Source organism: Gossypium hirsutum, chromosome D08, assembly GCF_007990345.1.
Source record: "Gossypium hirsutum isolate 1008001.06 chromosome D08, Gossypium_hirsutum_v2.1, whole genome shotgun sequence".
NCBI classification, from domain to species: domain Eukaryota; kingdom Viridiplantae; phylum Streptophyta; class Magnoliopsida; order Malvales; family Malvaceae; genus Gossypium; species Gossypium hirsutum.
In genome coordinates this window covers 7,267,855-7,339,943 of record NC_053444.1, presented here as the reverse complement: position 1 = coordinate 7,339,943, position 72,089 = coordinate 7,267,855, and the positions used below count along the sequence as shown (strand labels likewise).

Sequence of the window (72,089 nt, the reverse complement as noted above, 5' to 3'; positions counted from 1 at the left end):
ATTTTTTTTAGAATTTTTTTAAAATATAAATTTTGAAATTTTTATAAATATTTTGAATTTTTTGTAATTTTGTTGAGAGAGATAAATTTGATTATTTTCAAAATTGACAGGGATGAAAGGGGTATTCACACCAATCTATTATTTGAATTATTTGAATTATAAAATTTAACTCGACTCGAACTCGAATTATTTATTCAAATTAATTGAATAATTCAATTCGATTAACTCGAAATTTAAAATCATTTTCAATTTTTTTTATGAAATCGAGTTGGAGTTTTGTTAATTCTTAAAAGATTTGCATGGGCCCCTGCGATTCACTAGCGGTTGCTTTAATCAAGCCCTACAACTAGAGCTTTGAAAGTGTTTATTTTTACAAAATTTTAAAGTAGTTTATTTTTTATTAGAATATTTTAATAGATCTACAAAGCAAAATTGTTAAAACAAATAAAAGAAAAGAAATCAATGATAAAAATAAAGGAGAAACAAGCAAAAGTAATTATTTAAATAATTAGAAGAAAAGTTTGAATTTGTACCATCCTCATTTTTTATATAAAATAAAACCCATTAAGAATGAACTTATATGGAAATTGATTAGGGGTGAGCATTCGATCGAATCGAATCGAATCGAAAATTTTCGAGTTAATCGAGTTTTCGAATCTCATTTTATCATCCTAACTTTATTTGAAGTTTTCTCGAATCGAGTCGAGTGAGATAGAATTCGAATCGAATCGAATCGAATATATTTATTCGAGTTAAATTTTAAAAAATAATTTTGGGTCCTTGTAACCACTGTCACCCATCGTAAAAAAATTTGTCCACCTTAATCAAATTTTTTATTAACTTTCATCACATCATAATTTATTTATTAATTTTTTATATATTGGTTTGCTTCTTTGCTTGCTTAGTTGTTTCAATTATCTTCAGATTCTTGTCACTATGTATTTTGGAATTAAAAAATATATTAAATATAAAAATATGATTTTTTAATAAAAGTTATTTTAAAAATAAAATGTGAAATTGATACCAATATAAAATGTTAACACGAATATTTTATGACATAGTTAATAATTCAATTTTAATATAAATATTCAATATAATTAAACAATTTAATAGTATAAATAATATAAAATGTGAGATTTAATTTAATAATATAAATAGTAGATATAAATAAAATTATTACTATTTATGTTTAGTGATTTTTTTTGGATAATTTTGATTTTTTATTTGAGAGTAAAGTTTTGGGGAATAAAAGTTTGAGGGAAAGTAAATATGGGGAGTAAAATTTTGGAGGGAAAATATTAAAAAAAAATTGGAGGGGGGAGGGTTTGGGGTAGATGGGAGGTGGGATGGGAAGAGAATAAAAGTTTTAGGGGAAAAGTGGGAGGAAGTAAAAATTTTGGGAGAAAATAAAAGGTTTTGAGGGTTTTTGGGAGTAAAATTTTAAGAAAAAGTAAATGGGAGAGTAAAATTTTGGTGGGAAATGGATTTTGGGTAGATTGGGGGTTGGAGGGGAGGGGAGTAAAAGTTTTGGGGGGGGGAAGTGGGAAGGAGTAAAAGTTTTGAGGGAAAAGTAAAAATATTTGGGAGTTTGGGGTAAAAATGTAAAATATTATAGTTTGATATTCAAATTATTCTAATTATTCGAGTTATTCGAATTCGAAAACTCAACTCGATTCGAACTCGAAATTTGAAAAAAATTTTGAGTTGATTCGAATAACTCGATTAACTCGAATAACTCGATTCGTTTAACTCGAAATTCAAATTTTTTTTCGATTTTTTCGAATCGAATCGAATTTTACTTACCCCTAAAATTGATAATTAGTTTTTTATAGAAAAAAATCCCCTGATGTAGTATTTTGAATGCGAAGATTTACGCTTAGGTGTAGATATAACGTAAAAGAAAATATCACGTAGCTTAGCTTAATTGCTTATCACCATAGCTTAAGTGATAGAGGGTAAATAGTATTATGGAAGATTTTGTATTAAAAGTTAAATTGTATTTTGTTTTATTTATTAAAAGATAAATAAATTAATCATTGCATATAAGATTAAAGAGTAAATTGGTTCTTTCTGTTAAAATATTCATCTATTTCTACTATTAAAAAGTGTTGTGTTTGATAGAATAATCAAACAGTTACACATGGTATGTCATGCGTATATTATTCTATTATATGTGGATAGGTTTTTAATACTAGAAATGAATAGAATTTTTAATAAAATGACTAATTTATTCTTTGATCCAATATATAATAACTAATTTATTCAATTTTTGAATAAAGAAGACAAAAATATAAGGAAATCACCTGTCTCCTGCCTAACCTAACCATAATTTTTACATTTTTGGAAAAAAGTCTTCTTGTTTAAGATGGTTAATGTTGCCTTTGATTTAGTGCTACTCCATATAGATATTGATTTCGTGACATGTACGCCTTGTAAAATTAAGAAGAAAGTAAGTACAAAAGACGTTGGTTTTGGGGATCTTACTAATTATATATGTTAAATATGACTCCTATTTCAGTTAAATTTGAGAAATAATCTTTTAGTTAGATTCTGTTTATTTGTTTCAATTAAACTCTGATTAGTTTAGATTATTTTATTATTATTTGATATATGAATTTAGCCTATAGATTAGAACTCATAACACATTTAAAGAATTTTGTATTTACGTTTTAAGGGTTCTTTGTTTTCGGGTTTTCGGGGTTTAGTTTTTATCTCCATCTTTTGTACTCTTCGTTTTTTTGCCATTATAGTAAAATTATCTTTACTCGTAGTTTTTTATCCTCTTTGAAGGGTTTTTTCACGTTAAATTTGTTGTTCAATTTCTTAATTTATTCCGCTATTTTTTTTACTTATTACTTAATCAGGTCGATCTCCAACAATATAAATGATGAAATTTTATGTGGCCAACAATAAAATCAATTATTTTCAAAGAATTTTTTTAGGAGAAGACATAATATCAAATAACCAGATCGGCATGGTAATTAAGGATCAAATTTGGAATAGCTACCAAGCTTCGAGGTTAATGCAGACCAAAAAAGGTTCAAGGATGAAGATGTGAAACTAGCCGAATTGAAGGACTAAGTGTTAATTTACCTCATTATTTAATTAACTTGCTTGGTGGGTTGATTTTGGCGTTTTATCACGTGAGTTGTGACGTGTTGAGCTCGGTGAATACCTTAGCAAATGACAAGAAAAACAACACATGTTATAGGCTGAAAGTAACAAGTCGCTTATTGAAAAAAAAAAAAAAACAAAAAAGAGGAAGGTAACTTGTCGCTCTCTTACAGGGACTTTATTATTAAAAAATCACACGCCTGCCTTTTACAAAATAAGATATTATTAGGGTTTTTTTAATGAAATTAATAAAAAATGTACAAATTGTAAAATTTAAACTTAAAATATTATAATCTGTAATTCCTTAACTTTAACCTTTCAATCCTTAAAAGTAAATTTTTTACATAAAATTTTTCACATATGAATGTGTCATTATCTATGTATTTTTAAAATTTTAATTTAAGCTTAAATGTTATTATTTTTTTCTATACAATATTTTTACATCTTCTATCATCATCCATTATTGATTGATGGATATCTTTCTCCAACAAATTTTTCACAGAATGAGGTGAATCTTCAAGAATAACCAAGCAATTAACTTTGTCTCCGTCCATTTTTTCTATACAATACTAAGAGTAAGAGATGTGGATAATATGATTTGAACCTGTTACAAATAAGTATTTGATAAGAGTATTAACCACCATTCCATTCCAAGTCAAGCTAATATAAATGAAGTAAATATTGGTACTTGACTTTGACGTTGGTTTATTACGTGATATATGTGTTATTTTTTGGTCAAATCTTGTATTGTATTTGACAAAAGTTATATATTTTGGTACCTAAAGATAATAGTGTTAACTTTTTATAGTGTTTAATTCAGGTTTTAGAGTTAATTTGATGAAAATTCATAATTAGCTAATAATATTAGTAATTAAATTCCATCAAATTAACTCTAAAATTAGAATTGAATCACATCCATCGAACTATATTTGACAAATTAAACACTAAATTAAATAAATTCACAATTAACACTAAATTTACTTTATTAACAAAGTCATGAAAAAATCAAACCTAATAATATTATCAATTAACTTTAATCAAATCAACCCTAAAACCCGAATTAAATACTAAATAATTAACATTATTATATTTAGATACCAAAATATATAGCTTTTGTCGAATACAAAGGTCAAATTAGACCAAAAACAACACATATACCTATCAAACTCAACTACCAAATAATATATTTAGCGTACTTATTTTTATTTTAACATAAACTAATTTTGACCGTATGGTAAGTGGATGATGAAAATTTGTCTTGTGCTGTTTTGGAAGCAAAGTTTAAAGCGCAGGAAGTGTTTTAGGTATTGTTTGGAACTATTTAGTAATTTAATTTGGGTGTAGTTGTTTTTAATTATATAAAGATGATATGTTTGGGTAATTATTATAATGGATGGTTCTCATCGAATTGGATCTAATTAGAGTATCCAATTATGCTTTCTAATTTTTGTAGGGAAGGATGAGAATTAGAGTAATTATACTGAAAGTCAATTTTAAAAAATTATTTTTTATACAAATTATAAAAATTATATTATAACATGGACATCTATGAGTGCTGGAGATGGTAAAAATTTCTTATATTATAAGTTCTAAAAAATTATATTATAAAAATAATTTATGTATTTTATAAAATTATAACAAAAATTTATGTTATTTAAATCCTAAAAAAATCTAAATTTATGGATAAAAAGTTTATTATAAAAAATTATTTTACTTATTATAAAAGTATAATAATATATTTATTTATAAAAATTTATGGTCAAGAAGTATTAACATAACTTATTTATATATCTATACTATACATTATAAAAATAATATAGTTATAACTTATATATATATAAAAACTAAAGTTACGGTAAAAAATTATATTATTTATAAGAAGTGTTATGAAAATTATTGGACAATTTATAGAAATTTTTTTATAAAAGTTATATATTATAAAAGTTATATTATTTTTAACTTAGTTTATGTATTATAAAAAAGGATATAACCTACCGTAAGTCTTTCTCCAAATTGAGTTTGTATAAGTTTTTATAATTAAAGTTACAGGCTAGTTGGACTGTAAACCCAAATATTATAAGATCAATGCTAATTATGCAAATACAAAATGTTTTCTCGAATCATATCGTGGGGTTATGATATGATTTGAGAGAATGATGCCAAACACAAGCACCATAGACAACTCATGAATTCTTTAATTTGAGACATTCAATATTTCAAAATGTGATTGAGAAGACATTTGCTATTCTACAAAAAAAAATTTATATTAACAACATCACCTTAGTATAGCATAAAAAAACAATGTTGGGTCGTACTAACATATTGCATATTTCGTAACTTAAATCATAGGTGAAAGATGATCTATTCTTCAAAGACTACATGAAAGAATGAGATATTGATAATCTTAACGATGCAAATTCAAATTCAGATGATGATAAAGAGAACATGTTAAATATTAAAGAGGGAATAACTCAATAAATATGCAGTAGAGAAATTAGATAAAATTGCATAAGATGTGTATTTTTATTGTTATTTTTATTAATATTATCAACTACATTTTTAGATTAACATAATACATATGATGATTTGATTTTAATTTTTGTTGTTTAGAAATTATATTTAACATACTAGTAATTTTTATAGTAATTAATATTTTTAAAAATATATAAATTATATAAATGTGTAATTACAATTCATACTATCAAACATGACATAGAGAATTATGATGTAATTACACATTGTTTATAACACCCCTCACTCGGCTTGATCGTTAGACCCAAGCTACGGGATGCTACTATTATTGTTGGAGCAGATACACACAGCTCATACCAAATAATTCAATCGAATGTCAATTCATTTCATAATTTCATCTGTAATATGATTTACAAACAAAACCGAGACTTAATTGAGCTTACGAAAGCTCTAAAATTGATCAAAGCATGAATGATGACCAAACTGTAAACTTTTCAAAGTTTAAACATGGGTATCGATACCCAAATTAGGTACCGATACCATCTTTAGCTTCAATGTTTTAAAAATTGAGTAAAAATATACTAGTATCGATACTGTTTTGGCATTCTGCCATTTTCATAATTTTTGGACACAAGTCAATCCATATCAATACCTTTTTAAAGTATCGATCTTAGGGATTAAATACCTATATATTGGTATCGATACCAAATTGACATTCAATCTTAGAACATTCTTCATTTGATAAAGTACTGAAACTTCAACCTATAGTATGGATACTTTTTACTAGAAAGTTCAAATCTCAAGTTTTGATACTCTTCATGTTCAAATCAAAAGTCAAACCAAATCATATTTATAAGCATTTATTCAATCTGCAACAACCAACTTCCAAACATACCAAATGCCACAATTTACTTATTAAACCAATCATGAACTCAACATACTTCACTTAGTAACTAACATATGCATTTACCTATACAATTCAATAATTGAACCAGGACCAATGCAATGTATACCAACTCCATTGATCAATCAACAATACAAATAGCCATTTGCAAGATCTTTCCAAACCATTAGACATCAATACCATCCTTATAATAATGCATGACAACCTGTGAAGTAACAATTTATCAAACATAAAATGCTTTTCAATTCCACCATCTAACACAACCATTTCTTTGTCAACTTTCACACTTATGAACAAAGTATATAACCATTCAAAATCAAGCCACATTTTATATTCAAAACACCATCATTCAAGGTACAAGCATAAACATAACATTTCCTATATACATGCCACATAATCGAGTCCAGAACAATAAAAAGACTACCGAATCGAAGGCTTGATAGCATGAGCTCCGAAGCGATCCGATCACCTTGTTCCGCAAAAGGCAACTACAAACAGAGAAAACACAACAAAGTAGGCATTACGTATGCTTAGTAAGTTCATAGGAGCTAAAATAGTAAACTCACATCAATTCATAACAAACATAATGAATTAGCTAATTATACGACTTTTCTGTCATCACATTCTACATCAATAAGGTGAGCTCATCAATTACAATCTTATAACATTTCAATATGTACAATACATTTCCATTCAGTGTCATTCTATTAGAATCATCGAACATATACGCCATTTCATCATTCCAACCACATATAGGCATTTTCATGTACAGTACATATTATCAAACAAAAAATTTCCATTTTACACTAATTGTTTAGCCCGATGAACTATAATAACCATATACAAATACGCGGGTAACCACTAAAACACACCAAATTGTTCGTTCGAGTGATAACTCCAAAACACACATGAGCACTGAATTGCTAAGCCCTTAGTGCATCATATGTCATAAAACATTACATACCTCTAGAACACACTAAGGTCTCCGTAGAGACAATCAATAACAGTGATCTCCGTAGAGATAAAACTCGGTAATCTGCAGCAAATGTCGAATTCTGGTTAAAATAGTGAATTCTCCGTACATCATTATCATCCTATATCATATCCCGTACAACATGCAAATAACCCTAATGGCATGGCAATTGCATCCTATCATATCTTGAGTTCATCTGGGCACATTTAACACATTATTTCATTTCTTTATAATTCAGTCTATTTCTCACTTTATTGTACTAACTTTCATACAATTCAAAACACATTTAAAGTATGTAAATTCATAATTAAAATACATACATTACATTTACATAAACAACTATACCATACGAACTTACTAGACAAAACAACGAGTGAAGTGTCGAGGACTAATCCAAAATTTTCCCTTTTCTTCGATTATTTACAAGTTGATTCAAATCTTAATCTATATGGGTAATTGATTTCAATTTATCAGTTTCAATTACCTTATAACATTTTTATTATGCATATAACAATTAAATTTTATTTTTAAAAATCCATAAAAAATTTTATAATTTATTCAATTTAGTCCCTAAAATAGAAACAATCATAATTTTCACATTTAAGCCCTATTTTTCAATCCAATTTCAATCACATCTTTTCACAACCATTAAACATCCATAATTACAAAAATTTTATACTAAATTTGAAAACACTTTAGTCCCTTTTTACTAAAATAACTATTTCACTTTACAAACTAGTCATTTTTCATAACTAAGCTCAAAATCTATAATAGTTTTGTGACAGATTCAACAATGAAAACATTTAAAATTTGTAACAGTTTTGTGAAATAATACCCATGTTAACTAAATCGATCTACAACGGTCTTAGAAACATAAAATTTATGAAAAACGAGTTTGAACACACTTACCATGCAATGGTCGATTATTAGAGCATTCAACAATGGCTTTTGTAACACCCCTTACCTGGTCCGATCGCCAAACCCGAGTAATATAATGCTATTAAAAAATATCAAACAATTCCATGCAATTTATTTATCAACATCTCAAATAAATATCAGTTTATCACATACGAGCAAGTATCTCATGCTATTCAATCGATTTCAAGTTTATATCGTGCATACAGAAGCTTAAGAACAAATCAGTATTAAACAAGGATCAATTTGAATAAAAAATAAAAAGTTAATAAAAATCTAAAAATAGGGGACGCACGGTCATGTCCCGAGGCCGTGTGGAAGGGCCACATAATGATATGATAAAATCGTGTGAAATTGGGGTCACACGGTCGTGTCGTCAGGCCGTGTGACAAGGCTCAACTCGTATGGCTCAAGAACATGGCTGTATGGCCTGACCGTATACAATTTGAATATAGGGTCACATGGCCGTGTCACTAGATCGTGTAACTCCTTGAGATCGTGTGAACAAACATGCACCAAAATTAAATAGGCCACACGGCCGTGTGGTAGACCTTGTGTATCTAAAATAAACTTCAATTTCAAGCCATTTCACCTACCATTGCTTGGATATCAAGCCATACCATTTGCATCTATAGATACCCATTTCAAAACACACCAAATCATGCCATATACCATTCAACCTAAATGCCTAACCAATATTCCCACAAAGGCACCTCAATTTGTAATTCAAAACAACCAAAGTGAATATGCTTAAACATACCAATTCATTAACATTATATGACACTCTCACTGTCACTTACTCAAGAACAACTAACCTTTAAATCAACCTCATGTTTCATACATCACATATATCAAATCATACAATAGATCCTTCCACATCTAAGAATCAACCAAAAACATATTGCATAACAAGACATTTCTCTCAACCATAAGGATATTAAGCATACAATTCAAGCAATCTAACAAGTTATCAACCAAATACCATTATCTTCTCATATATACATGTATACATATACACTTATAAACATAATAAGCAAGACCATCAATATACAAAATGAACATTATAACCAAAAGACTTCCTAAGTACATGCCAAGACAAAAAATGATCGCATCACCAACGTTTGAGTTCGGAATTGCCATTGGATGCTGAGTTAATGATCAAATTGTAATGGGCCTAACCTGCGCAAGGAAAACAAAACCGTACACTGAGTATAACTCAGTGGTATTTCTATAATCGAACATTAAAACATATTTTAAAGGTTATAATGCATTTTAACATGGCAATCTACTAGTCCTATTACATCACCTAATTATTCAATCTAATTACATATTTTAAACCGAGCTATCATAGTTGCAGCATATTCATTTTTCCCTATCTCAATCGAATTGATTAAAATGTACAATATAAAATCCCTATTTCCAAGCTTATAAATTGATATCCACTAACCACTCTTATTTCAATTTCATTATACTCAATTTCTCAGTCCTATAATATAATTTCATCAACCAATCATTAAATCACATATGTGACAACATAATTCATCACTAATTGAACTCAATTGCACAATTAAACAATATATCATATTTTTAAATCTATTCAATTTAGTCCTTTTCACAAACAGCTAATTCGAATCAGTTTAATTCAGCTCGTCCTATCATTCCCAACTTACCTTATATCATTATCATGAAACAATTGAAAATGTTCGGGTTATAAAAATCCAAACCGTAAACTCCAAGCTATTCATTGACGACCTTGTCTTTTCCTTTCTTTCTCGAGGATTCTAGGTCGACGTTAGCTACAAATTAAAACAAATATAATAAATTAACACTACACAACCCAATTCGCATTCAATTGCTAAATTATACGACTTCTGCATATTATTCAATTTAGTCTCTGAAACTGAGACTAACATAATTTTCACAATTAACCCCCTAAACTTTTATGCCAAATTTTCTAGAGTCCCTATAGGACTTCCTATTTCTCAATTAAGCCACAAATTTTAAATTTTTCACAATTTAGTCATTATTGTACAAAATCATCAATTGACTTTACAAATAGTCCTATTTCACTTCTATCCTTATTATCTATCAAAATAACACCTCAAACTTCAATTATTTAACAATGGCAACATCTTCAATCTTGAATAATACTGAAAAATACTATATGGGTTAGCTAGCTCGTATTACCGGAGTTTCAAAAACATAAAAATTACAACAAAAAAAAAGACTAAATTGACTAACCAATTAAAGCTTGAAACTGTTGAAACCATTAGTGTATTGCGTCTTTCTCCATTTTCTTTTTTCTTCGAATGGTAACAATGTTTCCCTTTCAATCCATTATACCATCTTTTATTTATTTTGTTTTTATTTTATATTTATTTTATAACCTTTTGTTTTGTTTTATTTATTAATTTTATTACATTTTATTTTATAACATCATTCATTAAACCAATGGTTTAATTGCCTTATGAGACCCTTAGTTATGTTTTACTTTATGATTTAATTATAATTCAACTTTGACTATTACGTGATTTAGTCCCCGTACTTAAATTAAGCACTAATTCAACAAAATGACCTAACTAAAATTCAATTTACTTCTAAAATAACTCCGTAAATATTTAGTAAAAATATATATAGGTCCGGTTTACGGAAATGAACTCCCGATACCTCAATTTCTAAAACCACTGACTTTAGAACCGATACACTTGTAATCTAACTTTCCAAATAACCAAAATTATTAGACCAAGCTTCAGTTTAATACTGTAATACCCTTGTAAATATTAATAAATAATATTTACTGACTTTATCATCGAAAAATAGAATTCCAAAACTACTATTTTGGACACCATTGACTTCCGGGTCGTTACAACTTCCCTTGTTCTTTTTGGTGTAAAAACAGTGATAAAAGAAAGAATCATAAAGATGGAAACTTTTACTAATGTTTTAACTATTGTAAAATGGATGTTCATATAACTCCTATAACCCCAAAGAATTCATTTTCTTGTAACTCTTGTAGCCCCGAAAAATTTATAGGGTACCTTAATTATATGTTTGTAACCTATGGTAATTGAGGGCTTTTTGATATCTCAAGTGAAAGTTGCATCATCCTTCTATTTCTTTGTCTTTCTTTCTCTCTTATTCTTTATATTATTCTTTTAATTTTATAATACATTATCAACATGATTTTATTCGATAATAATATGGTCTTAGTTTGTTTCAAAATTTTGTTGGGATCCAAGCATTGAAATTTGATTTTTTTTTTGGTTTAAAAATTATTAGAATCATGGTTATTTGATATTTGCTTAGGGATGATCTCGTTCTCTTTATTACAAAGGATGTTTATAATCACTACTTTTCATCCATGCTAATGTAAGTCAGTCTAATCAACTTCTTTCGAAATTTAATTTGATTTATATTAAAAATTTCAATTTCTATAATCCTTTATTCGTATACCTATGAATTTATAAAACCATTCACGCATTTAGTTATTGGGATTTTATGTGGAGATATTTTTTTTGGTTCATTTTTAATAGAATTGATTGATTTAATTTTTTGGTTCATTTTTAATAGAATTGATTGATTTAATTTTAATTTTAGTTAAAATATATGATTATTGCAGAATGAGAGTAAAAGTGCTTACTTGTCATGAACTTTGGGATATTCACCCTATCTAGATAGTTTCATGATTATCGTAAAATTTGAAATGAAATTATGCCATAATAGGTGGAGGTTAAAAAATGTTTATATTTAAACGCTTATAGTTGTAAAGTTACTTTAACCTGAAATTATAATATTTTGTATTTTGTTGTGTTATGGTATATAGAAAAATATTATCTAACCATAGTGATTTATTTGTAACATGAATTTATTATTTGTTATATTTAATATATGTTTTATTTATACCTGTTCATTTTATTTTTATATGAATAAATAAAGTTTTTGAAGATAAATTTTTTTATCATTCATGTTGAAAAGAAGTGCAAAAGTGTAAATTATTTAAAATAAGTTAAGCATCCATTAAAGTTATGTAATAAAATGATTACATGCTCCTGAAGAGTTAATATTGCATCAAACTGTAAAAAGCTCTTTAAGAGCTAATATTTTACTTCATTGCAATGCAAAATTTTGTAAAATATAATATTATTTTTTAGATCAAGAAGATATATGTTGAAAGAAACATTTATGTGTTTTACATTAAAACCATAAATAAAAAAACATGAGATACTCGTGTATTTGTATTATATATATTCCTCAAAAGAATACATTACACTTATATTATTGAAATATCTAATGTGCTCCCACAACAACAATATTATGAAAAAGACTTTAAAAAGTATTTTTAAACGATCACATACCTTCTAGTGGCTAAGCAAAATAATAATTTACTGATGAAAAACCATGAAATTCTTCCCACTAATTTTGCTTCATTCCCTGAAGTGAATGTAACAGTACATAACAATTATGAAAAATGAAAACATAGAGATCATGGTTGTTGTTGTGATTGAGGATGTGGTTAGAGACGTACTAATAATCGTTATCATGGTGGTTATAATAATGGTACTTCTAACCACTAGAAAAAGAATAAAGATGAAAAACAAGAAAATGGTGGTCAAAATATTTGAAGGTTATTGAAAATTCATGCTACCTATATGGTACGAAAAAGCACTAGTCACATACCTGCTGTACATTTAAGGATCTAGTAAACATTTATCAAAGCATCCATTAAAATGGAAGGGAAACATAAATATCTGGGTGTCCCATTTTTCCACAATAGAGTGGGTATGATACTTTTCAATTTGTCTTGGACAAAGTTCGTACTCGGCTAAATGGATGGAAAGAAAGAAAGTTATCTTTAGCTAGTCGCTTAACATTGGTTAAGTCGGTATTACTTACCATCCCAAACTATTTCATGACAATAGCTAGTGATAAGTCATAAAAGTAACATATTTTAATTCCATTCTTAAAGCATTTTTTGGATGATTAATTATGTAAATTAGTGAATTTGATGCTTCCAATCTTTTAAATTCATGTTTCTATACTTAAGAGAGCATTTGGAAGTGAAAGGAGCAAAAAAAAAAAGCCAAAATTGAGCAAGTAAAGCTGCTTCCAGGATCCACATGGCTTGGGCATTTCCACATGGGTTGGTTACACGCCAATGTGCTAGCCCGTCTTGATGTCGCATCCTGTTTCCCAAACACACGGAAAAACCTAATTTTTAGGCTTTCTGAGCATTGTAAAGTCTATAAATATCAATTAGAAAAAAATCTAAGGGAGCACACAGAGAAGATTGAAGAAGTTAAAAGATCTAAGGGAGCACACAAAGAAGATTGAAGAAGTTACTCGAAGAACACCATCAGAGCCAACTCAAAAGCGGATCTCCTTCAAGATTGAAAAATCTCCTTTTAACTTCTTTTGAAGTTTTATTGAATTTCTTTATGTCTTGTGGTTTTTCTAACTTTGAGATGTTTTCATTTTAGATTATGAACTAAATTCCCTAGATACCTAGGAAAGATGAAACCTTTGATGAATTTTATTATTTGATTTTTGAATTACATGATAAATATTTCATTCTTGTTCTCAATTATGTATGCCTAATTCGTGTTTTAGTATTATCAAAATATTAATTCATGTTTAATGTGCTTATTTTAGTGGAGCAAAAGTCCCTATTTAAGAGTAGATCTAGCATAATTGAATAGAGTTGCATACAATCCTAGAAATAGAACAACATGAATCTACCGGGTTAAAGTCAAATCTAATAAGGGAATCTATAGATCGAGTTAATGCGACAATAGGGGTTTTAATTAGAAAGAGATTTCAATTAATCAACCTAGAGTCAGTTCTTTTTACTCTTGAAAAAGATATTAACATAATTTAAGGATTTCTAAAGATCAAGACACAAGTGAATAAATCGTTTAATTCAAATTCAGAATAACAGGTGAAGTCTAGGTGGATTCTTTCCTGGGTATTATCTTTCTCTTTGGTTATTTTTGATTATTTCCTATTTCATTTTCTGTTGCGTTCTTAGTTAATTTAGATTAGTAAATTTACATTAAAATCAATCATCCCAATTTATCGATTAAATAATAGAAAAACGGTAATTACTAGTACTTTTAGTCCTCGTGGATATGATATTCCCTAGTCACCATAGCTATACTATTGTTCGATAGGTGCGATTGCCTTTGTCGTAATTATATTTAGTTTAGACACCATCAAGTCTTTGGCGCCGTTGCCGGGGACTAAAATATTAGGAACACTTGATTTTTATTAATTTGTCCATTTATTTTTATTTTATTTTATTTTTGTTTTCTAATTTTTCTTTTATTTACTTCTGGCAGGTTCTTTTAGTTTATGACTAGAAGAAACCCGTCGAGACCATTATTGTTTGACAGCGAAATTGAAAGTACAGCTCGCAAAAATCGTAGAGAAGTAAGGTAGATTCGACAAAGTATAGTAGACGAGTAAGAGGACGTTATTATTATTACTGAGGAGATGGGTGATAATTGAAATAATCAACTACCTCCTGCAGTTCTTGTGAATCCTACAAATTCAAATCTTGCTCCTCGTACTATGTACGATTATGCCAAACCCACTCTAATTGGGGTTGAATCGAGTACTGTGAGACCGACCATTGTTGCGAATAATTTCGATTTGAAGCCGAACACTGTTCAGATGGTACAACAATTTGTTCAGTTTGATGGTTTGCAAGACGAAGACCCAAATACTCATTTGGATAATTTCTAGAAGTCTGTGACACTTTCAAGATTAATGGTATTTCTGACGATGTCATTCGCTTACGATTGTTCCCTTTCTCATTGAAGAACAAAGCTAAACAGTGGTTGAATTCTTTACCACGAGGTTCCATTATCACATGGGATCAAATGACTGAAAAATTCCTACTGAAGTATTTCCCACGGGCTAAGACATGCAAGTTAAGGAATGATATCTCTTCCTTCGTTTAGTTTGACTTAGAGACCTTATATGATGCATGTGAGAGGTATAATTACTTATTGAGATGGTGCCCTCACCATAGGTTACCTCTATGGCTACAGGTTCAAACTTTCTACAACGGTTTGAACCCCTTAACTAGGCAGTAGATCGATGCAGCAGCCACTGGTACTCTGAACAATAAAACACCTGAAGCGGCTTATGAGTTTATAGAGGAGATAGCATTGAATAATTATTAGTGGCAAGTCATGAGGACAAAGCCGATGAAAGCAGTCAGTGTTTTTAACTTAGATGCGGTCACCATGTTATTGAATCAGATAGAAATTTTAAATAAAAAATTGATGGTATATATGTTTTTACGCAGGTACATCTGGTGATACAGTGCGATATGAATAGAGGAGGAATGAACAATCCAAAATATTTACCCTACGGTCCTGGCACAGAAAATGAACAAATTAATTATATGGGTAATAATTCTAGACCTCAAAATAATCTTTACAGTAACACCTATAATGCAGGTTGGAGGAACCATCCCAATTTCTCTTGGGGTGGTCAAGGAAATCAGAGAGCACAACCCCCTAAAAGCTTCCAACAACCACCTTACCAGCAAGAGAAAAAGCCGAACCTTGAGGAGATGTTGATGAAGTTTATCTCGGTGTTAGAAACCCGTTTTCAAAACACTGAAATAACACTTAAAAATTAGCAAGCATTGACTTAAGGGCTCGAGAACCAAATCGGTTAACTCGCTAAACTAATTTCAAAACGACCACAAGGCAGTTTGCCTAGCAATATCGAAACTAACCCAAGAGAGCAGCTTCATGCAATTACTATTCGAGATGAAGAAGGGTTAGTTGAATCTGAATCAAAACTGAGGCAATAAAGTGTGATAAGTAACGGTAAGGTTAAGGTAAGCCAGAATGAACAAAAATCGATTGGTAAAAAGTATAAACCTCGAGTTCCATATCCGAATGCAACGAAAAAAGACCACACGAATGAACAATTTGGTAAATTTCTTAAACTTCTAAAAAAATTACATATTAACTTACCGTTTATTGAAACTCTTTCATAGATGCACAATTCCGTTAAATTTTTAAATGAGATTTTGGCAAACAAACGGAAGTTAGATGATTCATCGCACATGGAGCTAAATGCAGTTTGCTCGGCCATTTTGCAAAATAAACTACCCCACATGAAAGATTCAGGGAGTTTTACTATTCCTTGTTTAATTGGTAGTTTGAATATTAATAATGGTTTGGCAAGATTTAGGGGAGAGTATTAATGTCATGCCTTATAAAATGTTTAAGCAATTAGGTATTGGGAAACCCAAACAAACTAGGATGAGTATTCAATTAGCAGATAGAACCATTATATTTCCTAGGGGTATTATTGAAGATGTTCTTGTCAAAATTGATAAATTCATATTCCCAGATGATTTTGTTGTTTTAGACGTGGATGAGGATAGTAACGTACCTTTGATTCTAGGTTGGCCTTTTTTAGAAACTGCTAAAACTATTATTGATGTTGGTACATGTGAATTAATACTTCATGCAGGTGATGATACGATTACTCTCCAAGCTCGTGATTCGGTTAAGACATATAGTGTAACAGCCCGATTTTGGGCCTAGTCAGAATAGTGGTTTCGGGACCACAAATCCGACGAGGGAAAATATTATTATCATTATATTTTTATGGTCTACAATTTCGCGGAAAAATTTTGTGAAAATTTTGTTCGAAAATTTCGAAGTTTGGGCACTCAATTTAGTCAAAAGGACTAAATTGTAAAAAAGTACAAAAGTTGAGTTCTACATGTTAGAAGTGTCTAATTGTTATGAAATTTTAAATTAGAGGTCCTTATGTGGTGATTAGACCATTAGTTAATTGATGGACAAAAATGGGCATAGAATTAGTGAAATAGATTTTTTTAAAGTAAGGGTATTTTAGTCATTTGGTAAATAAATAGAATTAAATGGGAAAAAGATGGCAAAATATGCTCATCTTCTCCATAGTTGCTGCCGAATTTTGGAAGACATCATAGCTAGGGTTTCTTCACTTTCTCAAGCTCATAATCAAGAAAGACGAGGAGACAACCTCAATCGGGGAAAAGAGAAGATCGTGGAGTAAATTATAAAATTACAATATTTTGTACCGAGGTAAGCAAACATGTGAATTAATGCATTATTTTGATATTATTTAATATATGTTGAGATTTAATTGAACATAGAATAAATACTTGGTATAGATCCTAAAAAAAATGTGGTTAAGTTGGGAAATGTGGTAAAGTGTTGAAAAACAAGGTTTCCAGTTGAAAACTCGGAATAAGCCGGAATACATTAAATATAAAGGGGGTTGCTAAGTGTTGATTCCTCCAAGGGGTTGCTAAGTGCTGATTCCCTGAATCATTGGTGGTTGCTAAGTGCTGATTCCACCGTAACTTGAATGTGAAAGGGGTTGTTAAGTGCTGATTCCCCGAATCATTGGTGGTTGCTAAGTGCTGATTCCATCGTAACTTGAATGTGAAAGGGGTTGCTAAGTGCTGATTCCCCAAATCATTGGTGGTTGCTAAGTGCTGATTCCACCGTAACTTAAATGTGAAAGGGGTTGCTAAGTGCTAATTCCCCGAATCATTAGTGGTTGCTAAGTGCTGATTCCACCGTATCTTGAATGTGAAAGGGGTTGCTAAGTACTGATTCCCCGAATCATTGGTGGTTGCTAAGTGCTGATTCCACCGTATCTTTGAATGTGAAAGGGGTTGCTAAGTGCTGATTCCCCGAATCACTGGTGGTTGCTAAGTGCTGAATCCACCGAGTAATGGATAACATTTCGAATGTTCAACAGGGAAATTGGAAAGGTGTATATATATAAAATGGATAAGATTATGTGAGGAATATTGGGTTTGGTACTTAATCAACCCAAGTGTAAGATGGAAGGAAATATCAAAACTACAAAAGAGTAAATTTAGATATAATACAGTTTTGAACAACAGCAGTTGGGAAACTTTCAAAAAATCACCATAAATGGTGAAAATTGAATTAGAGGTTGAATAATATATGAAATTGAAGCTTAATGAGTCTATTTTCACATGAAATAAATAGGGCAAGCAAAAGAGTTATATATTTTGGGATATTTGAATTTTAATAAGACAGGGTTAAATTGATTTTGAAACCCCTTGTTCCAACTTTGGAAAATCACCAAAAATTTTACAAAAATAATTATGGCTTGAAATTTACATGATTGAATTCCTTAATGATTATATTTTCAAGAGAAGAAAACAAGAACATTTTTTGAATTTTGTACAGAGAGTTAAGTAAATTTTAGTAATGAGAGGTGAGAACTGTTAGGCAGTGAAACAGGAGAATATTTAGAGAATAAACTGTACTAATTGGCTAAACTAAAAATTCTGAAAATTTTATGGTAAGAAGGTATATGAGCCTAGTTTCAGGGAAAATTTATGGAACTTAATTTGGAGCCCTGTAGCTCTAGATAAAAATAAATTAGTGACCGTGAAGCAGAAAAACAGCTTGCTGGAAATTGAACAAACAATGAAATTTATGTGTGATTAAAATTATGTTACTATGTAATCATGTGAGAAATTTATTTATTTGTCATATGTTTACTTACTAAGCTATATGCTTACTCTTCTTTATTTTCCCTTGATTATAGTGACATCAATCAGCTCAGAAATTGGACGAAGTCAGAACATCATCCACACTATCATCATCTTTTGGATATTTTGCAACCAACACTTTTGAAACATGGCATGTATAGATGACTTAATGTAATGAGGTATAAATATGTATATAAAATATTGTTCGGTTTAAAATGTGGGTGTTTATTATTGGATAAATTGTGTCTGAACATATAACAGTATTTGGTTGAAATATTGAAATCGTTTGAAATTGTGTTTGGGAAATTTAAAGGGGGTTTTATGTAAAAATAAGTAGAAATGCTGCCGAAATTTATAAAAAAAAATTAGTGACAATGTATCGCAATGAGAACAATTACAAGTGTTTGAGTTCTAGTAATACCTCATACTCTGTTTCGGCAAGGAACACGGGTAAGGGGTGTTACATATAGTGATCGAGATGATTTTACAAGTTTTGTTAATATGAGTAATCATGTGGCTCAACATTCTTTGCAGGAAACACCTCAGAAAAACGTGATAGAGCCACGTTCTAGTCCATGTGATTAAAATAGAATGACTCATGAAGAACGAATGTTATAGATCGATGAACTAGACAAATAACGGACACATGTCAAGGAGAAACTGAGAATACACGATGCAAAGCTAAAGCGACACCATGTTGAGCATGTTGATGGAATGAACCAATTCAAGGTTGGAGACAAGGTACTACTAGATAAAACAGATCCGCATATTGCCACTTCAGAGCTTAATGCAAATGGAGCAACTCCTTTTACAGTACTGAATGTCTTCCCATACGGTACAGTCGAGGTAACTCATTCTGAACTTGACACATTTAAGGTAAATAGTACTCGACTTAAACCTTATGTTGATAATAGAATTGATAACAAGAAAGAGGAGTTTTGACTCCGCGAACCACCTTGACCGTGTGAATGCGAGGTAAGTCGAGCTTAGACTTTAAATAAACGCTTCTCGGGAGGCAACACTAACACACTACTAATTCTCTTAATTTTATTCCATTTTATTTTAAAATTAATTAATTTTCAAAATTATAAAATATATATATGTTTTTTGACCCACACGACCTAGACACACGGGCGTGTCCTAGGTTGTGTGCACTAAAGGGTTCAATAGTGAGTTACATGGCCTGGCGACATTCCTACCCTTTTCACCCTTTCCGGCCACAATCGTTACCTCACGTCGCTCGTGCCTCCCCTCTTTCCCCTCTCCCCCAGACCCTCTCCTCCCACATCTCATTCACCTTCCTTCGACTACAGCTCTAGCCACCGCTAAATCCACCTTTCTCCCATACTTTTCCCGTTCTAGACCAACCCCAATCAAATCCCCCACCCTTCTCCTTTCTTAACCTCCTACCAAGCTGCCCGACCCCCACCCTCTCGCGCCGACTGAACCACTCCCTCTCCTCTTCGTTTTTTCCCTCGCGCCGTACAACCCTGCCCTAGCCCCTTCTCCCTATCTTCCTTCCGACCCCCACAGATGCCCTCCCCTCTCTGCATCTCCCACATTTATTTCCCCGTTCCCAGCCATTGTGCGCGACCCTCACTCCAACCATCGCCCTTATTGTTGTCGGTCATCCCTTTTCCTTCTTGTTCTTTTATTATTATTACTACTACTACTTTTCCTTTTGTTATTATTATTATTATTATTATCATCATTTTTTTAGATTATTTCGATTGTCATTTGTTTTAATATTATGCTTCTTATTTTTTATTATTTTTACCTTGCTATTTTTACTATAGTCATATTGATTTGATTACCTAGACTCCTTTGTTTTTTTGTTTATGGTTTTATTATTTTTTTCTTTTTTATTATTAAATCTCATTCTTCTTCTTTAGTTTCATTACTATTTTTTATGAGTAATTTTGGTACTATTATAGTTATATTTGTAGTTGATTGTTTTGGGTTTTTATTTTTCTAATGTTACTACTTGCTACTCAGTGTATGCGATGGTTAGATTCAACTTTATTCTTTTTAGCTGAGTGTTTGATTTTATGATTTTAGATTTTAATTGCATTCCAGTTTTCCTTTTGTGCCTATTTCCATTGATCCAATGTGTTGATTCGTACCCTTGCTTTGAATACTGAAACTGTTATTTGGTCATTTTTTTCGTGCAGGGACATCATGACAAACACTCATAGAAAGTCCAAGGTCGTTGTCCCCGATTCAAAAAAGCGAAAGACACCGGGTGCGACCTCCTCCTCGAGCGTCTATACCGAGGCCCACCACCATTATATCCGATTTTCAGCGGGTCCCCAAAAGGAATTATTTCAGCTACTTTGATAGCGACCACTCGACTTAAGCTGATGTATTGATTCGGCTGTTTTGGACCAGGTCCAATTAGCTGATCTTGTTCGTGCCTTTATTGCCACAGCCCTGTGAGACCAATTCTTCTCTATCATCAAGCCCACATACATGGAGCTAACGTTAGAGTTCTTCTCGACATTTTTTCTCCAGCATGCGATGACGACTCATCATGAGCCGGGCACATCACTTTCAAACTCGGTGGCCTGGTGCGCCATATGAGTGTTCCTGAGTTCGTCACTGCTTTGGGACTATACACTGAGGAGTTTATGAGTGCCGAGAATTTTCTCCGCCTACATTGGCGCATCCACTACTCGCCAGCTAGTTGTTGAACAGATCTTACAGCGAGTATGACACCTTATGACGTGAGTCGCTCGAAGGCGACTTCTCTCCCTTCGGCTTTACAGTATATTCATGAACTTTTAGCTTATACTTTGGGTAGGAGAGAGAGCATCGGAGTCGTCAGTACTATCGATGCCTTTTTTTATGGAGTATGGCCACCGAACATATTTTTTATTTAGCTTCATCGCCTTCGCTTTCCACCATCAGACAGACCGCAATAGGAAGGGTCCTATTTGTTTAGGCCCTTATGTGACTCGACTTGCTCGACACTTCGATCTCCTCGACACACAAGAGCAGTCTTCTACGCTTACACTCACCGTCTAGATGTCTCCACAAGGAATATCGAACATGACCCATATAAGGCTGATCGAATGGCTTCGTGGAGTAGATCCTCCTCAGTATCGATTATTTCATTCTAACTCTCAGAATAAACCTGAGGACTTCACCGATGATGTTCTCTTGCATCACGAAAACCCACTGCATCCTCCACTTTTGAGTCACCATCATGTTTCTTCTGCTGCTATTTTAGCGGACCTCTCCGAGCAGTTCACTTACTTCGAGCAGCATTACTTTCAGAGGTTTGACAATATTGACGTGACACTACAGCAGATTTGTCAGCTTCTTTACATCTCTTCTTCGGCATCAGCGAATTACCCTACTGATGCCCCCGACGATAAGGATCATTGATTTATTTTTTTTCTTTTTAATTTTTTGTTCTTTTCTATTCTTTTATGTTTATTTCTCTTTTTAGTTGTTTTGTTTTATTTTTATTTTCTTGTACTTCTTTTCATTATTATCTTTTGAACTATATTTTTATGGTTGTTTTACTAGAGTTATAACCCCTTAATCTTTTTCATTATTTGTGTTTATTTTCTTATTAGTTTGCTCGGAATCATGCACTACATTTCGATTTGACTACAATTCCACTTTTCACTATTCTAGGGATTTCATACAATATTCAGGGTAGTTTCAGTTTTCTCCCTCTCTTATGATATTATGTTTATACTGTGATTATATATGTTTGTACATTGATGACAATGTACATCTTAAGTGTGGGGAAGTTATTTAGGTATTTATTAGAAAATCTCTGAATTATGTCTTGTGTTTAAGTAATTTTCTCACACTTCTATTAGAATTAATTTTTATTAATTTGTGATTTTTTTGATGTGTTTTAGATTAATTTGTTGATAATTGTGTATTGGTTGATTTAAACTTTAAGACATGAGAGAATCAAGCATGATAAGTTTATTTTCAGAATTAAAAATTTTAGGTTGTTTTCCTGAATTGAGGTATTACCTTGAAGTTTTAAATTTACAAGTTTGACATCAAAAACTATAATTTTTTGTGTGAGATTTTGAGCCTTTAGAGCATACATTTTTCTTGCTCATTTTTATTATTGGTTATGAGTGTGTCAATTTGATTTGTTATTCTAAAACTTGCTTCGATTATGCATGTCGAGACCACAACTTTGATTTGATATACTGAGATGATAAAGGCACTTAGGTTTTAACCCACTTATCCCATAAAAAGCTTACCTACATAATTAACCCTTAGAGAACCCCATTGAGCCTAACATATCGTTTCTTGATTTACCTATTAGTGTTAACCCATAACTCCTTTTTTTTTTTGCTCGTTGAGAATTTTTCCCATTTTTATTGACTCCCTTTTTATCGAGATTTGATTTGGTTAATTGCCTAATTAAGCCTTTTATTTAATTTTCTATATTATTTCTTATACTAAAAAAAAGAGAAGAAAATCGAAGAAAAAAATATTGATTATTATTTAGTTCTATGTTAATTGAGCTAGATTCATATTTTGAGAAGAAGCACGTTCTATTCTTGAATAGTTTTCGATTGATGTAATTGTTTTTAATTCAACATATTTTTATTTTTCTGCTTTGGTAATTTATCCATCGATCTTGATTTTAACCAACTTTTTCAGCCTTTCTCCACACCCTTAACCTAAGCCTCATTACAACCTCTTAAAGACCATTTGATTTGTGTATCATCTCATTTTATAGTGGTGGAGATTTGATTTTCATGCAAGCCTATGGTAATGACTTTTCATGTTTGACTATTGAGTGCTTATTCTTGAACCTTAAACACTTTGAGTGATTTGAGTGAATCTTTAGTGAGGATGTCGATTCTTGTCGATTTTGAATGAAAGGTAATTACTTCGTTAATGAGAAATACCTATGTTTTCATGCTTTAAAGATGTTCGACTTGGATTGTTTGAATTTTTAGTGCTCTTTTAGTTGAATTATCAATGTATGATTATTTGTGAATTATGACGAAACATCATTGATGAGAATTATGAGTTGAGAAAGATTAATTTTAATTCTGAGTTGATGATTTTGCTTGAGGACAAGCAAACGCTTAAGTGTGGGGATATTTGATAAGTCATAAAAGTAACATATTTTAATTCCATTCTTAATGCATTTTTTGGATGATTAATTATGTAAATTAGTAAATTTGATGCTCCTAATCCTTTAAATTCATGTTTCTATACTTAAGAGAGCATTTGGGAGTGAAAAGAGCGAAAAAACAAGCCAAAATTAAGCAAATAAAGCTACTTCCAGGATCCACACGGCCTGGGCATTTCCACATGGGTTGGCCAAATTCCCGTGTGAGACATACGGGCTAGCCACACGCCCATGTGTCAGCCCGTGGTGATATCACACCCTGTTTCCTAAACAAGCGAAAAAACCCAATTTTTAGGCTTTCCGAGCATTCTAAAGTCTATAACTATCAATTAGAAGAAGATCTAAGGGAGCATTCAGAGAAGATTGAAAAAATTACTCGAAGAACACCATCAGAGCCAACTCAGAAGCAGATCTCCTTCAAGATTGAATATCTCCTTTTAACTTCTTTCGAAGTTTTATTGAATTTCTTTATGTCTTATGGTTTTTCTGACTTTAAGATGTTTTCGTTCCAAATTATGAACTAAATTTCCTAGATACCTAGGGAAGATGAAAGCTATGATAAATTTTATTATTTGATTTCTGAATTACATGATAAATACTTTATTCTTGTTCTCAATTATGTATGATTAATTCGTGTTTTAATATTATCAAGATATTAACTCATGTTTAATGTGCTTATTTCAGTGGAGCAAAAGTCCCTGTTTCAGAGTAGATCTAGCATAATTGAGTGGAGTTGTATGCAATCCTAAAAATAGGACGACATAAATCTATCGGACTAGAGTCAAATCTAATAGGGGAATCTATAGATCGAGTTAATGCAACAATAGGGGTTTTAATTAGAAAGAGATTTCAATTAATTAACCTAGAGTCAGTTGTTCTTGCTCTCGAAAAAGATATTAACATAATTTAGGTATTTCTACGGATTAAGACACAAGTGAATAAATCGTTTAATTCAGATTTAGAATCATATGTGAAGTCTAGGTGGATTCCTTCCTCTTTCTCTTTGGTTATCTTCAATTATTTCCTTTCTTTTTTTTTGGCGTTCTTAGTTAATTTAGATTAGTAAATTTAGATTAAAATCAATCATCCCAATTTATCGGTTAAATAATAGAAAAACGGTGATTATTAGTACTTTTATTCCTCGTGGATATGATATTCCCTACTCACCATAGCTATACTATTGTTCGTTAGGTGTGCTTGCCTTTGTCGTAATTATAGTTAGTTTAGACACCATTAGCTAGAATACATATATCGATTTGTAATGAGATTGAAAAACTGGCTCGTGGTTTCTTATGGGGATCAACATCTTCTAAGAGAAAACCATCATTTGTGAATTGGGAGGTTTGTTGTAAACCTCGAGAATGTGGGGGCTTAGGCATTCAGAGATTGCAAATTCAGAACAAATTATTTCTTATGAAGTTAGGTTATAAATTGGTTGCTAATACAAATGAATTGTGGGTCCAATTTTTGAGGAAAAAGTACAAAGTACATGGGATACTGCTAGACAACATACATCGAAGCAACTACTCTTATATCTGGCACTCCATAGCCAACATTTGGAATGAGGTAAAAAAGAGGATATATTGGATAGTGGGTAATGGAAGATTGGTGAACTTTTGGAATGACGTTTGGTTACCAAATGTGGGTATTTTACAACATTTTTATATCAGGTAAGGGATTCCATTAGACTCATTCCAGGTTTGTGATGTGATGACAGAGGAAGTGTGGGACTGGTAATGGCTTACCTCGATACTCCCGCAAGAGATTGTGGAACATATTATGGCTTGTACACCTCCTTCACTGAATGCATGGATAAATCACTTAACATGGAGATGGCTATCTAGAGGAAATTTCTCCATATCAAAAACATATAAGCATTTGTTTGTTGACAATCTGAATGTTAGAGTTGAAAGATATGAAATGACATGGAAAGTGAGAACATCACAACAGGTTTGGATCTTTTTTTGGTTACTTGCTCGTGGTAAACTCTTAACAAATGAAGAGCGGTCCAAACGAGGTATGACTAATTTTCCCTTTTGTGAAAGGTGTGGTATAGACATTGAAAATGTAATGCATGTCGTTAGGGATTGTGGTTTTTCTAAATCAATTTGGAAATTAGTTGTACCTAGCAGCCTTTGGAATGTTTTCTTTAGATTATCAACTGTCTAGTGGCTTATTTGGAACATTCAGAATAAAGGTAAGATAGTCATCCAAAAAGGGGAATGGCCTACTTTCTTGTCCATTATAAGTTGGTTTCTTTGGAAGAGTTAGAATGACTTCCTTTTCAAACAGATAAGTTGCAGTAGTCAAGCTCTGTTAACCATGGCGGAAGCATGGACAATGTCCTTGGGTGCTAAAGGAGGATTGGACGATTGGAGTTGTAATTCTATGACTAAAGGATGTTGGCAGATTCTAGCTAATGAATGTATCAAGGTGAATGTGGATGGCTCGGTGTTAACAACGAGACCAAGTGAGTCTATAGGGGGAGTGGTGAGAGGACCAAATAGAGGTTGGATGGGGGGCTTTGAGATGAAGATAGGACTGTCAGATATTTTTCAGGTTGAAGCTCGAGCACTTCTTGGGGGATTAGAATTTGTTTGGGCACAAGGATACCGCCAAGTGGAGATTGAAAGTGACAATATTTTACTGATTGTCGTCATCCAAAACGGGTTAGCTGTGAGTAGCAAGTATAGTGAAGTTCGTCAAGTATATGAGTGGTGCTTCAAAGTTTGGGATATGACATTCCACCAGATTTTGAAGGATAGTAACAGGGTAGTTGGTCGTATTACTAAAGAGGCTAGAGGCGAAATGGAGCAGTTAATTACGCATGTAGATCCATCGGAACAAATAAGAAGTCTACTAGAAGACAATATCCATCATGCGATGCATATATTGATGGCTGAAGATCAACACTAGTACAATTTAGCCTTGGCTAATGTTTTATTATTTACCAAAAAAATAAATAAATAAAATGTTGATGTGTTGTGCAAGTAAAAACACTTGTAAAAAAAACTCATAATTAACTAATATATATTTTTAATTGTATATAAAATTATTCAATGAATTCATTTAAAGTAAATATACATGTCATGCTATAAATTTGAAACATGACATGTAAAATTAATAGTGTCATGTCAGTATGAAGTATACAAGAATTGTCATTCAAATTGTCACACTAACATCGTTAAAAAATTAATATTTTAGACAATATTTCTATTAAAAATAGTTATTGAACTCTTTTTAAAAAATTAATAGTCAAATTTAGCACAAAAAAATTACCACATTGAAAATTTTTACATTAATAATATGAAAAAAATAATTACAAAACTAGGGTGAAAAGCAAATAATTTAAGAGAATAAGTCATTTTGAACAGTAAAAAGCAGTATTCCCAACGCAACACCACCTATAAAAAAACACTATTTTAATAATAGTAATAATATTTTAATTTCAAAAGGGTTGGGTCACACTCCTTTTTCACACGTCATTATTTTATTTTATATTTTTAAACAAATTTTATATGTTTTTAGTTTTATATTTATATTTTATAATTTTTATAATTTTATTTTATTTAAGAATTGCTTTAGTTTCATAATTTTTTAAATATTTTATTGATGACACCATTTTTTGGATGAAAAACGGGGTCGACTTGGGTTTTGAAAAATGAAACGGGAGTCGCCACCAATTCTCTTTTATGAGGTGTGATTGGATCACCTCGAAAAGTGGTCGTTTTTAATAAACGGTTTGATTTTATTAAAACAACAAGTTTGGCCCACGAAATTCAGAAAAACGAGTTTGGGAGTCGGTTACGCACGAGGAATGATTAGCACCCTCGATACGCCCAAAATTGGTACCTAGTTGATTACTTAATGTCTTAATGTCTTAATGTTGAAAATTGAGAACTTTAGAGAATTTTAAAAATACGATCATTTTAATAAAATGTTGAAAATTTTCAAGAAAAAAGGGGATATTTCACGTTATTCGAGAAAGAGAATCATATCCAGTAAGTTAGGACACAATGTCTCGAATTCCCAATACGCGAATAAAAAATACATATTTAAAAGATATTTAATTATCTTGGATTTAAAAAGGAATCACGACCAGTAAGTTAGGACACGATCTTTTTTTAATTCCCGATATTGTTTAAAACTTGAGTTTGAAAAAAATTCGTGTAATAAAGTTTAAAAGAATATTCAATTGTTTAAATCAAATGAAGAAATCGCAACCCAATACGTTGGGGCACAATTTCTCAAAATATTAAACATTGAATATTGCATTTATTTCGAAAAATCCTCGTCTCGAGAAAACAACGTGTCACATCCAATGCGTTAGTATACAACATATTGAATTCTTGATAACGAGCTTTTTATCATTTTTTAAAAGAGTAATCTCGATTATTTAGGTTCAACGAAGAAAATCGGAACCCAATACGTTAGGGCTCAATTCTCTCGAAGATCCCAAATACCGAGTATTACTTATATTTTTAAAATTTTCCGTTTTGATAAATCCGAGTAAAAGTAGGTGTAAAATAACAATAATGATGCAATGTAAATAAAATGAAACAAATAAACAATAAAAATAATCATACGGGCAAAATAACAAATAATATGAAACTAAAGTAAGAAAATAAACAATAATAGACATATGAAAAAATGAACAAAATTAACACAATCATAAAAATACAAAAGATATATAAATACGTACATATATGTATAAAATTATGAAAATATGGAAAATATATGCATGTATACATTTTGAAATTATTATACATGAAAAATTATGTAAGTATGTTATATGAAAATTAAAACGTATATATAGGACATACATAATATAAAGTATAAAATATAATATATATTAGGGAAGTATATAAATACATAAATATGTACATAAATAATAATAAAGGGACAAATGTATGCTTATATATATATCCTAAAATATGTATGTATATTAAGATAATAAAATGCATGCATATATACATAGATCATAAAATATAGATATGTATATATATGTATATGTTTTAAAATATGTATGTAATAACAAAATACATTAATACGTATATAGGATACAACATATAGAATATAAATATATAATGTACAAATATTTGATTGTAATATCAATAATAATATAATAATATTATTATTAATTAATTAAAAATAAAATAGCAAGCTTAAAGGGCTAAATCGAATTAAAAGGCAGAAATTTGGGGCGGATTCGAAATAAATAAAAAAGGAGGGATTGATTTGAATGCGCGAATAACATAGAGGGGCTGGAAGGCAAACTTTCTCTTCACCTCTAAAACGCACAGCTTCATTGAGGACCAAATCGAGAAAAAAAAGGAATTTTGTGGCAAAATTGAAAAATAAAAACAAAATAGGATCCAAACGTAAACAGCCTCAAAAGCGTAAGGACCAGGGGTGCAAATAACCCCTTTTATCCAGAAACACGCGGATCCTAGGCGGTTCGGGTCGGGTCGGTCCGATCCATGTCAAAACGACATCGTTTTGAGGCTTTCTGAACTCCTCCAAAACGGCGCCGTTTTAATATCCTATATATTCAAAAAATTATCCAAAAAATTTCATTTCCCCCCTTTCCAAAAAAAAAAAATCCGAAAATGTTCTCTCCTCCCCCCTTTCTTCTCCCCAGAATCCGGCCAACAGTCCGGCCGAGAGCCACCGTACCAGCCGCCGATCGCCGGCGCCGGCGCCGGCGCCACCGTGCACGGCGGCGGGGAGACTAAAAGTCTCCCCCTTTTCTCCAACGTAACCCTCTGATTCTGAGCACTCCAACGACGACGAAAAACGGTAAAAATTTCCTTTTTTATTCTTTTATTTCGAATATAAATAATAAAATAGCAAAAAAGGAACAACAAGAAAAAAAGAAGGCCACCACCTTAAGACACGATTTCAGTTCTTTTATTTCTCAAAATGTTGTTTTTTTCTTTTGCTTTTGATTCACTAGTGTCCCCCCTACAATGGTTTGCCATCGGTTTCTTTATACCAAAAAAAAAGTGAAATCCCCCCTTTTACAATCTGTTTAAAAATGGCTTTATAGCCGAATATACAAGCTTCATTTTTTAATATTCTTGTCACTTCAGGTGCAAGCACAAGTGGGCAGGGCAGGTGAGCGGCGAAGTAGGTGGCGGCAGGTAGCAGAAGAGCAGGGGTCAGAAGAGATAGCGGCGACTGCGACGTTAGGGTTTCAGAAAAGATGAAACCCTAATTTGAATAATTGTTTTAGGCCTGATTTGGGTTTAAGTAATTGGGCTTATTGTTTTCTGATTTGGGCTGTGGCGTATTGGGCTAGGCTAGTTGGGTCTGGGTCTGTTTTAGGTTAGGTCTGGGTTATTTGGGCTTGGGCAAAATTGGGCTGTACAGTTGCCCCTCTTTGCTCATTGTCGTGTAACAAGAACAGAGCAAAGACTAAGAAAGACCAATTTTGCCCGGTCTCCGAGTCTTTACTTATTTGATACTTTTCTTTTCAAGTAGTCTCATTTCAATCCACTGTGTCTTGTCACTTCAATCTACTCCACTGTACTTCAAGGGGGATCTGACATGTAGCTTCAATCTTCTTCGCAGTAAATTCAGGGGGATGAGATTTGTGATTTTAGTCTGTTCCACTTGGGAATGATAAGATTCACCATCTTTGATTTGCTCCACTACTGCTTAGGGATACAGAATCTACAATCTTTGACCTATTCCACTATTGCTTAGGGAGATAGGACTAATGGATTAAATATGCTTCTCCACTATCTTGGGAAGATGAGATTCACCATATTTGATCTGCTCCACTATTGCTTAGGGGGGACAGAATCTGCAATCTTCAATCTATTCTACTGTTGCTCAGGGAGATAAAATTACTGGCTTCAATGTACTCCACTGTAGTCACAGGGAGGTAAAATCTGCCATCTTCAATCTGCTCCACCTTGGGAGATAATATTTGAAATCTTCAATCTATTCCACTGCCAACTAGGGAGATAGAATTATCGGCTTCAATGTACTCCACTGTAGTCACTGGGAGGTAAAATCTGCCATTACTCGATTGCTCCACTACCGCTTAGGGAGGCAAGATCTGCCATAAACCTGCTCCATTGCAACCGAGGAAGGCAAGGCTTGTGTCTTCGATCTGCTTCACTGTCGATGCAGGAGGGCAAGATCTGCTATCTTTGATCTGCTCCACTACAACCAAGGGCGGTAAGGCTTGTGTCTTCGATCTGCTTCGCTGTCAATGCAGGAAGGCAAGATCTGTTGTCCTCAACCAGCTCCATCACAACCGAGAGAGGCAAGGTTTGTGTCTTCGACCTGCTTCACTGTCAATGCAGGAAGGCAAGATCTTTTGTCTTCAACCAGCTCCATCACAACCGAGAGAGGCAAGGTTTGTGTCTTCGATCTGATTCGCTGTCAATGCAGGAAGGCAAGATCTGTTGTCTTTAACCAGCTCCATCACAACCGAGAGAGGCAAGGTTTGTGTCTTCGACCTGCTTCGCTGTCAATGTAGGAAGGCAAGATCTATTGTCTTCAACCAGCTCCATCACAACCGAGAGAGGCAAGGTTTGTGTCTTCGACCTGCTTCGCTGTCAATGTAGGAAGGCAAGATCTTTTGTCTTCAACCAGCTCCATCACAACCGAGAGAGGCAAGGTTTGTGTCTTCGACCTGCTTCGCTGTCAATGCAGGAAGGCAATATCTGTTGTCTTCAACCAGCTCCATCACAACCGAGGGAGGCAAGGTTTGTGTCTTCGATCTGCTTCGCTGTCAATGCAGGAAGGTAAGATCTATTGTCTTCAACCAGCTCCATCACAACCGAGAGAGGCAAGGTTTGTGTCTTCGACCTGCTTTGCTGTCAATGCAAGAAGGCAAGATCTGTTGTCTTCAACCAGCTCCATCACAACCGAGAGAGGCAAGGTTTGTGTCTTCGACCTGCTTCGCTGTCAATGCAGGAAGGCAAGATCTTTTGTCTTCAACCAGCTTCATCACAACCGAGAGAGGCAAGGTTTGTGTCTTCGATCTGCTTCGCTGTAAATGCAGGAAGGCAAGATCTGTTGTCTTCAACCAGCTCCATCACAACCGAGAGAGACAAGGTTTGTGTCTTCGACCTGCTTCGCTGTCAATGCAGGAAGGCAAGATCTTTTGTCTTCAACCAGCTCCATCACAACCGGGAGAGGCAAGGTTTTTGTCTTCGACCTGCTTCACCGTCAATGCATGAAGGTAAGATCTGTTGTCTTCACTGATTTGTTCTCTAGGAAACATGACATGTATAATGAACCTAATTATGCCTAATGATTAGGATGGCATGATCAAAATGAATCAAATGCTCCTATCTAGACATGTATGGATGGTGTGTGCATGAATATAGAATTTTATTCTTTGAAAATGATTCCTCTTAGGTTTTCATTACTCAAAGTTTATTAAGGCTTTGTGACTAGCGTGCTACGATGCCTTCTTGCTTGACTGGCTTTTCTGAAGAAACATTTAGCCAGGTTGCCCCCCACTGTGAACCTCAAAGTTTAATCCATTGGGGAGCAAAATTTGTACCATCATTCTCCACTGTAATCTAAGGGTAGAAATATGTGGCCTTTCCTCAATCCTTTCCTACCACAATTCAGGGATACAGGACTTGAATCGTTCTAGTTCCTTACACCATTCCCAAGGTGTCGTACTCATGTGCAAATGAAGGATCTCTTCTCTGAGGTAACCTCTTCCTATTGCCTGATAATCATTGCTTTTTTGTTTATTTAAGCCTTGTCGCTGACACGACATCTTTTCATTTTGTTCAATCAATGCACTTGACAACAAAATCCAAAGAGAAAGTCCAAATTTAGACTCTTCCTTCTCAAATTTCCAACTTTTAAATTTGGTGTGTTCTAAACAATAGTTCTGTTTCAGGTTTCTGTATTATTTAGAAACTCCTAGAGTAATATGCAAAACTTCCCTTGTGAAAGTATTATTAGTCCATTAATCATTATTCTAATGCAACATGATTTGCAAAAAGAACATAACGATGGATAAAATAGAATTAATTTGAGAGCAAGTTCGAAATGAATGAATTATCAAGGGTAGCAAGAATAAAAAAGGAATTGATTGGAACACGTATCTTGAAAAAGAATGAAGTATTCCAAGAACAACAACAAATTCAATATATAAATAGTATGAAGGTTAGGTGCTCCAGATATCGCAGCTTGAACTTCTCTGTACAAACTTTCTGAAGACTTTCCTGGGTTTGACATGTGTTTAGGAGATCTACAGGACTCTCACGATGCCCCAAGATGTCGCCTTACCCTTTCAGGTATAGCAAGATCACCACATGCCCCAATCTGATCATTTCATGCCCCATTCTGATCAATATTTGAGCCGCCCTTTAGGTTTTCAACTCAAATCCCCTTTGGCCTAAGGTGCCCTTTGTGGGTTTTCCCCTTAGCCTCTCTATTTTTACTTTTTCATTTTTTTCATTTTTTCATTCATTCATTTTTTATATATATTTTTTATTTGACTCAAAGTGCATTTTGCAGGTTTTCACATTGGTCCTTCCTTCTTCTTTAAACGAAGTGTTTCTTAACTGGATCCGAGTTTATAGGATTGACAATCTCACTCAGAATCAGTGCTCCTCTGAAAATGGTCTTCTTTACAACATAGGGACATTCCTGGTTTGGTATTCATTTCCCTTTAGAATCCTTTCGTTAAGGAAGAATCTTTTTCAACATCCAGCCCTCTCGTGGAATTCTCTGAGACGAGTCTGTTTATTATGGGCTCATATTATTTATTTATGGTACATCCGACCCTGATGAATAGCTTTTAACCCTTTTCATAGGGCCAACTAATCACATCGCGATTGGATCCCTCCAACAAGCAATGAGGGGATCTTAATAGGTAAAACTACCTCAATCCTGTAAACCAAAAAGAGGGGTGTTGCCCCAGTACAGATGTTCGACAAACGATGAGGGCAAATAGTAATTTCTCATTCCAGTCCTTGTTCACCTCTAGGTAATTTGGTGACAAAACATGGTGTCTGCTTCTGAATTGATTTCAGACCTCAGTTATCGTGCTATCATTTAAGTTCAATGCATTTCCCAATACCATCCTCTTTGAAATTCTGTATCGGTATAGGATGACCTTTATCCATGAAGTAGCCTCTCAAAAATGAAGCAATGCCCATTAGAAGTCTTCGATAACGGTGATGTCCATGCCCCATTTTGCTCAAAATTTGAGTCGCCTTTTTTCGGGTTTTCAACTCAGATCCACTTTTGGTCAAAGCGCCCTTTGCGAGTTTTCGCCTTGACCTCTCCTTTTTTAAAAAAAAAAATTTGACTTTGATTTTTTTATTTTTTTAATTTTTTTGAATTTTTTATTTTGAATTTTTTGTTTTTTTTAGTCTGAACTCACGAGATCAGGTAAGTCCTGGTCACGCTTTTCGACCAGAATCAATGTTATTCTAAAGTCTTCCACATAAGATCTTCCACTTTTATCTTGTATGTGAAAAACCTTCTTTGGTACCAGATTTCTTTCATAGAGCCCTTTTGAGACGCAACTACGACAGAAAACTTTGGATCTTCCTCTTTAATCAGGATCTTAAAGGGATGGAAACTCGACTTCAAATGGGCGAAGCTATGATGACTCAACGAGAGAGGCATTGCCCCTAGTATGATCATACAAAGACATCTTTGAACTCTAGAGGTAACCCTAGTCTTCACCAAGCTCACAATTTCTAATGATTCCTTGAGAGGTAGGATCTGTTTATCCTCTTGTTCTACCATCCTCAACAAGTCCGGAGATAGGCTACAATCTATGTCATCTTCAAAGTCGTGAAATCCCTCTAAACACATGTCTCGCTCAAAAGAAGGTTCTAAGTCTGTAGCAGTGTCATTCATGTCGTTGATATTCAGGGACCTATTGTAGGTACAAGAGAATATACAAAGAATGTATGAATTTAAGAATAACTATTTGCGCAGTATGATTATGAATGAATGAAAGAATGATTTGGATGAAAGAATAAAAGAATAAAAATAATCATTCATAAGAAATGAAAGAATATTGGTTCAAAAGATCGCAAAGATGCATTCCATTAAAATGATGACGTTCAGACATGAGCCTATTTCACAAAAGACTTCTTGTTGCCTCTAGGCTAAAAGCAACAAGTGTGTTTTGAATATTACTCTGAGTAAGCTCTAAATACTACAGGGGTTTCTTTAGAACACTCCCAAGTTTATAAGGGCGAATATCTAATAAGATCTCTTCTCCAGTTGCCTCTTCGTATCCGGCACTGATGTGAATGTTTCCTAACATTTCTTCATTCATCGCATTCCTTTCATTATCCATATGATTGAGTAGCGGGTTTTCTGTACTGAGTGAATCCTCAAATTTGACAATGCCCATATTGATAAACCTTTTGACCAGCTTTTTAAGGGCAGTGCAGTTTTTTATTGAATGCCCCGTAATTCCCGCATGATAGTCACATTGCGCATTTGTGTCATACCATTTGGGATACGGAGGTTGTAAAGGCTTCAAGTAGAAAGGAGAGACAACACGTGCGTCAAATAATCTCTGATACAGTTCCTTATATGACGTCAAAATTGGTGTAAACTGGAGCTTCTCGGTACCTGGTTTCACCCCAGATTCTTGCTTTAAAGGACTCCGACGTCTGGTGGTTTCTGTCTTTGATCAGCCTACAGTGATTGGTTTTGAGTGGCCCTTGTTATATCTGTTCGCATTATTCCCCCTATTCCCCTTCTTCCTTGGGGCCTCTATAGTATCTGGGTACTCTGCCCTCACCTGCTTCATTTCTACTAGATCATCACATGCAACAAGAAAATTGTTCCTCAAATTGGATCTTGGGCCCGTTAAGCCACTCACTAGTGCTGTTGTACCAGTCTGATATTATTGAGATCTTATGGTAAAGAGTCCCCCTTGTGGGTGCCCATCTGGCTAGACTTGGACACTTGTCGGAATACAATCTAAGAAATAAGCAAAATCCTCATTATCAACCTCAGAGTGGTCTATCAGGTCCTTCCTTTTTTTCAACTCTCCAGCTAGCAATCGGTTGAATTGGCTTATCATAGTTCTCTGTAATTCTAGCATCTGATCTTTCATCTCCTGTTGAAATTCAATCAATTGCTCCTGTACCTGTATCTGCACTCACTCTAATTTTTCCAACGTTTGTTCCATTTCTTTAGTTCCTGTTCGGGTAGCGTAAGGGTGTTGGTTTGGTAGGTTGGTTTCCATTGACTCTGAAATGATTTCGTTTGATTAGGGTCTTTTAGTGAAATTTGATGCATGCAATGAAATGCAATGCAGATGCATGAAATGAATGCAAAAAAGAGACGTTGATTCTTGATTCAATTCTATTAGAACAACTTTACTAGAAAACAAATCTCTTTACATAAAGCGGATATATATACAGCTTTGCCCTTATGTTCCAAGAGAACGATCCTTTTCTTCATTCGCGCGTTAATATAAATATCACAAACTCTTCAAAAGGGACGTCTCTTTTATCTCTTTTTTGCTTGATCCGGGCATTAACTCGTTGCTCGCTCATCCTCATGATGCTCATTGGCTTCTCTTTAAGAAAGTTCAGCGGCTCTCGAATAATCTTTGTCACCTTGAATCCTCGGGCAATGGAGCAATAGTTGTGTTGTCCTTTATTAAGTTATCATCTTTCTCTTGTTTTGTTTTCTCAAAACATATTCGAGCAACCGTATTATTATCCACTTTATCAAGAAACCCATTTCCTTATGACAAGCTCTCTATTTAACAACCGAACGTGAATCAACACCTCTTTTTATGATGAAAATGCAATGCAGTCATAAAAAAAAGAAAACAGGTTAGTACAAAGCAAAAGCAGGCAAGAATAAATAGAACACCTATTAGGGTGAATACTAGGGGTTCGAAGTGGTTCTATCTAGGGTGGGCTCCTAAGGTTCACTACATGAGGTTTGGCTCTAAAGTAAGGGTACCCGAACCAGTAGATTCCTCGATCTTCACCCATTATAGGCTTATATAGACCGAGTTCGGTTCAGGGGAATACATTTCCCTATGGCTGCACGGAGATGAAAATCTCACGAAGACATAGGTACGGATGTATCCCGAAAGCGATCCACTATCCTGCACGGAGGTGAAAACCTCACGAAGGACTAGCTTCTCACTCCCACTTAAAGGGTGTCACCAACGGTCATGTAATGCAATGTGCAGGAATAAAAAGACTTCAACCAATAAAGCAAACATATCAAAATGATGCGGACCATAAAAAAAGGATAAAAGGATCGTAATTTTAAATCGAATTTACAATTTTTGACAAAAAAGACAAAAATTAATCAACACGTGGCTTGACTCTCTTATTTTGGATCCCCAGTGGAGTCGCCAAGCTGTTGACACCATTTTTTGGATGAAAAACGGGGTCGACTTGGGTTTTGAAAAATGAAACGGGAGTCGCCATCAATCCTTTTTTATGAGGTGTGATTGGATCACCTCGAAAAGTGGTTGTTTTTAATAAACGATTTGATTTTATTAAAACAACAAGTTTGGCCCACGAAATTTAGAAAAACGGGTTCGGGAGTCGGTTACGCACGAGGAAGGATTAGCACCCTCAATACGCCCAAAATTGGTACCTAGTTGATTACTTAATGTCTTAATGTCTAAAATTGAGAACTTTGGAGAATTTTAAAAATACGATCATTTTATTAAAACGTTGAAAATTTTCAAGAAAAAATGGGATATTTCACGTTATTCGAGAAAGAAAATCATATCCAGTAAGTTAGGACACAATGTCTCGAATTCCCGATACGCGAATAAAAAATACATATTTAAAAGATATTTAATTATCTTGGATTTAAAAAGAAATCACAACCAGTAAGTTAGGACACGATCCTTTTTTAATTCCCGATATTGTTTAAAACTTGAGTTTGAAAAAAAATTCGTGTAATAAAGTTTAAAAGAATATTCAATTGTTTAAATCAAATGAAGAAATCGCAACCCAATACGTTGGGGCACAATTTCTCAAAATATTAAACATTGAATATTGCATTTATTTCGAAAAATCCTCGTCTCGAGAAAACAACGTGTCACATCCAATGCGTTAGGATACAACATATTGAATTCTTGATAACGAGCTTTTTATCATTTTTTAAAAGAGTAATCTCAATTATTTAGGTTCAACGAAGAAAATCAGAACCCAATACGTTAGGGCTCAATTCTCTCGAAGATCCCAAATACCGAGTATTACTTATATTTTTAAAATTTTCCGTTTTTGATAAATCCGAGTAAAAGTAGGTGTAAAATAACAATAATGATGCAATGTAAATAAAATGAAACAAATAAACAATAAAAAATAATCATACGGGCAAAATAACAAATAATATGAAACTAAAGTAAGAAAATAAACAATAATAGACATATGAAAAAATGAACAAAATTAACACAATCATAAAAATACAAAAGATATATAAATACGTACATATATGTATAAAATTATAAAAATATGGAAAATATATGCATGTATACATTTTTGAAATTATTATACATGAAAAATTATGTAAGTATGTATATATGAAAATTAAAACGTATATATAGGACATACATAATATAAAGTATAAACTATAATATATATTAGGGAAGTATATAAATACATAAATATGTACATAAATAATAATAAAGGGACAAATGTATGCTTATATATATATCCTAAAATATGTATGTATATTAAGATAATAAAATGCATGCATATATGCATAGATCATAAAATATAGATATGTATATATATATGTATATGTTTTAAAATATGTATGTAATAACAAAATACATTAATACGTATATAAGATACAACATATAGAATATAAATATATAATGTACAAATATTTGATTGTAATATCAATAATAATAATATAATAATATTATTAATTAATTAAAAATAAAATAGCAAGCTTAAAGGGCTAAATCGAATTAAAAGGCAGAAATTTGGGACGGATCCGAAATAAATAAAAAAGGAGGGATTGATTTGAATGCGCGAATAACATAGAGGGGCTGGAAGGCAAAATTTCCCTTCTCCTCTAAAACGCACAGCTTCATTGAGGACCAAATCGAGAAAAAAAATGGAATTTTGTGGCAAAATTGAAAAATAAAAACAAAATAGGATCCAAACGTAAACAGCCTCAAAAGTGTAAGGACCAGGGGTGCAAATAACCCCTTTTATCCAGAAACACGCGAATCCTAGGCGGTTCAGGTCGGGTCGGTCCGATCCATGTCAAAACGACGTCGTTTTGAGGCTTTTTGAACTCCTCCAAAACGGCGCCGTTTTAATATTCAAAAAATTATCCAAAAAATTTCATTTCCCCCATTTCCAAAAAATAATAATCCGAAAATGCTCTCTCCTCCCCCCTTTCTTCTCCCCAGAATCCGGCCAACGGTCCGGCCGAGAGCCAACGTACCGGCCGCCGGTCGCCAGCGCCGCCGTGCACGGCGGTGGGGAGACCAAAAGTCTCCCCCTTTTCTCCGACGCAACCCTCTGATTCCGAGCACTCTAACGACGACGAAAAACGGTAAAAATTTCCTTTTTTATTCTTTTATTTCGAATATAAATAATAAAATAGCAAAAAAGGAACAAAAAGAAAAAAAGAAGGCCACCACCTTAAGACACTATTTCGGTTCTTTTATTTCTCAAAATGTTGTTTTTTTTCTTTTGCTTTTGATTCACTAGTGTCCCCCCTACAATGGTTTGCAATCGGTTTCTTTATACCGAAAAAAAAAATGAAATCCCCCCTTTTACAATTTGTTTAAAAATGGCTTTATAGCCGAATATACAAGCTTCATTTTTTAATATTCTTGTCACTTCAGGTGCAGGCACAAGTGAGCAAGGCAGGTGAGCGGCGGAGTATGTGGCGGCAGGTAGCAGAAGAGCAGGGGTCAGAAGAGGTAGCGGCGGCTGCGGCGCTAAGGTTTCAGAAAAGTTGAAACTCTAGTTTGAATAATTGTTTTAGGCCTGATTTGGGTTTAGGTAATTGGGCTTATTGTTTTCTGATTTGGGCTGTGACGTATTGGGCTAGGCTAGTTGGGTCTGGGTCTATTTTAGGTTAGGTCTGAGTTATTTGGGCTTGGGCAAAATTGGGCTGTACATTTATAATTACAAATTTTTTAATATTTGAAACAATGAGTAAATTGATAAATTTTTAGTAAAGTTGACATAACATTAGGGTAAACTATTTTGGTCTCTGAGATTTTTAATATTTATAAAAAAATGGTTGAGTTGTTTTGTTTTTCTAATTTTATATGTTTAATATTTTATAATTATAAATTTTTGAATATTTAAAATAATAATCTAGTTGATAATGTGTAAACATTGAAGGCATAAGCGAATTTAGGGGGACTAGCAGTGGCCCTGCCCCTTAAAATGTAATGTAAAATTACTATTTAGACCCCTAAAATTAATAAAAATTTGATTTAATTCTTTAAAAATTATGAAGATATAGACTATTAAAATTTACAATTTCATTCGACCCCCTAAAAAAAATTTCTAGCTTCGCTCCTGATTGAGGGCAAAACATATTAATTTTTTTAGAAATAGAATCAACTTGATAGAATATGTAAAATATTAGGGGCTAAATTTATTACTACACCAATCAAACAAAGGCAACATCGACATTTTGTTTGTTGATCAAATACATTTTAATGGTGAAGTAGTTAGAATTGAAAATTTACCTAACGGGAATAATGGAATTAACAAAAAAAAATTGGTTACCAAAATAAGAACTCATTATAAAACTTGAGTGACTATTTAACTAGTTAACCCTAATTTTTTTTATGTCAATTATACAAAAAAAATTATCAATTGGTCATTATTTTAAATATTCAAAAATTTATAATTAAAAAGATTTATAAAATTATAAAATTAAAACATCTTAGCTTTTTTATTAAATAAAATAAAATTATTAAAACTATAAAACATAAAAATAAAAATAAAACATGAGAAAAAGAGGGGTCCACAACCCTCTTGAAAATAAAATATTATTATTTTATTTATTTTTATTAAAATGTTATTTTTTATAGGTGGTATTGTCTGAGACGACACCATCTTTTACTGTACAAAGCGACCTAAATAATTAATCTTTTTATATTATCAATGTAAAAAAAAAAATTAACAAAATATGTATAAATTTATTATTATGGGTATGATATATTGTATTCGTGCTGAAATGTGACTTAGTTGAACTGTTCAAATATTCGGAGACAATCAGACAAGAAATCCTAGAAATTGATGAGAATACCCTGGTCTATATGTATATAAAAAGGACTCCAAAAAGATCCAGTGGATTCGTACGTACCGTCTTTGATAATTTTCTATTTGTCTTGGATTCATATATTATTATATATAGGAATCTAGATTCACCACTCACATGTTTCAATCTCCTCAACTTGCTCCTTCATTTCTGCTCCTCATAATATTGCAACAATTTGCATCCACTCGTTCCACCTCCTGCTAAAGATTCACCAGCACAATGAAAATTGTGACAAATTTTACATCCCACCCCCCAAAAAAGGAAGAGATTGATTTGTAGCTAAAAAATAATTTGTATCAAATTTTGGATTTGGAAACACGAACAAGAAAAGAAAATAAGGGAAAAAAAAAAAAACAAGACACCTTTAACTTAATTGCCAAAGATGCCGCCGGTAACCACATCCGCAAACATCACCTTCCATCCATGCTTTTTAAGATTTGATGCCGCCGGTGTAAGCTTTTCTGGGAAGATGGTTGCTCTTATTGCAACATATGTTCTTAGCAGAGTTGTGCACCACCTTTTAAAGCCTTTCTCCCAACCTTACATGACTTCTGATCTTGTCGTATGTATCTAATTCCCATGTTGTCCTGAAATTGATTTCATTGCATTGGTTTGTGATTATATATAATAACTAAAGCTAAGTTATACGTTTGTGTTTCTAATGCATGCAGATAGGGCTGATTCTTGCAAGCTTACCACGCGCACGTGATTCGTTCACGAGTCTATTCAGCATTACTTTGGAAAACATTGTTGACTTCGGCATGATTTCATATGCCTTCGTTTTGGGTCTAGAAATGGACCCTTATGTGATCTTTAAGTCCCCGACTCGACATGCGATGGTGGCCTATGCCGGAACGGTGTCCACGTTTGTTGCAGCGTGCGCTATAACTCCATGGCTGCATTATTTGAGAAATTCAAGCATTATAACCTTCACCTTGTCCCTGTCCATCAGTCTCTCCGGTAGTGGCTCTCACATACTTACCCGCCTCATGACCTATCTCAAAGTAGGCAAGTCGGATATAGGGAAGCTTAGCATTGGTGCAGGGGTGCACTCTGATATGATAACCATGTTTTCGGTGGTCCTGTCATTTGTCTTTTTTCCATTGCAAGAGACTGAGAATTTTAGAGAAGGAATTAAGACCTCAGTCCAAATCGGGGCTGCACTTATGCTTCAAACACTGTTGGCAGCAAAGATTTCACCGGTTTTCATGAATTGGATCAACCAGTCAAACCCTGAAGGAAAGCCCCTCAAGGGCTCCCACCTTGTCCTATCAATGGCCTTCATGACTGTTATATGCTCCTTGGCACCATGGATGGGTTACAACTCGTGCTTGAGTGCGTTTATGGGAGGGCTCTTTTTACCATCAGAGGGGCGAATATCAAAATGGACGATTAGTAGAATCAACAACTTGTTAAGCACACTTTTTTACCCACTTTTCTTCTTCTGGGTGGGGCTGAGGGTTGATATCTCAAGTTTTGCAGGAGGCAATATTGGAACATGGGTGAGGCTTTTCTGTCTTATACTGATCGCAACAATCGGAAAAGTGGGAGGAACACTCATCTGTGGCTTAACGTTAGGTTACCATAGGCCAGAATTGGTAGCAGTTGGATTACTTTTGACGGCCAAGGGTCATTTTCACGTATACTTCGCTGTTGATGCACTCAGGGTTAGTTTACTCTTTCCAATGTGATTATAATTCTATAAAAATAACGGAGTAAAGCTAAAATATAAATGAATTAAATTGCAGCAAGGAAAGATCGATGTCACAACATGTATCTCGATGGTGATTCTGATATTCTTATCTGTGATACACACACCGTTTGTCGTGAAGCATATAATAGAACGGGCAAGGAAACGCGTACCAGTTCAACGGATGACTCTACGGTGGCTTGCTCCTTCAAGCGAACTTAGAATTTTGCTATGCCTGCATGGAACTCATAATTTGGAATCTGGCATCAGCTTAATGGAGATCTCTCGAGGCAAACCTGCGCCTGGACTTTTTGTTCATGTCACTGACATGATTGAGCTGACGGAAAAGATAGCTTCAACGCTGGTACCTGGTGAAGGAGTAGACAATATGACAATAACCGATAACTCAGTCACAGAAATGAGAGACGAAATCACCCATGCTTTTCAAACTCACATAAATGAAAATGTGGATGGTGGAATCATGCTTAGCCGAATGCTAGTACTTTCCACATTCAATAGCATGCCACACGATATTAGTGTTTTAGCAGAAGACTTGATGGTTTCCCTTATTTTGTTGCCCTTCCATAAGAGAGTGAAAGCAGATGGTACCCTGGATGAAGGTCATCCTGGTTTCAGACATGTGAATCGTAAGGTAATAAGAACAAGAGAGGTCAACCATTATTTCAAGTACCTGTAATTTTCAGAATAACAATATTTTTTTGGTTGTTTAACAGCTGCTTAGAAACGCCCCATGTTCTATTGGAATCTTGGTGGACAGAGGGTTTGGATTTACTGAAAGATTGTCAACATCATCTGTATCGAAAGTGGCTGTCATTTTTATCGGAGGCAAAGATGATCAAGAAGCTCTAGCCTACGCTGGTCGTGTAGTGTGGCATCCTGGAATAGAGCTAACAGTAATAAGATTCCTAGTAGACAAAAATTCAGAACATGCACCGCAGAGAGTGACTAACAGAGCAAGTGTGGCAGAGCAAGAAGAAGAGATGAAACTTGATGACGAGTGCTTCGCTGAATTCTATGAGAAATATGTAGCAGGGGGGAATGTGGCTTATATGGAGAAGCATCTTGCAAATTCATCTGAGACCTACACTAATCTTATGTCAATAGAAGGACAATATTCTCTTATCATTGTAGGGCGGGCTGGAAGAGTAAATACAGTATTGACGCAGGGACTTAATGATTGGCAACAATGTCCAGAATTGGGTCCTGTTGGGGACGTACTTTCAGGGTCTAATTCCGCATCTGGTACCTCCATTTTGATTATCCAATTGCACAATATTAAAGGGCAACTGGATGGCCTTAGTGATGAGTTCTCCATTATGTAAACACCAATCCTAGCAAGGTAGGTTTAAAACTTGGGATATCAAAATCCAAACCAGATAAATGTAGCTTGTAGGATGATATATATATATTTACACATGCATATACGTATACTAATATATGTATATATGTAGCTTGTAGAAATGCTACTTACTTCAAAGGACATTCCAGAACCCAGCTTTACAAACTCTTATCATTCCAAAAGTACAGAACCATTAAGCAAATATATGTAAAAAACAAGACAAATGCACAGCTAGTATGAAATACAGAACCATTTAACTATCAAATATCATTAGCAAATGCACAAATATATCATAGATAAGTAACATTTATCAATCAGTCAGCTTGGTTAGGAAAACATAATAGAGAAAGCAGAAGGATTGTTTCTTGAACAACTTTGAGACAGATTTCAAAATAGTGTCATTACAAAAGCCTGAATAGCATGCATTGCAGATGTCTCAAAGTTATTTGGTTGTTTTTCCTTTCAAAGTCATAACACAAAACCCCTGGTTAACTGAGCGCCTCAAACACACATTAGAAGTCCCTTGAATGCTTTTCTACCTCAACCTACAAAGTGAAATATAAAAAGCATAAGGATGAAGATCAATACAAGCACAAAACTCACCAGAACTATCAAAATAGAGAATGATTTTTAACATTAATATATCAATAAAATATTCAATTTTAAGTAAGTTGGTAGTTATGTCATATGTGAAAGCTTCTGTTGTGTGTTTGTGTGTGAGACACACACACACACACACACACACACACAGAATTATAATCCTAATTTGTCACAGGTTCATGGAAGTGCACCCTAAGCAGATCATTCTAATTGGACAAGTGAAGAAGTGAAGCAACCAATTTTATGAGTAGAGTTATATAGGCAAACTGATGACTAGTCTGCAATAAGAAAAAAGGTACTTCTTTAAACGGAAATATGATAGTTATCACAAATCATTGGTTGGAGAAGTAGTGGTATAAGTACTTGAATTTCTTCATGGAATCTTAAGTTGGGTTATATTAACTACCTTGCAGTCGGATACAAAAGCAATTTCCCCAATGTAAACGAAATTTAACTGACAGTAGCACTAGTAAGTTATGAAGAAAGACAAATGTCACCTCAAATGCACTCTTCAGATGATCAAGTTCCTTATCCAGATCGTTTATAGCCTGATTATATGCTTGCATTGGAGAAGACTGACTGCTTGTGTGGATCTACGAAATTGCATCAATTTGATTAAAACCCGAAAACAACTGGCACCGGAATGCATTCGATAAAATCTCAAAAATTAATAGCGTTTAGCCCTATCCAACAAAGAAAAAGACTAACCCTAACAAGGATTTTGTACTGCAGAGGGTGAGGAAGCTTGTAGCCAGCAAACAAAACGTTCTCATCTCCATGCAATTGCCTGATTTTTTATCACCGTTAACAATAAAGGAAGGAAAAGACAAATAATTAGGAGCTTAATCCAGCAAAAATAAGCAAAAAGAGACGAAGTTTGAAAGGGGACGAATATCGTATGATGCGTACATTCGGAGGATGTTGCCGATGGTGTGGTCTTCTCTCTCGATTGTGAAGGTGGCCGCATTTATTATTTTGGTGTCTCTCTCGTAAGAAACCCTAAAAATTTAACCAACAAATATGTAACAGTGAGTTTGATAAACAGAGGATTTGGGGATAAAGAGCCTACTTTTTGGTCCCCTCGGGGACGACGAATCTCTCGTAACGGTCGGGGGCGTTCATGGCCTTCTCACTCTTTCTCTTCTCTTCTGCAAACTCTTGCTCTCACCGCCGCCGGAGAAAATCAAAATGGTTTGGTGGCTCAGCCTCAGTGCCAGTGAACTGTTGCATGAACTGGGAAGACCCCGCGGGAATGAGTCATTACGATGTCGTTTCAAGTCGTGCTTAAGAAAAATAATATCTCTATCATATCATCAAGTTGATTTTTAATTTGTTTATTTGAAAACTTAACATTTTAGTCCTTACACATTAATTTTATTTATTAATAAAATAATGTGATTTAACGGTGACTAATGTGGTATGAAGTCAACTTAAAACGTTACATATCAGTTTTTGAAGTTTTTACCCCAAATTAAATTCATAGAATTTGAATATTCGATGTGTGCTAGCTTTACAAAAATCTTAAACACAACACCAATTTTTTTGCTGGTCGAACCAACTTGATTTGTAGGGCCGAAGTAAAAAAATTCTTTTAGGGGCAGGAATTAAATTGTAATTTTTAATAGTCTAAATATTTATAATTTTTAAAGGATTAAATCAAAATTTTATCATTTTTAGGGGGGCCAAAGTACAATTTTACCTTTACTAGTTTAAAATTTTAAAATTTTTAAAGGAACTAAATGAATAATTTTTTATTTTAAGGGGCGAAGCCAGAAAATACTTTTAGGGGCTGAAATTAAATTGTAATTTTCAATAGTCTAAATATTTATAATTTTTAAAGGATTAAATCAAAATGATATTTTTTAAAGGGGTCAAAATATAATTTTACATTTACTATTTTAAAATTTTTAAAAGAACTAAATGAACAATTTTTCATTTTAAGGGGACCGAGCCCCTTCCAACCCTTTAGATATGACACTGTTGATTTGTATAATTATGTTGACTTATAAGCATTCATTTTATGTATTCTCCTTTGGTTCTTCTCCAATTTTTGGATGATAATATCATATCATAATTTAGCAATTAGTACCATATATTCTCATTTCTAAAATTTTCCATATTCTTCTGATTTTTTGGGGGTAAAAATAAGGTATAGAGTTAGAAATTATAGGATCTTCTAGAATATTAAGTTTAGGTAAAGTGAGCTTTAGCTAAGTTATTAGTTTGGTTCTTCCCTCATATTTTATAGTAATTTTATCTATATTACTTATAAAATATTTTACTATATTGGTATCACTCATTATTCAATTAGAAAATTATCAAAAAAAAATATTTTATTTGTAATAAATATATAGATACTTGGTGAAGCTAAAACAAAAACAATTCAATTGCTAAAATGTGTTTTTTTTAACTTTCGATGCGTTTGGCAACAAATATTTTAACATACACAAAATCACTGAAATATTTATATGTTATATGTAGTAGACCAATAGATAATTTTATCCTAATTTAGGATCGAGATGAGCAAGGTGGTGAAACATCTCCTCGATAAGATAATATAACATTAGCACATGAAGATGAAGCTTGTTTAGTTTCTTCAGCCTTTAAAGCTACATTTTGCAAATAGATCTGCCGGCAAGGAACACTCTGGCTGCAGTCGAACTTCATGGCCACGTTCGAGGCACTTGTTCCTCTGATGTTTTGGTAAAGTACATTGCTCACTTGTACTGCTGATGTCTGCACACATATAATTTATTTAATGCCTTGGCGTTTAAGGATTTGTGTTTAAGTGAATAGATGGGTAAAGGAATTTTAACCTGTTTGCGACATGGGTTTTCTTGATCACAATAATTTTGATCAATGATTATAGGGTTACTGACGTTGTACATCACGATGTTTTGAAATTTTATGTTTTTGGCATATCCTGATCCTCCCTGTAAAAGAATTTCCGATCATATTAATTGAAGTTATAAAAACATTGAATTGAATAATCAACAAACAACTAACACTCTAACTCAACCTAACACTAATTCAAGGAGGATTGTTGATGATGTTATAATATAAAGTATAATATGCAACGAATGAATGACCTCCCTTGAAAAGCAAATTAAGCACTTTGTGTTTGGAAAACCTTTAGAATTTCATTGGAATTAGGCAATGAATGAAAGGATTTCTTCGTCGACGGTTGAAAATTTAGGTCAACAAATTGTATAGAAAAGTCAAGAAGTAAGTGGAAATCATTAGAGGTTGTTTGTTTGAAGTCGTTGGCATGCTGTAATCATTCAGTTCCATATTTTTTCTACTCTTTCTCAATTAAATTTAGTAGTTTTGCTTCTTGTTGGTAAGAGTTTTCTCATCTCAAGTATTGCGCCTCAATTATAGGATAATACTCATCAGTAACCCAAAACTTTAATCCATTTTTATTTTAGTAAAGTTTTTAGACTTAACGCTCATGTAATTACCTGCCAAGTCTTTATTCGAACTCCGTTGTCGGTTCCGGAAAGTGTTGCTTTATTAATTATTACATTAGACACATATGCCGCAGAGTTTCCGGCTCCCAAGCTCCCAATGCTGCAAAAATACAAAATCATTAGGAATTTCACTTTATATTTGCCTGAAAATTTAGTGGTGAATTAGAGACCTGATTCCATGGCCTGGTCCGCAAGTTATACCGGTGGCACGTACATTCTTGGAGCCGCTCACTATTGAGATGCAATCATCGCCTTCATTTTCAAAACATAAACATGATTTTTATCAGCATATATACCAATTTCGATACCCGATTGTGTATGCATGGTATATATATACCTGTCCCGATGACACAGTTGTTAATGTAAATATTCTGGGTTCCGGTCACATGAATGCCATCAGTGTTGGGACTGTTCCCAGGTGCCGTCACCAAAAGGTTAAATGCTTTTACATTCACACATTTTTGAAATATAACGTGCATTTGTTGTGCATCTTTTATACGAAGACTTGATACTCTCAGGTTAGTGCATTCATTGAAGGTTACAGCCTGCATGTGGGTCAATATATATATATCAATACACACGTACGTATACGCCATATACAAAGAAGTGCAGAAATAGAAAAGCTTACAGTTGGAGCTTCCTTGCAAGGCTGCAATTTTTGATGATGGAAATACAGAAGAAGAAGAAGAAGAAGAAGCAAAATAATTAGTTGTTGATATTGAAATATTAACTGATTGATGGAAAATGATGAGAAAATGGCTTACGAGGGCTTTGTTGACTTTGCAGGACTTTTCCCACCATGTTTTGCCATTACCATCGATGATGCCTCCACCTTCGACTCGTAAATTTTCAACATTATCAAAGTAAAGCCATCGTCTTCCATTATCTTGGTAATCCGAGTGATCCTCAGTGGCTTCGAGTGTTCCATAGATCTATCATGTTGAATATTACAGGGAAAATTGTGACATAAGTCATAACCATGCATGAGGCATGCAAAAAAAAAAAAAAAACTCACCTTCAATAGAAGAGGAGATTTGCAGGGTCCTGAGAAGTTAATTGGCTTAAGACGATAAATCTTCTTCTTGGGGACCACCATAATAGCCCCTTGAGATGAAGAACAAGCATAGTTCCAAGCTTTCTTAAATGCCTATGTCAAAGAAAAAAATTTGATCATCACAGGCAGAATAAGCATAAATAATCATTTCTGTTATAAACATGGGGTAATACCTACCTGAGAATCGTCTCTTCCATTAGCTTTAGCTCCGAAATCATCTACATTGACTACCTTCGGAGTCGCTGCACCACTTGCTCTGTCAAGCCTCGACTGGATTTCGTTTTTATAGTAGGAATTATGATAGTTTGGCTGACCGCGAACACCGAAGGTGCGAAAATACGGATGGCGATACGATGTCGGGAGGTGATAAGCACGGCCTCGACGAAAATCAACGTGAAATGGGTCCTCCTCTCTGTACCTGCCAAGGCCAAAGCAATAGGAGGACAAAGAAAGGAATGTAATCACAAGTGGGAGACAAAGAGTTTTTAGGAACATCATGTAACTTCACTTTTAGATGGGTACTTAAAAAAAGGAGTTAATGAATTGAATATGCTTTAATTTGTCATCAAGTGAACATATATTTATAGGGAAGCTTGGAAGTTGCTGTTCAATTTGGAGAATTAATGAAATTGCATGTCCAATTGCAATCAATGCAATTAGGTCCTATAATTAGAGAATGCTGATGAGTGCTGAAGTCAGACTCAAAGTCAAGAGGTATGCATGTGGATTATAATTGTCTATAAATTCAGACAAAACCCTAAACTTGTTGGAAAGCCCAATAATTTCATGTTAGTTAGAGCAGTTAATGGTTAATACATGGGAGTTGCACATGCATGAATAAAGGGCAGTAGTGGTAATGGATGATGGAATTAGGTACAAATACAAACATATTTTTCAGTCGTTTTGGTATTAGACCACCTATATTTTTGTATGTGAAAAGCAGCTCATTGTAATTTAAAATTTTGACCATCACCGGCCGAAACGCAGCAAATTCCTCTGTGCTTTGACTATAAAAAGCTAGTAGTTTAGTTTTAACAGATAACTGATTCTGAGAACGTCTGTTTATATTATTGTCAAACATTAATTTACACGTATAATCGTCTAATCATTGTTAAATTCAAAAATGGCCAAGATGACGTGGATTTTTCTTTATATAGTAGAATTTATATAAATTTAATTATATTAAATATATACTAAATGCTAACAAGCTGAAGAAATAAGTGGTTTCAAATGTTGTTACATGCTAAATTTTTATAATATAATAATTTAGGATTACGTTCAAATAATAGGAGATCACATAAAAATTAAGTGAAAATAATTAGTTAATAGTTTTTTTAATTTAATTACTATGAAAAATTATTTCAATAATTTTAATCAAAATTAAGGATTACAAATATTCTTTTGAAAATAATTAAAAAATCACCATAACAAATTAGGTAAACCATTAAATGAAAGTTTTTAATTAATTTTTTTGAAAACATAAATTATTAATATACCTAAAATAAATTAAATCGTAAAATTCATAGTAATATTATAATATTTTAAACAAATGGAAATTTTACAAAAGTATAAACACAATTTTTTTTTCATTTTCATTTTCATTTTACCTCTTCTCTCTATCCTTCGTCTCGGGTCACAACAAAAAAAGCTTAATATAAAAGTTACCCCCTAAACTATACCTGTTTTCCCAAATAAGCATCTAAACCTTTTTTGGTCAATTTGAGTATCTAAACTAATTTTTTCCCACATTAATACCCCATTAATTCTCCGTTAATATTGTTTTTTTAATTGATATTAATATTAATATAAAAATATAAAATCAAAAAAATAATTTCAATTTTTTATATTTTTATTTTGCCATATGTCGATTGGTCATTGGAGCACATCATCATTGATCAAGGTTGACTAACGGGGTACCAATGTAAAGAAAAAATTTAGGTATTCAAATTGATTAAAAAAAGTTTAGGCACCTATTTAAGAAAATGAGTAAAGTTTAGGGAACAAATTTTATATTAAGCTAAAAAAATTGTACTTTTATTATAAAGTATCTATTTCTATCCATAACCCTTCACAATTCTTAAATTAGAGAAAAACTTGTTTAAATACATTTAAACCCATATGATACCAATTGAATTAAGACTTATTAAAAGAAATTACCATGTAAAACACCTACAATATACGTTTAGTATATATCTTGCCTAAAAGTAGCGAAATATGAAACAATATGATGTAGGCCCTCCTAAACTGAAAAATAAAAACTATATTATATGCATATAAAAAAGTTACAACGTATAGAGTAATTTTAAATGAAAGTTAAAAACTATTAGTTTAAAGTCAAAGCGTGAGATATACCAAACATTGACCTTCCCTTGCTAGTTAGATAGAATTCAAAGGCAAATTAGATAAAATAATGGAATTGGTATCCAAAGTTCCAAAAGTGCTTAACTCCTTTTTCAACTAAAAAATTATAGAATTTGGTAAAATCGGTTGTAGAGGCAAAACATAAGGAGAAATGAGGCCGAATATTGGTGTGATTAGAGGAACCACAACTTGGACTGTGCTACTACATGTGTCATCATGTGCCGTGCTAATGGGCACATGCTCATCTTTTATAATTACACAAATTTGTTGCCAACTTTCCTTCTTCTTTCCTTTTTCGGTCATTCCATCCAACAATGATACGTTGCTTTCTCTGCTGCATTAAGTTTTGTTTTTATCTATTTTGGTGAGCACTGATGATCACATGGATGAGTCCAAAACAAGATAACCTGCATAAATACACAAATGTAATGCAGTGATGCATAAAGCGGCTAGCAAGGTCTCATTAAGATTGTGAAAATTGTACTTGCTAAAAACATGGTTATATCCCAAACTTTTACACGCTCTCCCATGATGTCTTTGTATTAGGATTTTAAAATTATTATAGATATTCTAAATATTTATTATTTGATTAAAAGATGTGAATTTGGATTAAAATATTTAAATTTATCTATACAAAACGTTTATAATTTTAATTTTTGTATATAAATTTTTTAATGAATTTAAATTTGAATTTTTGCATATTTAAATAGTCGAAAATATATAAATATGAATATCCAACATATATTAATTTTTAATTCGAATTTAGATTTTAATAAGTGATGGGCATGCATAAATTGGAATTGGTGATGGGTGTGCAGAGGAGGATTTGAGTTGCTGAGCCAGAGCCGGTCAAGTCATGTGTTGTCGTATGATGGGTTTTTTTGGTATAATTCCAGCATCTATTGAGCGGTTGGGTACGGTGAGGATCTTTCGTTTCACCGTCACGGCCACAGACTAGATGAGTGAACAATTTGGGTCACATATGAATTACTGGACTCAATGCCTTCCATGAACCTTATCTCCTACAATCTCTCATTCTATGTTTTTATATCTTTATATGTATTTTGGTATTAATGTATTTTAATATATGATTGATTTTTTAACTAATTTTTTTATATGTTTGTAACTTATTTTTAATTTTTATAAAATATATAATATATTTACATTTAAATATATTTTAATTATGTAAAAAATTTAAAGTAGCTTCAAGGTATAAAAAATTTAATCTAATGATTATATTTTATTTCTAATGTAATTTTAAAAATAAACTTATTTGTATTACTATTTCTTTTGGATTTTTTTTTAAAGAGAAAACAATTTCATTAGTCGAAACATTATTACAACGTATAAATTAGTAAGGTAACAAACTAGAATAACACTAATGGGACTTATCTACTAAAAAAAAGTACTGCAAAAGTAACTAAAAATGTGAAGTTTGAGAACAATATTGGCAGGAAAATTGAGCAGTGCCAACTGCTTCAGGGACTATTAAAGAACAAAGATGATCATAATGATATGTTTAAGCAATTCGGTTTCCCTACACCTATGAGGTCTTGCCTAGAGAGACAATCCACTATCTTAACACCTCGCACAACAAGTGATTACAAGTTCTAACACTCGCCAGATTAGCAACCTCATTTTTGTACCTAAGATCTAGATCGTTCTCCTCCAGGTTCCCTCTTGAAAACCAAGTAACTCACTTGTTTTCACACTCACTACACTCCCAATTACAAGTTGCTTATTGAACGAATAAATGCTAAAACTCTCTACAAAAAATTTATACAAATCTCAAGTATTTAAACTATTATCAATTTGCTAACATACTAGATCAATTACAATCGATCTTCCCATCAAAATAGTATAATAAGCTTGGTGAATATCTTCAATAAGTCTAGAATAAGTCTTCAATCTTTAGATATATTACCAAGTTACCCTATCCGATCTGACACAATCTTATCAAAATAGGGAAGTCAATTTGCTTGAATATGTTAAACTTGTATGACCCGAATCCCATTTGATCTAACTTGAAAAGTTCGAGGTGCAACTCTCTTGTTAAAGAAATAAAATAGAGAGGCAATATGGGGACCTTGATGCACAAGTTGAATCTATATAGGACTATATATTCTATTAGACGGGTTGTTTAACCCTTTTTAAAATTGTGTATAGCCCTAAACCTCTTATATTGTTGTTTTTCCAACATTAATGAATTTCTCCTCCTCTACCTACGGTTTTTTTCCTGATAAGGGTTTTTCACGTAAAATCTCTGTTCTTATTTTCGTTTTTATTCCTTTGCGATCATTTCTACTGTAACAACCCGATTTTTAGTGATGTCGGAAACAGTGGTTCGAGACCACCAAATCAAGCAAATAAGCTCGTAAATTTTTATTATTTAATATTTACGACCCAAATGTGGTTTTTAAAAGATTTTTGAATTAGTAATTTGTGTTTTATAAGGCTTTATTAGGTTAAGTGATTTAGAAAAGAGGAATCGAGATCTTGATCCTATAAATCGAGCCATAAATATTTTTATAAATATTTACGGGGTGTCATTAAGGTAGTATTAAATTTTCTTTAGAAAATTTTAACGTTTTGGTAGTTAATTAATTAAAAAGGACTAAATTGAAAAAGGTACAAAACTTACTAATTAAAGAAATAGTGATTAAATAGCCTAAATAGTAAATAAAGAAGGACTAAAAGGGCAATTGGACCCACATGGGATGGCTGAGACGACATAAGCATAGAAAAATCAAGGAATTGATGTGAAATAAGGGCAAAAGTGAAAATTTTGCCAAATTTAAGTGAAATAAAAGGGAAATTGAAATTCTAGACATTTTCATCATCATTTTTCAGTTCTAAAATAGCCATTGAAGAGGGTTTAATCTGGGTTTTCAATATTTTCTTCATGTAAGTTTAATTCTTACTCTTTCCTTGAAATTTTTATGTTTTGGGACTTTTACAATTAGATCCAACTAACCATTTCATTAGTTTTTTATTGTATTGAAAATTTTGGCAGATACCATTGATAATTTTATATGATTTTAGTTATTATATGATGAAATTGAGATGTTGATGGATATTTAAAGGTATTTATTAAAGGATTTTGGATGAAATCATGATTTAGGGATTAAATTGAAAAGTTGTTGAATTCATGAAAAATTCTAAAATTTCATGGAATTCATGGGCTTCTATTGATATATATGAAAATATCTAGGCTTGGGATAAGGATTTAAATTGCATGAATTTCATTTTCCGAGTCTAGAGATGAAATCGTCATTAATTAAAAGTATAGGGGCAAAATGATAATTTTGCCTAAGATGTGACTTGGATTGAATTGAATGTGAATTGTATTAAATTGATGTTAAATTTACTCGTATAGATCCAGATAGATCAAAAATGGAGTTAGATTGTGGAAAAGAAAAAATATCGGATTAGTAGTTTACAAGTCACGAACAATTGTCGAGGTAAGTTCGTGTAACTTAATTGTGTATATTTATATGATTATATTGAGTGTTGAATTTTTAAATTGTGTAAATGTCATATATGTGTATGTAATTGATCTCATAACTGAAAATCCCTGATAAATAAATAAGTCTCGTTTGGATAATGAAATTCGATGGATACAGGGTTCTGTTTCCCGAAATGGTAGTGTTCCTGCATATGTTGCGGACGTACTGTAGCTCGAAAGAGCATCCTGTTACAAGCCCTCTCAAGCTTCCCATTATAGTGTTCTTGCGAGCTTCTTGTTAAATGCTCTTCGGAGCATCCCGGTTGGTTGTGACCCTACATGTGTTGTGGGCACACCGCAGCTCTTATGAGCTTCCCGTTATATGGCTCTTCATGAGTTTTCCGATTAAAGGCTCTTTGCGAGCTTCCTGTTAGTGCTCACTTGAACTTCTCGTTATATGGTTATCCAGTTCTTCTCGTTAATTGCTTTTCAGAGTTACTTGTTAATTGCTCTTTAGAGCTACCCGTTATAGGCTCTTTGTGAGCTTCCCGTTATATTGCTCGGGTAAGCTTCCCGTTACAAAGCTCAATGAGCTTCACGTTATAGTGCTTGAGAGAGAGCTTTCTGTTTAAGTGCTTATAAAAGCACTCTCGGATATGAATTGACGGATTTATAGTATTGTACACTTCAGGTGTACTACCCAAGTATCTATTGAGATTTCAAATGATTCAACGGGTGAAATTCTGACACAAGAACATGTGAAATCAAAATGAAACTATTATTTGTATATGCATGAAATACTTGGAAACTCGATACCGGATGAGCTCATCCTTGTTCTTGTTATTCACATGAAATACATGACTAATATGTTTGTTGAGGTTATATGTGTTAGGCTAATTGCCAAATTGCTTTGGATGTATTATGCATGTTTATTATATAAGTAAATGAGTGGTAAGTTAATTTCTCGTTATATGAACTTACTAAGCATTAAGTGCTTACTCTGTCTTATTTCCTCTGTTTTATAGTACTCGGAGGCTCGTAAAGGTTGGAAGCTAGTTGGAGCTACATCACACTATCCCCTGGACTTTTTGGTATGTATATAAATAGTAAACTAATTTTGGTAATAATGACATGTATAAGTTAAATGTTACCATTGATGGCAATTTAATGTTGGTTGAAATTGGCCATTGGAATGGCTGTTAAATGATATGTTTTGATATGTAAATAGTCTTAATATGCTTGATGAGCATGTTTAAAGGAGTGAATGAGGAAAATCATATAAATATATTGGATATTAGTTTATGATAGTGTATTTGGTAAAACATGTTTATAAGTATTTTGCTATTTTGGTCAGTTGGACACTTGATCATAGGTATTAATATGTCATGCATAAGACTTGATTTTGGCTAGGTTTAAATGCCTTGAATTGGCTTTTGAATGTGTTTAAATGTTTACATAGGTGGAAGGTGAAATTGGATGAAGAATAAGGCTTGGAAATGACCTTATTTTGTCCACACGGGCAGAGACACGAGCGTGTGTCTCAGCCGTGTGCGACACATGGCCTAGCACATGGGCGTGTGTTCTGGCTGTGTGTCCCCTGCATCTTAAAATTTTAAAACAGAATGCTCAGAATTGATCACACGAGCGTGTGGCATGGCCGTGTGACCCCATGCACTTAAATGTATTACAAGCCATAAAGTTACATGGGCTGAAGACAAGACCGTGTGCCCTACTTTAAATACCACACAGCCTAAGACACGAGTGTGTCACTTGGCCTTGTGAGCCACATGGCTTGACCACACAGGCATGTGTCCCCTACACCTTAGAAAAATTTTAAAATTTCGTAAAAAATTCTCTGAGTTTCTGATTTAGTCCCGATTCGATTCTAAAGTGAAATTTGAGCCTCGAGGACTCTCATAAGGGATTTTATGAATAATATACGACATGAATGTTAAATAATAATATGAAATGTTTGTATTTAATCTATTTATTTTGGTAATATTCCATAACCCTATTCTGACGACAAATAAGGGTTAAGGGTGTTACATCTACTACCATTATCGATGTATGGTATTAGAGCGTTCAGGTTGCTTGTCTCAATCATGGTAATGGTGAAATTGAAGTATGATATTCCGCTGTTAGATAGCAACATCAAATTCGTGTTGTGGCAGGTAAAGATATAGCCAGTTATTACGTAGATGGATTTGGACGATGTCTTGCTAGGTTAGATAAGATGCATTCGACCATGTCACTTGAAGAAAAGCAACGTAAGGATCGAAAGGCCCTATCGCAATTACATCTTCATTTGTCGAATGAAATTCTACAGAACATGTTGAAGGAGAAGACCACAGCTGCATTATGGTTGAAGCTGGAGCAAATATGCATGTCGAAAACCCTAACTAGCAAGTGATACGGATGAATGGAACAGGATCATAAAATTTGTCTAAGTCGCAGATTTGACTTAGGGCTCTAGACGTTCGAAAAGAAACTTGAATGTTAACACAACCTAAAACCCAAACAAATCCGAGTCAGATAAAAGAAATCCTAAAGAGTTTTGGAAACAAGAAGAATCCAAAACCCCCTTTAAGCGACTCTAGTTTCCCCTCAAAGAAAAAAAACTTGGCAAGAAAAAGTTTGAAAATGATTTCCACAATTTGAAAAGATTGTTAAAAATCTTCTAAAAGAAAACTCAAGAAAATTCTTGAAAATAAAAGCTCAAAAAGAATTTATTAACTCAAAATAGAAGTTGTTGAATAATAATGAATTGATTGAATTGTGTACAATGTAAAGGTCTTTATATAATCTAGCTAAATAAATCTAAATAAAATTCTTAAGTATACTAGAATTCTAATTAACCAAAACAAGAAGTAGTTTTAAACTAAACTTTCTTATTGACATAAAATTCCTAAATAACTTACAATAATTAATAAGTATAAAAAATTCAGAATAAAAATGTAACAGCCTGTTTTCGATAGAATTAGAATAGTGGTTTCGGGACCACAAATCCGAGTCTGAAAAGAAAATTTTTTAATATTATTTTATGGTCCACAGTACGATAATAATGTCATATGAAAATTTCGTAAAGAAAATTTACCGATTACATGTTTAATTTGATAAAGGACCAAATTGCACAAAGTGAAAAAGTTGAGTTCTAATAGCTAAAGGGATTAAATAACTATAGAACTTTAAATTGGAGGTCCTTATATGGTAAATAGACCTTTAAAAATGCTTAGTGATTAAGGATGATGATTCATCCATGGAAAATAAAATAAAGAAAAGGACTAAATTGGAAAGTAAAATAATAAATGATGATAAATGATAAAATAATGAAAATACAATCATTTATATCATCTTTCCCAAATTAAAAGTATGGAAACACTAGCCATGGAAACCTAAGATCAAGCCAAATTATTTTGCTTGATTATGTAAGTATTCTTTCCCCATTTTTAATAATTTTTATGTTTCCGATATCGTAATAGCTTAATCTAGCTATCTCGGGGATTAATTTGTAAAGTTATCTAGGTACTAGGGATTTTCCATGGATGAACATAGATGAATTATAAAATTTTATGGTATAAAATGAAAGGTTGTTGATAGATAAACAACTTTTGTAAAGTGAATTTTTATGAAATTAAAGATTTAGGGACTAAATTGAAAAGATGTGAAATCCATGGAAAAATTCTAAATTTTATGAAATAAATGGGCTCCAAATGTTATATGTAAAATTTGACTAGGCTTGGAATACAGATTAAATTGCATGAATTTTATTTTTTGAGCCTAGGGATGAAATTGTCATTAATTAAAGGTAAAGGGACAAAATGGTAATTTTTCCTAAGATGTGAATTGGACTGAATTGAGTATAAATTGTATTAAATTGATGTTAAATTTACTCGTATAGATCCGGATAGAGCAAATTCAGAGTTAGAACGAGGAAAAGAGAAAGTGTCGGATTAGTAGATTTTACATACACAAACATTTGTCGAGGTAAGTTCGTGTAATTAAATTGAGTATATTTATATGTTTGAATTGAATGTGTATTTTTTAATTGTATAAATTCTATGAATACATGAAATTGATCACATACCCGACAGTGTTTGATAAATGTTAAATCCCGTTCGAATAAATGAAAATTTGATGGATACAATATTCCCGATTTGTTGTAGTCCTGCATATGTTGCAGACACACTATAGCTCTTACGAGCATCCCGTTATAAGCCCTCTCAAGCTTCCTGTTATGTGGTTCCTGCGAGCATCCTGATCGGTAGTGATCCTGCATGTGTTGCAGACATACCGAAGCTTTTTGTAAGCGTTTTGTTATATGATCAGTAGTAATCCTGCATGTGTTGCGGACATACCGCAGCTCTTTGTGAACGTCCTGTTATATGGCTTTCCGGAGCTTCTCGATATGGCTCGCTTGAACTTCTCGATATATGGTTATCCGGAGCTTCTGATTAATGGCTCTTCAGAGCTTCCCGTTAAAGGCTCTTTATGAGCTTCCTTATTTAGGCTCTTATGAGCTTCCCATTATACCACCCGGATATGCTTCCTGTTACATGGCTCACATGAGCTTCCCGTTATATGGCTCGAGAAAGTGCTTTTTAATTATGTGCTCTAATAAGCACTCCTGAATATGAATTGACGGATTATAATTGTACACCTTGAGTGTACTACATTTGTATCCATCAATATTTCAAATAAATTCAATAGGCAAAATCCTGACACGAAATGAATTATTACACGTATCTGTATGAAATATATGAAAATAATGATACATGATATATGAAAGTATGATATGATGATATATAAACATGAAATTTGTTTAATAAATATGTTCATCTATTATTGATTTGTACACCTCGAGTGTACTTCCCGTGTTTCCATCAATATTTCAATTGATTTAACGGGAAATATCTTGAAATGAAATAATTTGAACTTGAGACGGATTATTATGAAAATGTACTTGAAATACATGGATATGATTTGTATATGTTATATGAATTCATGATGTGGAAAGTATATATATATGAAAATTTGGTTACTGTTGAGCCCATACATGTTTTTTGATATTTGAATGAAATATATGACTAACAAGGGTGATGAGGATATGTGTTAAGGCTTGTGATCAAATTGGTTGATCGTGTCTTGCATGTTTATCTTGAACATGAATGAATGGTAAGTTAATTACCATGTTATACGAACTTATTAAGCATTTCATGCTTATTTTGTTTTATTTTCCCCTATCCTATAGTAATTCAGAAGCTCGTTAGATTGGAAACTTGGCGGAGATCACTCACACTATCCATCGGCCCATTTCGGTATATATGGTAAATCAATTATGGTTATAATGACATGTATAGGTTAATTGGTAAATATTGGCATGTATATATTTTGGTTATAACTAGCCATTGGAATGACTTGTGATGAACATGTTTTGATTTATATAAGAAATTATGTCATGTTTGGTATGTGTTTGAAATGATTCATTTAAGCTAGTATATTTGATAAAATATGCATAAAGGTGAACTTGATATATAGGTAAGTATAAGTATAACATGATAATAAATTATCATTTGAGGTGCCTAAAGGCACATTGGTCGAATGTTTGTATTGCATTATGAATATGTAAAAATGTTGGTGTAGGTGGAAGACAAATTAGGTGAGAAATGTGGGTTGGAAAATAGCCTATTTTTGTCCATACGGGCAGAGACACGGGCGTGTGTCTAAGTCGTGTGTGACACATGGCCTAGTATATGGGCGTGTGACCCGAGTTAGAGAGTTACACGGCCTAAGACACGGGCGTGTCCCTTGGCCGTGTGGCTCACACGGCTTGACCACACGAGAGTGTGTCCTCTGCACCTAGGAAAAATTTTGATATTTTCTGAGAAATTTTCTAAGTACCCGGTTTAGTTCCGACCTGATTCTAATGTACATTTTGGGCCTCAAAAGCTCATATAAGGGACATTATGATTGATTTTTTTATATGAATGCTATAAGGCATGAATTTATCTGTTTATCTGATCTGTAAATTCCAGTAATGCCCTGTAACTCTATTCCGACGACAAATATCGATTAGGGGTGTTACATTTATTAGTATTAGAGCTACAGTTTAGTCGGTTCTCAGATTGAACGTAGCATATGTAAAGTCTAGAAATACATGGCATTATATAACCTATGATAGTGTGATATCTCCCGACTCTGATGAGAATTGTTTTACTAATAGACAGAGATACTTTCCAACCGAGCTAATTCCAAAAGTGATACTCAAGTATTTGAGTAAAAAAATTTTACTTATGATGAAACGGAACTCATAGAGGTATGAATAAATGTTTGTAATGAAAATATTGATGATAAATGTTATGTTATACGTGTGTATATATGAAAGTCAAATTTTGAGGCTTTACGACTTCTACCCCCTTACCAGTACAGTTTTATACAATGAAATTCATAAGATTTATATTGATTAAGTTCAAAAGTGTGAAACTGAAAAGTTCAATGGCTGAATGATTAATAATGCAGTCAGAGCTGAGAATGGGTTAGTAAGTAAAGATGGTTTTAAAAGAGATATCAGATTATTCTGAAGATTATTCGGGATATGCAATGTCACTGTTAAGGAAGAAGCTATTCATGAGTAATTGACTTATTCAGGTACTATATCTACAGAATAGATTAACCGTAAATTTCTTTTGGGTTGGTCTATTTAGTAAACTGAATAATGTGATATCATTGATGACTTTAGTAGTCAACGGAATAGTGATGAAATTTAAAATATATCTGAATGCAGTTGTTATAATCGGGTATTTTATAGTGATCTCCTCTGGGTATTATATATATTCTTTTATGCTTAGAGATATATGTAACTATTCATTTTCAAATGTGATTCTTATCATATAGAAATGTTGGCTAATTAATAATATTAGACGGAATTATTATAAGTCAGGTTGATTCATGAGCGGTATTGCTATATTTTTCTTTGGTTTTCTAATCAATTATGTTTGATAGAAGACTTGATGATAAGATTCATATGATACTATTTTCTAATTCTACTAGCTAAAGCTCTGAATTGCAAATATGCAATTTATATTGTCTCTATCACAACTGTTTTTACTACGTATGCGTGATATTACTCTTCTGGACTTTCTTTGAGATATCATCAATCTCTTTATTATTCAATGTGGTTTTTATTCTTGAAAATTCAGTATAGCTTCACATTTTAGATTTAATTATCTCGGTTTTATTGTCATTCTTATGGTCTATTATTATCTATCAAACATGGTTTCTCTATGAAAGATATTCATTGGCTGGAGGTAATTACATTTATTGCTGTTATAAATCCTGACTCGATCAAGCTCGGTGATAGGATCTCAGATTATAGAAATTTTATTATGGCATTGGTTGTTATTGGGGCTACTTTTAGTTTTAATCTTCCATTTTGGAGTACTCTATTTATGTTGAGGTATTGTTCCATCTATATTGTTGAAATGCTAGTCCTATTATAGCACTATGGTTTTAATTTATCTGATAGATGTGGCTTCAGAATAATTCAAAACTTTAATGTTAATAATTGAAATAGCTTTATTATATGATCCCTTTTTATTTTTCGTGAAAGGGTTTTCTATGATAGCTATATCGATGACACGGTTATTACAGAAAGAAGTAAGATTTGAATATTCTGATAAATGTCAATAAAGTTTTGATCAGTTGAAAGCTCTGTGGACTGAAGCATCGGTTCTGGTTCAGCCTGAATCGGGTAAGGAATTTGCAATTTACAATGATGCATCATTGAATGGTTTAGATTGTGTTTTGAAGTAGGAAGACAAAGTAATAGCCTATGCTTCCAGACAGTTGAAAACCACATGAAAAGAATTACCTGATACATGATTTAGAATTGACAGTTATGTACCGAAAATTTGGTGACACTATTTTTTTGATGAAAAATGCCATATATTTATTGATCATAAAAGTTTAAATTGTCTGATGTCGCAAAAAGATTTGAATCTTAAACAGTGTAGATGGCTTGAACTGCTAAAAGATTATGATTTGGTAATTGATTATCATTCGGGAAAAGCAAATGTAGTTGTGGATACTCTAAAAGAGAAAGTCTTTGTTTACCTTATGAGCAATGAATAATTGATTATCATTGTCTAATAATAGTTCAATTTTAGCTGAGCTTAAAGTTAAATTGATGTTTCTACAACAGATTTGTGAAGCTCAGAAAAATGATAATAAGTTGCAAGTTAAACGAGTACAGTGTGAAACAATTTCTAATTCAAAATTTCAAATAGAACTTGATGATTGTCTGTTATTGCGAAGTAGAGCCTGTGTACCGAAGGATTCAGAGCTTGTACAGAAAATTTTGCATGAAGCTCATAATAGTACTATGTCTGTTTATCCCGGGAGTAATAAAATGTACAATGATTTGAAAAAGATGTATTGGTGGCCTGGAATGAAATGTGATATTTCTGAATTTGTATTTAAATGTTTGATATGTCAGCAAGTTAAACCTGAACAACAGGTATTGTTACCTTCAGGACTGTTACATCCGGTGACGATACCGGAATGGAAATGGGATAAAATTACTATGGATTTTATATTGGGATTACATTTATCTCCAAAAAAGAAATATGTCATTTGAGTAAATGTCGATCATTTGACGAAGTCTATGCATTTTATCCCAGTATGAATGGATTTCTCACTTGCTAGAATGGATGGGATATATGTTTCTGAGATTGCCAAGTTACATGGAGTGCCAGTCTCCATTATTTCTGATAAAGATCCACGTTTCATATCCTGATTTTGGAACAAATTACAAGAAGCTCTAGGTATACGGTTTCATTTTAGCACCGCATTTCATCATCAGACGGATAGTCAACCTGAATGTGTAATTCAGATTTTTGAAGATATGATTCGGTGCTATGTTTTAGAATTCGAAGGCAATTGGAAAAGAAATATTCGCCGTTAGTTGAATTCTCATATAACAAAAATTTTCAATCAAGTATTAAAATGGCACCGTACGAGGCTTTGTATGGTCACAAATGTAGAACTCCATTATATTGGACTGATCTTAGTGAGAAAAAGATACATGGAGTTGATCCGATTCATGAAACTGAAGAAAAAGTGAAAGTGATTAAAAATAGTTTAAAAACAGTTTTTGATCGTCAGAAATCCTATACGGATCTTAAACGAAAAGAAATAGAATTCCAAATCGGTGATAAGGTATTCTTGAAAGTTTTACCTTGGAAGAAAGTTCTTCAGTTTGACCGTCAAGGCAAATTAAGTCTTCGATTTATTGGGCTGTATGAAATTATTGAAAAAAAATCGGACCTGTTGTGTACCGGTTGGTATTACCGTCAGAACTTGACAGAATTCACAGTGTTTTTCATATGTCTATGTTACGACGATATTGATCAGATCCATCACATGTTATTTCTCTGATAGATATTGAAATTCAGCTTGACATGACTTATAATGAGGAACTGATCAAAATTTTGGCACTTGAAGTGAAAGAACTGAGAAATAAAAAGGTAGCTTTAGTAAAAGTTTTCTGGCAATGACATGATATAAAAGAAGCTACATAGGAACCTGAGGAAATTATGAGAAAGCAATATTTGAACCTCTTTACTGGTAAGATTTTCGAGGACGAAAATTCTTAAGGGGGAGAGTTGTAACAACCCATTTTTGGTAAAATCAGAATAGTGATTTCAGGACCACAAATTTGAGTCCGAAAAGAATTTTTTTAATATTATTTTATGGTCTACAGTACGATAGTAATGTCATATGAAAATTTCGTAAAGAAAATTTACCGGTTACATGTTTAATTTGATAAAGGACGAAATTGCACAAAGTGAAAAAGTTGAGTTCTAATAGCTAAAGGGATTAAATAACTATAGAACTTTAAATTGGAGGTCCTTATATGGTAAATAGACCATTTAAAATGCTTAGTGATTAAGGATGATGATTCATCCATAGAAAATAAAATAAGGAAAAGGACTAAATTGGAAAGTAAAATAATAAATAATGATAAATGATAAAATAATGAAAATATAATCATTTATATCATATTTCCCAAATTAAAAGCATGGAAACCCTAGCCATGGAAACCTAAGCTCAAGCAAACTTATTTTGCTTGATTAGGTAAGTATTATTGCCCCGTTTTTAATAATTTTTATGTTTTCGATATCATAATAACTTAATCTAGCTATCTTGGGGATTAATTTATAAAGTTATCAATGTACTAGGGTTTTTCCATGGATGAACATAGATTAATTATAAAGTTTTATGGTATAAAATGAAAGGTTACTGATAGATAAACAACTTTTGTAAAGTGAATTTTTTATGAAATTAAAGAATTAGGGACTAAATTGAAAAGATATGAAATCCGTGGAAAAATTTTGAATTTTATGAAATAAATGGTCTGTAAATGGTATATGTAAAATTCGGGTAGGCTTGGAATATAGATTAAATTGCATGAATTTCATTTTCCAAGACTAGGGACGAAATTGTCATTAATTAAAAGTAAAGGGGCAAAACAGTAATTTTGCCTAAGATGTGAGTTGGACTGAATTGAATATAAATTTTATTGAATTGATGTTAAATTTACTTGTATAGATCCGAATAGAGCAAATTTGGAGTTAGAACGAGGAAAAGAGAAAGTGTGGGATTAGTAGATTTTACGTATAGAAATATTTATCTAGGTAAGTTCATGTAATTAAATTGTGTATATTTATATGTTTGAATTGAATGTGTATTTTTGAATTGTAGAAATTATATGAATACATGAAATTGATCACATATCCGACAGTGCCTGATAAATGTTAAATCTCGTTTGAATAAATGAAAATTCGATGGATACAGGATTCTCGATTTGTTGTAGTCCTGCATATGTTGCAGACACACCATAGCTCTTATGAGCATCCCATTATAAGCCCTCTCGAGCTTCCTGTTATATGGTTCCTGCGAGCATCCTAATCAGTAGTTATCCTACATGTGTTGCGAACATACCGCAGCTCTTTGTAAGCGTCCTATTATATGATCGGTAGTAATCCTGCACGTGTTGCGGACATACCGCAACTCTTTGTCAGTGTCCTATTATATGGCTCTCTGGAGCTTCTTGATATGGCTCGCTTGAATTTCTCGATATATGGCTATCCGGAGCTTCTGATTAATAGCTCTTCGGAGCTTCCCGTTAAAGGCTCTTTGTGAGCTTCCTGATTTAGGCTCTTATGAGCTTCCCGTTATACAGCCCGGATATGCTTCCTGTTACATGGCTCATATGAGCTTCCCGTTATACAGCCCAGATATGCTTCTTGTTACATGACTCACATGAGCTTCCCGTTCTATGGTTCGAGAGAGTGCTTTCTGATTATATGCTCTAATGAGCACTCTTGAATATGAATTGAGAGATTATAATTGTCCACATCGAGTGTACTACATGTGTATCCATCAATATTTTAAATAAATTCAACGGGTAAAATCCTGACATGAGAAAATATGAGCATGAAATGAATTATCACACGTATCTACCTGAAATACATGAAAATGATGATGCATGATATATGGAAGTGTGAGACGATGATATATGAACATGGAATTTGTTTGATGAATATGTTCATCTATTATTGATTTGTACACCTCGAGTGTACTTCCCGTGTTTCCATCAATATTTCAATTGATTTAACGGGGAAAATCTTGATATGAAATAATTTGAACTTGAGACAAATTATTATGAAAATGTACTTGAAATACATGGATATGATTTGTATATGTTATACGAATTCATGATGTGGAAAGTATATGTATATGGAAATTTGGTTACTGTTGAGCTCATACATGTTTCTTGATATTTGAATGTAATATATGACTAACAAGGGTGATGAGTATATGTGTTAAGGCTTGTGATCAAATTGGTTGATTGTGTCTTGCATGTTTATCTTGAACATGAATGAATGGTAAGTTAATTACCATGTTATATGAACTTATTAAGCATTTCATGCTTATTCTATTTTATTTTCCCCTGTCCTATAGTAATTCAGAAGCTCGTTGGATTGGAAGCTTTGCAGAGATCACTCACACTATCCATCGCCCATTTCGATATATATGGTAAATCAATTATAGTTATAATGGCATGTATAGGTTAATTGGTCAATATTGGTATGTATATATTTTGGTTATAATTAGCCATTGAAATGACTTTTGATGAACATGTTTTGATTTATATAAGAAATTATGTCATGTTTGGTATGTGTTTGAAATGATTCATTTAATCTAGTATATTTGATAAAATATTCATAAAGGTGAACTTGATATCTAGGTAAGTATGAGTATAACATGATAATAAATTATCATTTGAGGTGCCTAAAAGCACATTGGTCGAATATTTGTATTGCATTATGAATATGTAAAAATATTGGTGTAAGAGGAAGACAAATTGGGTGTGAAATGTGGGTTGGAAAATAGCCTATTTTTGTCTATACGGGCAGAGACACGGGCATGTGTCTAAGTTGTGTGTGACACACGGCCTAGTACATGGGCGTGCGATCTGGCCGTGTGTCCCCTGCATCTTAAAAATTGATAAACAGAATGCTTAAAATTGATCACATGACCTGGCACACGGGCATGTGACTTGGCCATGTGACCCCTGCACCTATACACGGCCTAGCACACGGGCGTGTGACTTGGCCATGTGACCCAAGTCAGAGAGTTACACGGCCTAACCACACGAGCGTGTGTCCCTGCACCTAGACAAAATTTTGATATTTTCTGAAAAATTTTCTTAGTACCCGGTTTAGTCTTGACCTAATTCTAATGTATATTTTGGGCCTAGAGGACATTATGATTGATTTTCTAATATGAATGCGATAAGACATGAATTTATCTGTTTATCTGATCTGTAAATTTTGGTAATACTTCATAACCTTATTCTGACGACTGATACGGGTTAGGGGTGTTACAAAAAAATAATAAAATAATAAGATCTGATAAATAAAATATTGGGCTCATATATAATAAAAATTAAGCCTAAAACCAAACCCAATATGATTTAAACTCGAATTAAAAGCCTAAAACTAGTAATTCCCGTCATAATCACGTCTAAAAATTCTGCTCATGCAGTCTTCACTAAAATAGTTATAACTTGAGCTCCCAAACTTAAAATTGAGTGATTCAAAATGCGTTTCGAAGATAAGAGATAAAAATTCAAACGCCATGAAGATATCTTAACCAAGAAATGTCTAAATTTCATCCAAAAAGTCATTGCAAGTATGCTGATTCCCCAAAGTTAAAAACTGACATCTTTAGTGAATGGAATTTAATAAATTTCACCCATTTCGTACATGTATCATTCCTCGTTTCCTCAAAAAGATTCATCCTCACATATTGCCTTTGATCGAATCTTGGTTTAATTTTCTTGGTCTTTGATCTTATTATTGAGCCTTGAGGTAGTTTAAAAGCATTACATCCATAGCTCTAAAATTGGACATTAAGACTCGCATCATTCCCCCTTCCTCAAGAAGATTCGTTCTCGAATCTTTAGTTGCATAAAAATAAAAAGGATTATAATTAACAATAAAATGAAAAAAAATACTTACCTAAGCTTTCTTGGACACCAAAACTATCTCTAGGATCAAAGACATTATTTCGATCTTCAAATCAACTTTGATCATGGACGTCTCCTTTAAAAATAATGTACCAACACTAAAAAAAGAAATGTTAAGCACATGAGTGTTCAAGTAAAATGTAACTTGTAACTTTCTTTGAATATGTATGGCCATCCATAATAATTTCCAGCGATAAGTTAAGAATTTCACATAATTATAAAAATCAAAAAGGTTATGGTTATGTAAAAATTCATCATTAAAAGTCGAGATAGAAAATTTTGTTGCAAGAGAAAATGTATAAAATGCTTTAATGAACCTATTTAATGAAAAAAATTACTATTTTTAACATTTACAAATCTAGATAAATCCATAAACTTAATTGAAACTGACAAAGGTTTATTGAAACTTGACTAACGAAAAAACATGTCATAAGGGAATCTAAAATCAGTAGCATACTTATTAAACACATGAAAAGTATGCCTTCTTAATTCAATTTTTAATGTTTCCTTACCTTTCTTACCTTGTAGCACTTGTGGAGAATTATCAATGTTCAACTTACCTATCTCCCACTAGTAAAATTATCTATTGATGGTAGTTAGAAACCCGTCAATGGATCCTTGAAATCTTGTAATAAGGAAACACCACTAAACAAATTCAAGTTATGGTTAGTTAAAACATAATCATTACTCACTTTTGCATGAATATTTTCTTGTTTTTCATTTTCTTTTACCACTTGAGAGCTCTCCAATTTTACCTCATATGTATTTTCACTCGCCAAGACTTTTATCACTCAAGGTCTCTTTTCTCTCTATCTTTTCAATTTTTTCTTCCCCTTTAACCCTCTCATAGAATTTCATCAATTTTAATTAGTCCTAATACATATCTTTGGACTCCAAAGGGGTTAAAGTGTATTATTTTCCTTTAAACATAAATGAGTAACGGTTCAATTTGCCATGGTGTATCATATTATGATGATATTGCATAGTCTTCCAAGAAGCAAATGGGTGACATGCATGGGAACGACATCACACCAAACATCGTCAAAATAATTCCCCATTTTGAAAGCAATTAAGGATTATTTAATTACATTAGCTTCTGAACCTTCGTTAAGCCATTGTAAGTGATATGGCTTAGGATAGTTTTGACAAGGTAAAGATAAAGTATCCACTAAAAAACTACTCACCACGTTGGCACAACTACCACTATCAACAATAAGAGAACACAACTTTCCTCGAATCAAGAACCTCGAGTGGAAGATGTTAGTCCTTTGCACTTCATCAAAATCGTCCCTTACTTGAATGCTAAGGGATTGCCGCAGTACAAGACAATTGGACTCAAGCAAATCATCCCCATCAGTAGGAGGTTCCAAAACCACTCTAAGAGCTCTAAAAGACATATATCAATGAAGTAGCTTAATAAGTCCAGAGCGTTTGAACTACCTCAAGTTATGAAAAAGTGAAAATTATAACAAGGATATAATTGATGTTACTTTCCATTTTTCTATTGTTGTAGGATTATTGTTATATGTCATTGTGTTACATTGTTTTTCTCTTCGCATTAAAAGAGTAAGGATGTTAGCAAGTGTTTACATGTGTATCTAGAAATAGATTACGGGGATCTTCTTGTTCCAAATATGAAGAAGAATAAGGATAGAAAAAAAATATCCTTGTTGTTTGTTAAAAGGAAAAGAAAAAGAGATTAAAACTAAAGGGTTTTAATTAGTACTTCTTTGTCAAAGGTATACTTTATTTATTTTTTCTACACTTGTGATTTAGTGATGATGTTCATTTCTACCATTTATTTTGAAAAGATTTGGTATGCCTTTGATCTTTAGGTTTGAAAATTAGCTTTTGAATTTCCAAGAATTATTCTAATTTCAATGAGAAAAGTTTATAAGTTCTTTCTTAACAATACAGAAAATGAAGATCCCTCTAAAGTAAACTGTATTATTTCATTCACTCAAATACCCTATCGTTCCAATCAAATCAACATATATTGGTACAATTTACGTAGTTGTAGATTGATTAAAGTGGGTAGAGTCTAAATGCATTTACAACTTCATAAAAAGATAAAGTTGCGCGAGTAATATGAATTATTGATATAGAAATAAAGTATAAACTAACCTAAAATGAGAGCACCATGTCAATCCGCACCAATAAGACATTTAGCCAACTAATTTTTCTTGCAATTGAGTGAGTAACAGATGTATCATTAGACCAAAAAGAATTTAACAATCATATGATTCAATAATAAATAGTACCCTCCACCTCCACATGATTAAAGAACAAATAAGTAAAATGAGATGATATCTCACCCAATAGTTTTAAGAAGTTGATTCAAGTAGCCTTTCCACATTTCATGCATTGGTTTAAATGTATCAAACCTGAAGATCAAAGACATACCAAATATTTTCAAAATAAATGGTTGGTATATCCACAAAACCAACTAAAAATTTGACTAAGGCAAGTGCACCTATCAATTAATAGTATAGCTACTGTGAGTATAGATATCGTTCCCACGAAGACTAAAAGTACTAGTAATTACAGTCTTTCTATTATTTAACCAATAAATTTGAGTGATTGATTAAAACTAAAATTAACTAAATTAATTAACTACGAATGTGACAAAGAAAAAATTAGGAAAAAAATCGAATAATAACCAAGAAGCGAAAAAATACCTAGGAAAGAATTCACCTAGATTTCATCTGTCATTATCAATCTAAATTACACAATTTCTTCACTTAGTATCTTGATCCATAGAAATTTCTAAATTATGCTAATAGCTCTCTTCAAGAATAAGAGCAACTGAGTCTAAGTTGATTAATTGAAATTTCTTTCTAATTAAAACCCCTATTATTGCATTAACTCGATCTATGGATTTATCTATTAGATTTGACTCTAATTTGGTAGACTTATGTAGTCCTATTTCTAGGATTGTATGCAAATCCACTCAATTACAGTAGATCTACTCTTAAATAGGGTCTATTCCTCCTCTGATTTAAGCACATCAAACATGGATCAATAGTCTAGAAATATTAAACCAAGAATTAAGCACACATAATTAAGAGCAAGATTTAAGTATTTATTGCGTAAAATAAAAATCAAAAGACAGAGTTCATCATAGATTTTATCTCCCCTAGGTATTTAGAAAATTAGTTCATGCTTGCAAATAAAAACATCTCAAAGACAGTATATCTGAAAGAAATAAAGAAACTTATT

At 32.7% G+C, this 72,089-nt stretch overlaps 3 protein-coding genes, 1 long non-coding RNA gene and 1 other non-coding gene across 5 annotated transcripts; 1 reads left to right on the top strand and 4 right to left on the bottom strand.

Annotated features, from left to right (window-relative positions):
* Nucleotides 1–15,304: 15,304 nt before the first annotated feature.
* On the bottom strand, nt 15,305–15,411 carry LOC121220560 (small nucleolar RNA R71). Its single transcript, XR_005917776.1, has one exon. It is a non-coding gene; the product is annotated as a small nucleolar RNA R71 (small nucleolar RNA).
* Nucleotides 15,412–41,157: 25,746 nt separating this feature from the next.
* LOC107915808 (uncharacterized) lies at nt 41,158–43,584 on the bottom strand. The gene is made up of 5 exons (XR_005917423.1): nt 43,444–43,584; nt 43,163–43,357; nt 41,996–42,949; nt 41,662–41,886; nt 41,158–41,496 (listed from the first exon to the last, which is right to left on the bottom strand). It is a non-coding gene; the product is annotated as an uncharacterized lncRNA (long non-coding RNA).
* Nucleotides 41,682–44,540, top strand: LOC107915803 (cation/H(+) antiporter 28). The gene is made up of 4 exons (XM_041099722.1): nt 41,682–41,861; nt 41,971–42,966; nt 43,048–43,641; nt 43,724–44,540. The coding sequence occupies exons 1-4, from the start codon at nt 41,682–41,684 to the stop codon at nt 44,330–44,332; spliced, it is 2,379 nt and encodes a 792-aa protein (XP_040955656.1). The 3' UTR covers nt 44,333–44,540.
* Nucleotides 44,541–44,586: 46 nt separating this feature from the next.
* LOC107915795 (DNA-directed RNA polymerases II, IV and V subunit 11) lies at nt 44,587–46,273 on the bottom strand. The gene is made up of 5 exons (XM_016844987.2): nt 46,019–46,273; nt 45,859–45,948; nt 45,658–45,736; nt 45,447–45,542; nt 44,587–44,894 (listed from the first exon to the last, which is right to left on the bottom strand). Exons 1-5 carry the CDS (start codon nt 46,069–46,071, stop codon nt 44,862–44,864), a joined length of 351 nt encoding a protein of 116 aa, XP_016700476.2. The 5' UTR covers nt 46,072–46,273; the 3' UTR covers nt 44,587–44,861.
* A 1,041-nt stretch (nt 46,274–47,314) lies between these two features.
* Nucleotides 47,315–50,011, bottom strand: LOC107918834 (polygalacturonase QRT2). Its single transcript, XM_016848419.2, has 9 exons — nt 49,651–50,011; nt 49,435–49,566; nt 49,184–49,351; nt 49,048–49,068; nt 48,757–48,964; nt 48,590–48,671; nt 48,411–48,519; nt 47,766–47,882; nt 47,315–47,685 (listed from the first exon to the last, which is right to left on the bottom strand). Exons 1-9 carry the CDS (start codon nt 49,969–49,971, stop codon nt 47,458–47,460), a joined length of 1,386 nt encoding a protein of 461 aa, XP_016703908.1. The 5' UTR covers nt 49,972–50,011; the 3' UTR covers nt 47,315–47,457.
* Nucleotides 50,012–72,089: the final 22,078 nt, after the last annotated feature.

Coding starts and splice junctions, on each gene's coding strand:
- LOC107915795 (XM_016844987.2), bottom strand. CDS start 46,071: ATGAACGCCCCCGACCGTTACGAGAGATTCGTCGTCCCCGAGGGGACC. Junction 45,543..45,657: donor AGTACAAAATCCTTGTTAGG/GTTAGTCTTTTT, acceptor GCAATTTCGTAG/ATCCACACAAGCAGTCAGTC. Junction 44,895..45,446: donor ATCTGAAGAGTGCATTTGAG/GTGACATTTGTC, acceptor TTCACTTTGTAG/GTTGAGGTAGAAAAGCATTC.
- LOC107915803 (XM_041099722.1), top strand. CDS start 41,682: ATGCCGCCGGTAACCACATCCGCAAACATCACCTTCCATCCATGCTTT. Junction 41,862..41,970: donor ACATGACTTCTGATCTTGTC/GTATGTATCTAA, acceptor TAATGCATGCAG/ATAGGGCTGATTCTTGCAAG. Junction 43,642..43,723: donor TCAGACATGTGAATCGTAAG/GTAATAAGAACA, acceptor GTTGTTTAACAG/CTGCTTAGAAACGCCCCATG.
- LOC107918834 (XM_016848419.2), bottom strand. CDS start 49,971: ATGATGTTCCTAAAAACTCTTTGTCTCCCACTTGTGATTACATTCCTT. Junction 48,965..49,047: donor CTTGCAAGGAAGCTCCAACT/GTAAGCTTTTCT, acceptor ACCCACATGCAG/GCTGTAACCTTCAATGAATG. Junction 48,520..48,589: donor GGACCAGGCCATGGAATCAG/GTCTCTAATTCA, acceptor GTATTTTTGCAG/CATTGGGAGCTTGGGAGCCG.